The 53,996-nt window shown below is 43.3% G+C and overlaps 1 protein-coding gene across 1 annotated transcript; it reads left to right on the forward strand.

Annotated features, from left to right (window-relative positions):
* The first annotated feature begins 14,818 nt into the window (after positions 1-14,818).
* On the forward strand, positions 14,819-53,438 carry ALAD (aminolevulinate dehydratase). Its single transcript, XM_077474991.1, has 12 exons — positions 14,819-14,956; positions 32,874-33,002; positions 33,089-33,139; positions 39,964-40,060; positions 40,348-40,483; positions 40,603-40,686; positions 41,889-41,977; positions 43,857-43,912; positions 46,648-46,735; positions 50,821-50,907; positions 52,688-52,817; positions 53,237-53,438. Exons 2-12 carry the CDS (start codon positions 32,881-32,883, stop codon positions 53,296-53,298), a joined length of 1,002 nt encoding a protein of 333 aa, XP_077331117.1. The 5' UTR covers positions 14,819-14,956; positions 32,874-32,880; the 3' UTR covers positions 53,299-53,438.
* The last annotated feature ends 558 nt before the right edge of the window (positions 53,439-53,996 follow it).

The raw sequence follows: 53,996 nt of genomic DNA on the forward strand, positions 1-53,996 counted from the left end.
AATTAGCCGGTCATTTCGGGGTGCACAAGACATTTGAACTTCTCCAGCGCACGTTTTGGTGGCCACGATTAGCGAAGGACTGCAAGAATTACATGGAGTCTTGCATTGTTTGCACTAAGAACAAGGGCAGCAGATCTAAGGCCTGGGGTCTGCTGAAACCTCTGCCCGTTCCTGAAAGACCATGGAGGATGATCTCCATGGATTTTATCGTCGAGCTGCCTCCTTCTGAAGACCATTCTATCATCTTTGTGGTTGTGAACAGACTCTCGAAGATGGCGCATTTTCTTCCTATGAAAGGTACCCCTTCTGCTGCCGAGACTGCCAAGGTCTTCATCAGAGAAATTGTGAGACTTCATGGGATCCCTGTGGATATTGTTTCCGATCGAGGGGTGTAGTTTACCTCAAAATTCTGGAGGGCATTATGTGGTTCTCTGGAGATTAACCTTTCCTTTTCTTTGGCCTTCCACCCGCAGACTAATGGCCAGACGGAAAGGACGAACCAAACTCTGGAACAATACTTACGTTGTTTTTCCTCCTTCTCCCAAGATGATTGGGTTCCTCTCTTGCCTCTCGCTGCGTTTGCATACAATAATTCTGTCCACTCTGCCACCAAGCAAACTCCATTCTTTTCAAACTATGGATTTCATCCCCTGTCCCTGACGAATAACCCTCTGGAATGCTCGGTACCTGCTGCTCAAGAGACTTTAGCCTTCTTCAGTGCCAACAATAAACTTCTTCAGGAAACAATGTCCAGGACCCAGGAGTATTATAAGGAAATATTTGACAGGAAGAGGAGAGGGGAACTTAATTTGGAGCCTGGGGAGCAAGTGTGGTTATCAACTCTGAACCTAAAGCTGGCATGTCCTTCCAAGAAGTTGAGCCCTAAGTTTGTTGGTCCTTTTCCTGTGAAGAGGAAGATCAACAGCGTGACTTATGAGTTACAGTTGCCAGAGTCTTTCTGAATTCACCCGATCTTCCATGTGGGGCTACTCAAGCCCGCTGTCCCAGATCCCTTCGTTGGCAGAAATACTGGTCCGCCTGAGCCTCTTCTGATCGATGGAGAAGTTGAGTTTGAGGTTGAATTCTGGACTGCAGGAAGAGACGTGGACAGGTTCAGTACCTGGTGAAATGGAAGGGGTATGGCCCAGAAGATAATTCATGGGAACCGGAATCCAACATGCATGCTGAAAGACTGATCCTGGCTTTCAAGAAAGTGCACCCAACTAAGATGGCTCAATTGGGCATCCGGAGGCTGCCCCTTGGGGGAGGCAATGTCAAGAAGGATGTTCCGATCGTCTGGCTGTCCCCGGAAGTCTTACCTATGAAGTTTCTTGCAAAAGAGCCAATCGGCGCACGCGGGTGCGTGCTAACGCAGATGGGCGCACGCGGGTGCGCGTTAACCCTGTCGGGCGCACGCGAGTGCGCGCTAGCGCGGATGGGCGCACGCAGGTCCGCGTTAGCTCTGTCGGGTGTGCGCTAACGCTGGCGGGCGCACACGGTTGCGCGCTGACGCTGCCGGACGCACGCGTGTGCGCGCTAATGATGGTGGGCGCAGAGGTTGGTGTGTGTGTGTGCGCGCGTGCGCGGATGTATATGAACGTGCGCGGGCATGCAGCATGACAGTTCCTGGCGCCAAAGGGGTTATTTAAAGGGACCTGTCACTTTTCCTCCTTGCTGTCCGTTCTACAGCGTTCCTGAGAGACCCCCCGTTTCTGTCTTGATTACTACCTGATTCCTGTTACCCGGCTTGCCTCTGACGACCCCTTGCTTGCTGCCTGCCTCCGACCCCCGGCTTGTCTGACTATTCTCCTGCCTGCTGTTTCAGTGCCATACCTGCCTGCTCGTGTTTGACCCGGCTTGTCTACGACTACGCCTTGCCTGCCGCCTTGCTGTAGTTCCTGCCGTCCAGCATCCTACCCGATCTGCTTGAAGGTCCGCTGAGTGTCCTGAACTACAAGACACCTTCCTCCTTAATCCGGTGTGAGTGTTCCTGCTGCTCCTGTTCCTCGCTGACCTCAGTTCCAGCCTGCATCCGGTACCTCTTTGCTCCTTAGAGTCCGGACCAGCCCTTGCATCAGTGACCTGCTAGGCGCTTGTGCCCCTTCTGTGCTCCTGAACATCTGTTTGCCCTACAAGGAGTTCTTGAGCCAGAGGTATACAAGTAGCCGCTCCCAGCATCCGTGGGCTCAGCCACCAGGTACGTGACACAAACAGGGCCTCCCAGCGAGCCTGGAGTAAGGAACACTTGACAGAGTTGGAAAAACCAATCACATTAAATAAAATTGGCACTGAAAGAAACCCCTACAGGCAAAAGCCCAGGACCAGATGGGTTTACGATCAAATATTACAAAAGATTTCAAAACCAACTGATCCCTAAGCTGTGCGACTATCTGAATAAGTTAGGGGAAGATGAAGAAACAAGGCGAGAGTCACTATTAGCTCACATTACAATAATACCCAAAGAGGGAAAAGATAATACCATCTGCTCTAACTACAGGTCCATAGCCTTACTGAATGCCGACACGAAGATCTATGCAAAATCCTGGCATCAAGATTAAAAAAATTGATAGCAATATGGGTGGACCCAGACCAATCAGTTTGTACCGGTAGAGAGGGCAGAGACAATAGCATAAAAACGATGTTAATGTTGAAAAAGGGGAAAAACAGGGAATCCCCAGCACTACTCCTGTCAAGTGACGCGTAAAAAGCATTTGACAGGGTAGACTGGGCATTCATGATGGATACGCTGCAAGGATTGGGACTTAAAATTATGAGATGTATTAAAAATAAATATATTATTGCCAACAGTAATGGTTAAAGTCAATGGGAAACTGTCGTCGTCTTTCAAAATGTATCACTGAACGAAACAGGGGTACCCACTCTCGCCATTCCTATATGTATTGTTAATTGAACCATTTCTTGCGACTTTATGAAATAATTCAATACATAAGAGTGGCGAGAGTGGGTGAAGAGGCACAAAAAATCGCGGCATACACGGACGACATCCTGATGTATGTAACCAGGGCTGGACTTACCATTGGGCTTGACTGGGCTCAAGCCCATGAGCCCCCGCCCAATAGGGGACCCCGCGAGCCCTGCTGAGATACATAACTGAGTGTCCTCGCCTCGGATCCGCTCACAGTCACACCCAGTCACTCACTATGATGGACATAACACAGGGACTGGGTGTGACTGTAAGCCGAATACACTCGGCTACTCTCGGCTCCACTCGGGACTGCGAGAAGACCCGAGAGCCGCTGTAACGACATATTCGGCGACCCATCGCAGTTTGATACAGGTACGGAAGTGACGTTCCATCGCTGCCATCTTGCTACACCCCACACTCGTCCACAGTAAGGATACACTAAAAAGGGGTAAAGCGGACATGTTGTTACACCCACCGGAGTTTTGCATTTTAGATATATTTATAACATTAAAGTTAGTATATAGTGAAATACAGTACTTACAACTCCGTCTGACTACTTAGATGTTGAATTTTAAAAGCAGCGAACTTCTGTCAGACTAGCAAACCTGTGAGATGAGCAGCGTTGCCGCTGCTTTTAAAATTCAAGATCTAAGTAGTCAAACCGGAGTTCTAAGTCCTGTATAGATACAGAGCGGACTCTGTATCTCGGCGGCGTCATTTTTAAACGTCAAGACTGCAATGACAAGGCTGCAAATGACACTGGGCAAGGCTGCAGATGGATGGGCTAGGCCGCAGAAGGTGACTGATAAGGCTGCATTAATGGGCATTTAAATGTAATTTTTTTCTTTAAACTTCCCTCCTAAAGGTTTTTTGTCTTAAAATTCCCTCCTAAACTTGGGGTACGTGTTATACACCGGTGCATGTTATACGCCGATAAATACGGTAATGTATAGAAGGTAGGGCCCAAAAGTGACTCAAGCCCAGGGGCCCCCACCTGCCCTGTATGTAACCAACCCAAGAGTGACATTGCAAAACATAATCAGAGAGATAAAAAAATACTGTGAACTCTCGAATTTTAAAATAAACCCCATCAAAACAGAAATATTAAATATAGGAGTAGAAAAAAACAAAGTACTCTCATAACAAAGGGAATTTCCATTCACGTGGGTGAGAAGAGAACTGTCATATCTAATAATTAAACTGATATCTGCCATTGAGAAATTATATCTGGCAAATTATATCCTATTACTGAATGAGAACAAAGCGGAATTAAAGAAGGGTTCACTGCAATCTATATCATGGATTGGAAGGATAAATAATTTTAAAATGATGATCCTCCCAAAAAAAATATATAAATTCCAAATGCTACCAATAGATATACCACAGAGTTTTTTTCAGAATAATAAAAACGATGATAAAATATATTTGGCAAAATAAAAAAACAAGTGTAAAATTTGCACTAATTACTAGGAAAAAAAAAACATGGTGGCTTGACAGCACCGGACATAAGTAGATATTATAAGTCAGCAATTATTTCACCAATGGTAGAATGGGTAAACGAAAAAAGCGAAAAGAAAGTGGACTACGATTGAAAATACTTTAAGTAGAACTACATTGCACAAAAATATCTGGGTACCACATAAGCACAGAACAATAGACTTGGAGGCACACGACTTGACTATAAATATATTTAAAATCTGAAACATAGTATATAGACTAAAAAAAACGGGTATATAATTAACCACTACTTGCACTTACCAGAACAAATTTTTTTGACCCAGGGAAGGAGACACTCTTTGGTGTTAGAATGGGGAATGCACAAATAAGGGACATCACCACGCAAGGGAAGATGAAAACACTACTGGAACTAAAGGAAATAAATGGGTGGAAGATCAGCGATTGGGAATACTTTCAATTAAAACATTTGGTAAACGCATTACCTCAACCAATTAGAGATAGAAAGAACTGAAATCCATTGGAAAAGCTCTGTGGTGTACAAACTCCATTGAAACATGGTATAGCTAAAGTGTACGGAATACTGACAGATTTGGAAGGACAAGAGATACCCATCTATATAGGGAAATGGGGAAAAAGAAATAGATATGAAACTAGAGGACCAACAAGTTGAGAAAATGATAGGAGCAGTTATAATTATGCAACAGTTATAAACACAATAGAAATAAACTATAAGCTATTGGTTAGATGGTATCTGATGCGGATAAAATTCACAAATGCCAACCTGGACAAATTCCCACAGTGTTGGAGGGAATGTAAACAGAGGGCCACAATGACACACATCTGGTGGGAATGCCCAAAAATGAAGGAATATTGTCAGTAAATCCTGAAATATATAGAAGAGATAACCAGGGAAAAGATAATCAACAGCTTGCAGACATGTCTATTTCATGAATCAAGAGTTTCAAGCAAACAATACGGAAAAACATTAAAGCGGTTGTATAGTAAATTTTTTGACTTTTACCTACAGGAAAGCCTATAATAAGGCTTACCTGTAGGTAAAAAAAATATCTCCTAAACCTGTACGGTTTAGGAGATATTCACCTCACAATGCGCCGCTGACTGCAGCAGCGCATGCGCACAGGGTATTCTCGGCTGAAAGTTCAGCAGACGCCAGACCCTGCCGGAAAGAAATCTCCCGCGCGCATGTGCGGGAGTGACGATATCGTGGCTCCAGCCACTCACAGCGCCGGAGCCGTGATACCCGGAAGAAACACAGAGGGAACATGTCAGCTCCCTCGGTGTGGATCGGGCCAGATGCCGGGGCCTCGTTCTAAGGTAAGTATTTCATAATGAGCTAGTATGTGGTGCATACTAGCTCATTATGCCTTTTCCTTTAATGGTCAGGAAAAAAAAAAAAAACTTCCGCGGCTATACAACCGCTTTAACTCCAATATTGTTGAATGCTGCAAAAGGACTAATTCCAAAGAAGTGGTTAAGCATAGAAAAACCGAATGTAAGGGAATGGTTTGAGTAAATAGAATACTACAGCAAAATGTTATACCTATGCATCAGAGAAAAGGGCAATCAGGAAGATTACAACAGTATCTGGGGAAGATGGAAATTTTTTTAAACTTCGGAGAAATACTTAGGAAAGATGACAGAGGGTGGCAGGGCCTGAGCAGGCCCGGAAATAAGAAAGAGGACTGAGGGCAGACCAAACGGGATGGGGGAGGGGAGACAGGGATTGGAGGGAGGGAGAGAAGTAGGTGGGAGGATGGACGAATATGGATAGGGAAAGAACAGAATTTCCGTAAGACAGATATAAAAAGTAATATCAGCGATTAGGATTTTAACATTAAACTTTCAAAACTTTTGATAATAGAAGAAACAGAACAACAAATAAAGTCCTGGGAAAATACCACAATGATGCGAAATTGAGACAGTAAATGAACGTAAAGTTGAATAAGTCTCTTGACAGTGTTTGCTGAAGTGATATAGGGAAAAAAAAAAAGCAGATAAATATGGATCTTTAAAAAAAGTAAGGTTGCTCTTGTAAAATATTTTAAGACTGAATGGTTAGAGTTCAGTTATTAGTTACAAAAGTTTTCTTCTACAGCATGAGGCACAAAGCAAAGAAGTGTATATTTGCCTTTGGCTAATTGGGAGTGGCAGCTCAGCTTGGCGGCCTGGCACAGCAGAATTATATTTTGTCTACGTCAACTTGCATAATCTTGGCATTCACACCAAACTGACCAGACAAAATTCAGTGTGATTTGTTATTCATTCCAGGACCTTGTCAGCAAATTCCTAATATGTTTACATATTCAGAAAATCCTTTCCTCTGGATGATTTCAGACTAGAGTGCTTGCCCTGTGGCATGCTTGCCCACAGAGACATGGGTACAGGACAGAGCCAGGCTGTATGTCTCCTTAAAGTGGAACTTCACTCCTGCAATCAGCATTTTAAATCCTTATGATGGTAGCATTAGTAAATAGAAGGAAAAATATATCATATTTACATGTAGCGGCCATAACCCGTTGCAGGGTGGCCTTGACTGAATGGGCTTACCGATTACCTTCTCCTAAACCTGCTCCTCCGCGTCTAGGGGTTCCCAGAGTTGATACCCAACGACTTGTACACTGATACAGATTAAGTCTTTTTAAAAGGTTTATTTTGCAGTAGAACTTTCACAAACACAGTCTCTTAGGGAACAGAGGTCACAGATGAAGAACTCAGGTACCTTGAACTGCAGGTTTTACACAGTCTCTATTTCCATCCAGAGAGTAGCCACTCACAGCTGGGCACTTCAAAGCTGAACAGATCTCTAGCCAGAGATCATGGCAGTCAGCACGTTGACTCAAAACTTGAACAATCAACTGGGAGTATACAGGAACCTTTTTCCAACCGTACCTGGAACGTTTCCCGCTTCCTTTGTGGTACTGGAAAAGTGTGAACTCGTCAATGTCCTTCCCAACTCAGTAACCAGACACTTCTCAGGATGCCACTTGCCGGCCCTCCTCCGAAGAGTCCTCCCCCGGTAACTTCTACAAGCTTAGGTGTCCCTCCAAGCCGAGAGCACACCCGAACACTTTGAATCCTCCCTCAGTTACAGCGCCTCGAACCAGCAGGTTCCGAGACTCAGGAATGGACGGATCCCTACCCCAGACCAGACGGGTCTATCAGGGGCCACAGACAGGAACATGTTGCGGAATGTTGAACACCCCGTGACTGGGACCTCTCGCGGGGCTACCCCGGTCCTGGAACCAGAACAGACCACACAGGTCTCGCGAACAACTCCGGAACCCCGAACATGTGACCCCCACCCGCTTAAGTACCCCCTCCCAAACTCCTGATGGGCCCCGGCACTCCCGCTGATTGGCTCCGAGAGGGCCGATACCAAAACATCCAACCAGACTTGGTTCTAGCCTGTCATGTGCACCTCACCGTCCACATGATCAGGCAGAACTTCTAAACACAGCCTGGCCAGACTGGTGTTAGGCCTACCTATAATAATTAACCCTCAGAACCTTTATTGTCCTGTAGTCAAAAACTAAATTTACAATACGTTTGACATTTGATCCCAAATGTCATCCGCTACATACGTTTTAAACTTTTGTTTTGTTTACACTTCTACAGTTACTTCCTGATTTCCAGGCCTAGACAAATGATGTCATACATCCCAGGAGTCTTCAGGATGGGAGGAGGGGCTTTCTTCACTAAGCACACCCTCCTGCCTGCGTGCCTGAGCTAATGGTTGATGGATCCCAGGAGGTAAATGCTTCATGAATCGTCTTCCCTTACTCAAGATGGCCAAGGCCAGAAATGCTAGGCAAGTATTTTGTGATTTCTCAGTAAAATAGGATGACCAGATGTCCCCGTTTTGGAGACACTCTCCCCAGACCGAATTTGTCCCCAGTTTTGTCCCCGGATTGGCACGACAGCAGCCATGGCACTATTTTTCGGCTGCTTAGTCTCAGGCTCTTTCACATTTTAGCTCCGGGAGTCGGGCTCTAGTGCCTGTTACCCATCCCATCAGCTCATCCTGGCTCCTCCCTCACTCCGCCGCCTGTCCAAGCAAAAAATCTGCCTCAAATTGGTGTCTGCTCAACTCCGCCCACATTCCAGCCTCCTGCATGCAATGCATGCACTGTGCTCAGCCTACTTGTGAAAACGAGCCTGAGAGGGGGGGGATAATTGGTGAGTGAGCCATCCTCTCCATGAACAGCTCTCCTCTCTCACCAGACCTCTTTGCTTCTTTCCCTTCCCATTTTGTTTTCCTCCCTGTGCAGACTGGGGGAGGGGGGGTTGTGCAGACTTGGGGGTTGGATTGTACAGACTGGGGACGACGACTGTGCAGAATTAGGGGTAGGGCTGTGCAGACTGGTGGGGACTGTGCAGACTTGGGGATGTTGTGCAGACTGGGGGGGGGGGAATTTTGCAGACTGGGGGGGATTGTGCAGACTGGGGGAGGATTGTACAGACTGGGGGGGGGGGGGGGTTGTGCAGACGGGGGGGATTTCTGCAGACTGGGGGGGGTAGTTTGCAGACTGGACAGGGGGGATTGTGTAGACTGGGGGCTACACAGTGCTCTGAGAGGAGGCCTGTAATGTACACAGTGCTCTGGAAGGTGGTATGAATGGAGCCCTGTAATGTACGCAGTGCCATAGACGGTATTTCTTTTTTTATCTCATGGACGAAATGTGAGAAATAATGTATATATCATACAATCATTCCATAAACACATACCACATACACTGCCTATATCATTTGAGGAAAATATGCTTATAAAATAGTTTACCATTTGCCAATAAAAAATATGTCCCCGGATTTCCTTTTGAAGGGTGGGTGAATTTGCTTTAAAGAGTCTGTAAAGTTACAGTAGACTTTTCAGTTTAGACAGGCAGGTTGAAAAAGTTGTGCCATTAGTTATACTTTAATTTTAGCAGAAGGGCCTTGTTCACTTTTAGGGGCTCTTATTTAATTTACAGAGAATGCAGTATTAGCAGTGTCTATAGAAAGGCATGAGACAACACACAATATGTACATATATACAACATTCCAGCGTGGCTATACAGCGACTCCACTTAGCACAGATCAGACTGGGGTTCTCGGTCACCCTTGCCCCTAATGGACACAGGGTGATTTACACATAGGAAGGGCCGGGGAAGATGGACACGGAGTTTCCATACCTCTCCAAGGTAAACTGGGTTCCACAAGCCCCCCCACCCAAAGTGACTCCCATCACAGGCATAGAGTGGATACCATGGAAGGACCATGCCACTGGAATCTTTAAAGTAGAACTATAGGCAAAACTTTTTTTTTGGGGGGGGGGTAAAGTAAAGGGAGGGTTGTAGCCCCTGTCAGTTTTTTTTGCCATCTGTGTCCAATTGGGGATATTTACCTTCACTTCCTGTACCATAGCCACAACAGGAAGTGAGAGGAAATCCCTGAAATTTTAACAAATCTTTTGTACCCCCCAGGTCACCAGAACTAGTGTCCTCATTAGATTTGCCCTGTATTACATTTCTGGGAACAACCCAAAATAAAATTTGGGATTTTCTTTTCCTTTTACTTTCAAAAATAACAGTAAATAGGAACTAGAGAGCATGAATCTCTCTAAGGGGAACACGAACATTAACAAAAACCTGACAGGGGTTCTAATCCGTCTTTACTCTTTCCAAAACTAAAAAATGCCTTTAGTTATACTTTAAAATGGTTTATTCCAAACTATGGCAAAATGTGTTTTTATTTTAGCTACAGTGGAGAAGAATGGAAAAAAAATTTGTCAGGTTTTTTGCATCCATCATTTGACCCAGTTGGGGAAATTTCCCCTGACTTCCTGTCCCGGTGAGGCCCATACAAAAAATTTGGTATGGTGTTATCACCAGGATAGGAAGGCACAGACAGCAATAAAAACATTGTCAGATGTTCTAATCCTTCATTACTCTATTGAAAATGTGTTTTTGTCTGGGTCCCCACTGAGGTGGTTTCCCATCACTTGCTGTACTAACACAAACTGCAGTGACATCACAAGAAAGTTGCTTGACGCTTTACACTCCTGCTGAATCTGGAGCTCTTCCGACAAGTCAGTAGAAGTGGAGCCATAATAATTTTTGTTCTGTTTTATTTTAATCTATTTTTGCCAAGGTTAAAGTTGAAGTTTAGTAAAAAAAAAAAAAATCCCTACAGCTTTAGTCACATCTCTTACCTGTAATGAAGTATCTCCTACATTGTACAGGCAGCTGGATCCTGGAGAAAACTACTCTGCAGGGATTCCTTGTCTTCTTCCTATCTCTGAACTTCCAGCTCTGCAATGGTTAACAGCTTTGAGTGTTTAGGCAGAATGGCAGTACAGATGATCCAGCAGGGGATACACTGACTCCCTCCGCCACATTCTGTGAATGGGGGAGAGTCTGATCAGTCGTACCATTTTCTCCATCATTTACAGATTGTGTTACAAGCAGTGTAATCAATGAATAGACGTTTCTCAGTGGAGGAGAAGGCAGAAAGGGGGGCATGTCCCTGTTGACCATCTGTACTGCTGTTCTGTATTGTAAAGGAAGATTTAAAATTTGTATACTATTGTATGCTTTGCCTATGTATTGGAGACGGCACTAATAATGTTTTCATTACGTGTTTGCATTCTTTCGAGTCCTGATTAGGATTAGCCTGCCTATGTTACGCCCCTTGCTACCACAAAAGTACAATTGTATTAATTATGTGATACCTACGTAATCATGTGTTTAAAAATCTTAAAGGGGTGTTCCAGCAGGATTTTTTTTTTTTTTAAAGTCAGCAGCTAAAAAAAAAATAGCTGCTGACTTTTAATAAGGACACTTACCTATCCAGGGCGCCCGCGATGTCGATGGCGTCCCTTGGCTTTCGGGTCCCGGCGCCGCCATCCTCACTAAGGGAAACAGCCATTTCCTACTGCACATGCGCAAGTCACGCAGCGCTTTGTGAATGGGACGCGCTGTGTTAGGAGACACACACAGTTCCCAGAACACAGCACGCCCCATTCGCGAGGAGGAGAGAAGACCGAATATCACGTGGAGTAGGAAGAGGCAGATTAGGAAGACGGCCTAGCAACAGGGGGTTCTGGTAAGGTAAAAAAAAAATTCAAATGCTTTTAAATTTTTTAAAGAATATTAATGCTATTTTTTTTTTTTAGGGTGGCCCTCCACTTTAAATTGTATCGAACAAACAGAACAGTTATTTGGAAAGATACTGAGTGTATCTTTGGTGTCTGTTCCCTATTGCAGTAGTTATTAATTTGGAACAACTAATCAGTATGAGGATAGGAGTTGCCTATCTATAAAATTTCCAGAACACTTGGCAAGCTTTGCCTAAGAGGGAGACAGGAAGAGGACAGGGCATCACTGCAGTGAAGATTTCTCTAGAACACAGCTGCCTGTACAATGTGGGACACCCTTCATTAAAAGTAAGTGATGTGACGAAAGCTATTAGAGAATTCCTTTTTATAGCTAAACTTCAACTTTATTTAATATTTTAAATGATGTGTGGGAAAAGAAAAAAAAATATTATATATATATATATATATATATATATATATATATATATATATATATACACACACACTATATTACCAAAAATATCGGGACACCTGGTAGCTTCAACTCTTCTGGGAATGCTGTCCACAAGGTTTAGGAGTGTGTCTAGGGAATGTTTGACCATTCTTCCAGAAACACATTTGTGAGGTTAGGCACTGATGTGGCCGAGAAGGCCTGGCTCGCAGTCTCCACTCTAATTCATCCCAAAGGTGTTCTATCGGGTTGAGATCAGGACTCTGTCCAGGCCAGTCAAGTTCCTCCACCCCAAACTCGCTTGTTCATGTCTTTATAGATGTTGCTTTGTGCACTGGTTCAAATCATTTGGTGGAGGAGGGATTATAGTGTGGGGTTGGTTTTCAGAGGTTGGGCTTGGTCCCTTAGTTCCAGTGAAGGGAACTCTTCTGGCATCATCAGCATACGAAGACATTTTGGACAATTTCATGCTTCAACTTTGTGGAAACAGTTTGGGGACGGCCCCTTCCTGTTCCAACATGACTGCTCACCAGTGCACAAAGCAAGGTCCATAAAGACATGGATGAGCGAGATTTGGGTGGACAGCCTTCCCAGAAGTGTTGAAGCTGTCATAGGTGCAAAAGATGGGCCAACTCAATATTGAACCCTAGGGACTAAGATTGGGATGCCATTAAAGTTCATGAGTGTGTAAAGGCAGGGGCCCCAATACTTTTGGCAATTTAGTGTGTGTGTGTGTGTGTGTGTATGTGTGTGTGTGCTTGTGCGTGTATATTATATATATATATATATATATATATCTACGCACAATGTCTGTTTTACAAATCTGTGTTTTCTAAGGAGAGAGAGCATAGTTGTCTCATTTCAGGCATTCTCTCTTTGCCTAAAACCTCTGCTGAAATCCTGCAGAGGAAGGGAGGGGAAGGAATCCATTACTTGGATGTCTAAATTCCAGCTTGGAATGAGGAATGTCACCAGCACACCATGAGTCTCCAAAAAATAGGACCAAAGCTTTATTCACTGTTACAGCAAAGAGCAACATTTTGGACCCTCACAGGACCCATTCATCAGGCATGTGACCTAAATTCCAGCTCAAGCGATTCAATTCTGTAAACATGCTTTTTTAACCACTTCAGCCCCAGAAGAATTTACCCCCTTCCCGACCAGAGCACTTTTTGCGATTCGGCACTGTGACGCTTTAACTGACAATTGCACGGTTGTGCAATGCTGCTCCCAAACAAAATTGACGTCCTTTTTTTCCCACAAATAGAACTTTCTTTTGGTGGTATTTGATGACCCATGTGGTTTTTATTTTTTGTGCTATAAATAAAAAAAGAGCGACATTTTTTTCCCCCTCAGTTTAGGCCAATACGTATTCTTCTACATATTTTTGGTTTAAAAAAAAAAATTGCATAAGCGTTTATTGATTGGTTTACGCAAAAGTTATAGCGTTCACAAAATAGGGGATAGTTTTATGGCATTTTTATTAATAATTTTTTGTTTTAAATGGCGGCGATCAGTGATTTTTATCATGACTGCGACATTATGGCGGACACCGGACATTTTTGATTCCTGTGTAAATGACACTGACAGTGAAGGGGTTAACCACTAGGTGGCAGTGTAGGGGTTAAGTGTGTCCTAGGGGGCGTGTTGCTAACTGTGGGGGGACGTGGCTGTGTTTTACACATCACTGATCTCTGCTCCAATCACAGGGAGCAGAGATCAGTGACACTGTTGCTAGGCAGAACGGGGAGATGCTTGTTTACTTTAGCATCTCCCCATTCTTCTGCTCCATGAGGCGTTTGCAGGTATCCCCCGCGGCGATTGAGTCCGCGGGACTCACAAACCGACTCACGGAGCTTCCTGCCGACGCGCACGCCCCTGCTGCCTCTTAAAGGGCAACATACAGGTACATGATTCTGCCTGTACGTGCCCTTCTGCCGACGTATATTGGCGTGAAGCGGTCCAGAAGCAGTTAATAAGAGGAGAAAATGGAAAAGAAATGTTTTATAGCTGTGTAAAGCCCTATCTGCATTTATTCCTTTAACCACCAGCATGCTAGGGCAGAAGTCTATTAAAGGGGAGGTCCACACAAATTTTTAAGTTAACCTCCATCGCATTCTTGAATTGCATACATTGTCAAATGAAATTTTTTATTTTTTCAGAGGAGTTACCTGTATATGTGTTTTCTTGTTTTTTTTACTGCTTCTGACCCCCGTGGGTATGGGCGGGTATGGTCGCCATATCTCGCGGCTCACTGTCTCCTGGGAGCACTTCATTATTCCCAGGAGCCATTGCGGATCCGAGTTTTGGAAACCAGAAGTGACGCGATGACGACAGTCACTTTGGGCTTTCCTTCGTCTGTGTGTGTTTGTTGCCATCACAATGGGGAGTGCCGTACAAACAGCATGTGCTGGAGCAAGCTGTGAATGCTGGTAGTTCAGCATTCACTGCATCCAGGAAGTTTGTTTGTGGGCTTCACATGCCCACAAGCAAGATGAAACCTGCCATCACCACATTTTAAAACTAAATTTTTCATATGAAACCGGACATCGGGGGATATATTTTACCAAACAAGTTAGTGTAACATAGACAATATGTAAAGTTATGAATAGTTTAAAAAAAAAAAAATATGGTATTGTCGGTGGACCTCTGCTTTAAGACTTGTATTTGCATGACTGCACACTAGACCTCTACAGCCACAACATGTGAGCCCATCATTACAAGATAAGGTAAACAAACAACACAGGGAGCATAACTACATTATTAATTAGTTATTCTAATGAGAAAGTGTTCAATGCCTTTAAAATAAAATTAAACTCTATAAAACCTATTAAATCTGATCAGAACCTGCTGTACTTTATTTTCGCCACAAGATGTCGCCAGATAAGCTGCACACAGTGAAGAGATGGGAGTTGTTATGACAATGAAGGGGGCGGTGCTATGGCGAGTTCCGGATGACATGTGTCTTTATGATATGAGGACAGAGGACATTGATCTGCAGAGTGTATAGAGAGGAGATCGGGGATAGGTGAGTGATCAGACTGTACGATTCATTGTCATCTGTACTGCATATATTCATACTGAGCCTCCTGAGTACTGGGATCTTCTCTGCTGGACGGGGTACAGTGGATGGAGTGCATGAGGTCAGAGATCTGTGGATGGTGTATATGAGGTCAGAGATCTGTGCGGTATACAGTGGATGGGGTGCATGAGGTCAGAGATCTGTGCGGTATACAGTGGATGGGGTGCATGAGGTCAGAGATCTGTGCGGTATACAGTGGACGGGGTGCATGAGGTCAGAGATCTGTGCGGTATACAGTGGACGGGGTGCATGAGGTCAGAGATCTGTGCGGTATACAGTGGATGGGGTGCATGAGGTCAGAGATCTGTGCGGTATACAGTGGACGGGGTGCATGAGGTCAGAGATCTGTGCGGTATACAGTGGATGGGGTGCATGAGGTCAGAGATCTGTGCGGTATACAGTGGACGGGGTGCATGAGGTCAGAGATCTGTGCGGTATACAGTGGACGGGGTGCATGAGGTCAGAGATCTGTGCGGTATACAGTGGACGGGGTGCATGAGGTCAGAGATCTGTGCGGTATACAGTGGACGGGGTGCATGAGGTCAGAGATCTGTGCGGTATACAGTGGACGGGGTGCATGAGGTCAGAGATCTGTGCGGTATACAGTGGACGGGGTGCATGAGGTCAGAGATCTGTGCGGTATACAGTGGACGGGGTGCATGAGGTCAGAGATCTGTGCGGTATACAGTGGACGGGGTGCATGAGGTCAGAGATCTGTTCGGTATACAGTGGATGGGGTGCATGAGGTCAGAGATCTGTGCGGTATACAGTGGATGAGGTCACAGATCCATGAAGTGTGTGCGTGTGTATAATATAAAAGCAGTGGAAGGTGTACCCGAGTGGTTTGTTGAATTAAGTTTCAGCATGCCTTGCTAAATTGAAAATCACTGTGAAAAATTGCATGCCCACTCTCATGCAGCATATGTTGTGACACTATGCAGCTAGTTCCAGTTATTTGGGAAAATTGCCACTCAAGCAACTGCCCAATCGGGTGAATGGCTGCTTCTTGCTCGTGTGGTTTGGCCACAGACAGGGGGACAATGCAGATCCTCATCTGCCGTGACTGGGCTGTCTGACCTCTCAGGGGTGGTGATAATCCCTGGGGTTGCCACATACTCCTATGGAGTGGAAAAAAGTAATGCAAGGATGACGTCAGAGATATCTTCTGGTCTGTGGCCAGCCTGGGTCTGGTGGGCTGAGCTGCATGCACCATACAATGTGATAATCAAAACAAAAAAAGGAAGACGCTGTCCTAATAACCCAATTGTAAATGCATAAATTACAATTCTGCCATAAAGGGAAAAAAAACGAAAAGTCTGTGAACATGGGTAGCTTGTAGATGAATCGGTTCACAAGTCCATCTGAAATAACAGATGACCAATCCCCGTGCTCTTCAAAATAATATTGATAGCTTGTGCCTAATCTTCAACATATAGTGCTCCAGGTGTGTGAAATAAATATGCGCTCACCATAACCAAGTACATGGATGCCCGCCCCTAACGGCAAACTAAGCCTGCGCTGTAGCCATCTTTTGGCTATAGCACAGGCAGGAAGTGGTTAAACACTGTACATGCATTTTTAATGCAGAATAAAAATGCACTGAACGGCGTCTGGTATGAATGTGGCTTTAGTGATCGTGTAATTGTAGCACAATCTTCCCCTCAGAGCGTTGTGTTTGGTTTGAAGGATGAGAGCCCCATTCAAACCAAATACAGTAGGACAGGGCTTGACAAATTTGCTTGGAATCTAGGAGCCAGCTAAAAAAGTTAGGAGCCAGGTCGGTAACGGCAATCCAGACCTGTCCCTGGCCTGACATGGAGACGAGTGAGGGGAGGATAGCGCGGCCCCCCCACCTGTCTCCATGTCATTGCCCATAGCTCTTAGAGGGACATTTATTTTTTTGATTATTTTTTTTTCAAATGACAATTTTTTTTATTTTTTTTTTTTTATTGCATTTTAGTGTAAATTTGAGATCTGAGGTCTCTCTGACCCCAGATCTCATATATTTAAGAGGACCTGTCCTGTTTTTTTCAATTACAAGGGATTTTTACATTCCTTGTAATAGGAATAAAAGTGACAATTTTTTTTTTTTAAAAGCACCGTGAAAAAATAAAAAGTTAAAATAAGAAAAAAAAAAATGTTTTAAATGCGCCCTGTCCTGCCAAGCTTGCGTGCAGAAGCGAACGCATACGTGAGTAGCGCCCGCATAGGAAAGCGGTGTTCAAACCACACATGAGGTATCGCTGCGTTCGGTAGAGCGAGAGCAATAATTCTAGCCCTAGACCTCCTCTGTAACCCAAAACGTGCAACCTGTAGAATTTTTTAAACGTCGCCTATGGAGATTTTAAAGGCTAAAAGTTTGTCGCCATTCCATGAGCGGACGCAATTTTGAAGCGTGACATGTTGGGTATCAATTTATTCGGTGTAACATTATTTTTCACAATATAAAAAAATTGGGCCAACTTTACTGTTATATTTAATTAAAAAAATAAGACTTTTTCCCCGAAAATGCGCTTGTAAGTCCGCTGCACAAATACGGTGTGACAGACAGTATTGCAACGACCACCATTTTATTCTCTAGGTTGTTAGAACTCCTAAACATACATATATATATATATATATATATATACACACACACACACACACACACACATTTTTTTTTTTTTTTTTATTCTAAGTAAAGGTGAGATGGGTGGGCAGTGAAAGCTTCATTAGCATCGCTGGCTGTCATACCAACAGCCACCACTAGATGGCGCCAGATTACAGAACTAAACATAGGACCACAGAAGGCCTCAAAGCCGCGGCCTCAATTACCGGCCGGCGGCGGCGCGGCCCGACACGATCACGCCAGGGGGGGGGTGGAAGGAGACAGGATACCCCCGCTGTGCTGCCCCAGGCGCCAGATCACAAATTCTAGTCGCCAATGCGATCTGGCGCCCGGGGTTTGTCGAGCCCTGCAGTAGGAACTGTTCTTGAAAGCATTCCCGCCACATAGACTGTGCAAAGTCAATGTTGACTAATGAGCACAGTTCACACCATTACATTGGAGTGTGGAAAAGTATAGCAAGCTGCATTCTATTTGTATCTGAAATTTGCAAAAATGTGTGTGTAGCGGCCATAACCCTTTGTAGGGCGGCCATAATTAACTGGGCTTACCGATTACCTCCGCTTGGCTTGTCCTTTCATGTCTAGGGGTTCCCAGGGTTAATACCCAACAACTTGAACGCTGACACAAATAAAGTGCTTTTTGAAAGGTTTTATTTTGCAGTGATAACATCCAATAACACAGTCTCTTAGGGGAACAGAGGGCACGAGTGAAGAACTCAGGCACCTTGAACTGCAGATCTAACAAAGTCTCTAATTCCACCCAGAGAGTAGCCACTCACAGCTGGGTACGTCAAGGCTGAACAGATCTCTAGCCAGAGAGCATGGCAGTCAGCATGTTGACTCAAAACTTGAAACAATCCTATGAAGGTGTACAAGTTGTAACTAAGGGTGAACAGGAACCTTTTTCTTTAGTACCTGGAACGTTCTCTGTCTCCTTAATAGTACTGGAAAAAGTGTGGATTCCTCAATGTCCTTCCCAACTCAGTAACCGGGCACTTCTCAGGATGCCACTTGTCGGCCCTCCTCCGAAGAGTCCTCTCCCGGTCACTTCCACGATCTGTGGTGCCCCTCCAAGCCGAGAGCACACCCGAACACCTTGAATCCTCCCTCAGTTACTGCACCTCGGATCAGCCGGTTCCGAGACTCGGGAACAGACGGATCCCTACCCCAGACCAGACGGGTCTATTAGGGGCATCTAACAGGAACATGTTGCGGGATGTCGAACACCCCGTGACTGGGACCCCTCATGGGGCTACCCTGGTCCTAGAATAAAACAGACCACACGGGCCTCACAAACTCCTCTCCTGAACATGTGACCCACACATCTTAAGTACCCCTTCCCAGACTCCTTAGCGGAGCTCTCCCACTGATTGGTTCCGAGAAGGTTGATACTCAAAATATCCAACCAAGCCTGGTTCTGGCCTGTCGTGTGCACCTCCCTGTTCACATGACCAGGCAGAACTTCTAACATAGCCCAGCCAGACTGATGTCAAGGCCAACCTACATAATTAACCATCAGAACCCCTACCGTTCTGAGGAAAAAACAAAATTTTCATCTGTATGACACTTTGTCCAAAATGTCATCCGATACACGTGTAAACTCAACTCTGGCACCAAAAATAAGTTTGGCTCTTCCTGTCCTTCCCCATGCCTAAAATGCACTGCAAATGTATTTTGAACGCATGTAAACATGCGTGTAGACATGCCTTCAAAATGTGCAGTTACTGGTGTGACTGGGCCCTAAGCTGTGTTAATTTAGTTGACTAAAACATTTTCATTGACTAAATTAATACTATTTTAGTCTACTAAAATACTTCTAAAACAATTTCGATGACTAAAATTCAACTAAAACTAAATTTTGGCATTTTAGTCAAAAGACTATGTCTAAAACTAAATTGAAATTCAATGTCAAAATTAACACTGGTCTGTAGTGGTTGTTCAAACCTAAATACCATAAGACCTCTTTCACGCTGAGGTAGTTTTCAGGCGTTTTAGCTCTAGAAATAGCACCTGAAAACTGCCTCCCATTCTGTGCAATGAGTGCTTTCACACTGGGGCGGTGCGCTTGTGGGAAAAGTAATTCGGAAGCGCCGCCACATGGGAGTTTTTAATCCCTTTGTTGTAGTTAAAATCGGTCTGCTAGGGGCTGAACAGTGCTAAAGTGCCGCTAAAAGGAGTGGCGCTTTAGTGCTAACGCGGCTGCGGCCCCAGTGTAAAAGGGGTCTAAATAATAACCCATTTGACTTTCACTCCAGCAGTATATAATGAGTTTGAAAATTGTAGAGAAATTATGAAATTATGCATTACAATTGTCGACTAAAATGTACTGGAGATTTAGTCGACTGAATACTACTAAAACAATTGAAGAAGACTAAATTGGGACCAAAACTAAAATGGCATTTTAGTCAGACTAAAGCCTCGTACACGATGCAACTGTTGGCAGGGGATTGTCTGTTGACAGACTGTTGTCCTAAAATCTTGCCGTTAGTACGCTCCTTTTGACACTTGTTGTCCAACTTTCAGCCAACAAATGTTGGATGACAGGCTAGTAAATTTTCGTTGTCTGATTTTCGTATGGTCAGTACACAAGTCAGTCACACAAAAGTACAAACACGCATGCTCAGATTCATTGCTCACCAAACACGAAATTAGCAGAAAAGGCCTAAAGGGTGGCGCTCAAGAGCTGAAATTCCTCATAGTACGTCACTACGTTTGTGTTTGTTGCATGACAATTGTGTGCCTTTTAGTATGCAAGACAAGATCCTGGCACATGCCCTTTTGAGAAATATCAGATGCTCGTTTGGCCAACAATCGTACCATGTTTACAAGGCTTTAGACTAAAACGAAATCAAAATTTGCTGCCAAAATGAACACTGGCCCTAAGTCTAGTGAAATTGGAATTTGCGTTCTGGGTGGATGCTGATTGTAATATGCAGGTTTGTTGTATCTCTTCAGGACCTTAGTGGCCAGTTCTCCCAGGCTGAGGGTTCAGCTCTGTCATACAAGGCCTGTGAGGGGTCCCCCATCTGCACAAAATAGAAGGAAAAGATGGATCGTGGGTGGATGTTCCAGTGTTCACCAAAGTATAACTAAAGGCATTTTTTTTTTTTTGGATAGTGAAGAGGGATTAGAATTCCTGTCAGGTTTTTATTGCTGTCTTTGTCCCTGTTATGAATATTCACCCTCTCTGTCACCAGAAAAGGAAGAGAGAGGAAATCTTCCAGTGGGGACACTAGTAACGACCAGGGATCCCCTCACGTCGGAGTGTTTTCCTATGGGATTGTAGGCAGGAATGCCTGGACATTAATGAAAAAACAAACTAATAGACCAACTATTGCAATTTTTATTTATTTATTTTTACCAAAAATATGTAGAAGAATGCATATCGGCCTAAACTGAGGAAAAAAAACGTAAAAAAAAAAAAAATGGGTATATTTATTATAACAAAAAGTATAAAATATATATATATATATATATATATATATATATATATATATATATATATATATATAATTTTTGTTTTTTTCAAAATTGTGGCTCTTTTTTTTTTTTTTTTTTTTTGTTTATAGCGATCAAATACCACCAAAAGAAAGCTCTATTTGTGGGGAAAAAAGGATATCAATTTTCTTTGGGTGCAACTTTGCACAACTGCGCAATTGTCAGTTAAAGCGATGCAGTGATGAATCACAAAAAGTGCTCTGGTCAGGAGGGGGGGGGGGGGGGTAAATTCTTCCGGGGCTGAAGTGGTTAAACAGAGGCCAAGATGGCAGCTTCCTCAGCTGAAAATGATAGGAGGGTTTACCACATTAAAATGGAATTCATTTATAAAGAGCAATACATGGCAATTAAAACTCCTTATACACTAATAGCAGCAGTAAAAACCTGACAGCAGTGCAGAGACCTCCACACTCCCAATCCAAATTGGAGAAAAAATGGCAGTTGGGCTTTAAAGAGTTCCAGACTTTTTCAAACTTGGGTTATGTAAGGCCCCTTTCACACTTGTTGCAACTTGGGACTGCAAAGTCGCATGACAAGTCATACCCCATGAATTTTCATTGAGTACAATTCATATCTGTGCGACTTCAAGTCAACTTTGATGCGAGTTGAGGTCCATAGACCTCAAGTTTACACAGGCATTCCCTGGAATCACGGAAAAATTGAGTGACGTTCAAGTCGGCGCAGTGTGAAAGGGGCCTTACCAGTTGAAGTTCATGGACTGTACAGGACTTGTGGGGGTCTTGGCAGATATGGGATATGGGACACCCCCCGTGTGTCACTTTTCACGTTAATATTTATTGCTGTTTCACTTCTCTTCTCTGTTGCTGCCTAATCAAAAGCTGCTTTCAGTATGATTCGGGTGTATCCCCCGGTGTGAAAAAAGGATACGATTAGTGGCTTTATTCTGAATATCTAAGATCTGAATCTTTATATACTACTGTTATCTGAGAAATGTGCATTCACTGGCTTCTAGATGAGACTGACTGCTTCCTGAATTCTTTATCAGTTTGTTCATTTCTGTTCACATAGACTTAGACTTAGAGGAGCTTCACTTCTTTTTTATTTTTTTAAATCGGGTACTGTCCAGTGCTGTCTTCCTGCAACCGTTTCTTGTGGCTTGTGGGTTCCTGGTCCGCCATCTTGGATACAGGAGCTAGGTGTGGCTTCCTGAGGAAGCCGCAAGAGAAACAAGATGCTGCCATTGCTGACCTTTTGAAAATGCAGCATAGAATCGCTACACCTGATCTGCATACTTATTGCAAGTCAGTGACTTAGAAAGTCCCGGAGCCATTAGCTCAGTATGACAGCCAGGGAAGTAATATTATCGGGAGTAGAGGTTAGCAGTGAAACTCTATACTTCCTCACTGGAGGTTTTCTAAAAGATGCTGGTTAGCCACAAACATTGTGACCACTGCCTGGTCTGAGAAAATTATAGTAGAACTAAGGCTGGGTTCACACTGCAGCGATGCGGGAACGCCACAAATCCGCTGCTGGTTCCCGCATCGCATACCTCCCGGCGGCAGTTCACACTGCCCTATGCGGACTGCTGGGAGTGTCAGTGAAACGTTAATGACACCCCCAGATCAGTTCGCATATCGCAGTGCGATCTGCAAACTCGGACAGGAATCGGATCGCATGGTGTGAACCCCCAATGCGATCCGATTCTGCTGCGGACCAAAAAAAGGGTCCCGTGCGAGTTTGGGCCAGGTGCGATGTGAATTCAGCCATACTATCTGTATGGCTGAACTCGCATCGCACAGAGATCGGATGTGATTTGCACTGCAGTGCGGTGCGAATCACATCCGGTTCTCGTAACCGCTGCAGTGTGAACCCAGCCTAAAGGCAAAACTTTTTTTTTTTTTAAAGTTATTAGAACCCCTATCAGGTTTTTATTGCTGTCTGTGTTCCCCGTTAGGGCGATTCACCTTCTCGATTTGAACTGATGACCATTACCACTGAATTTTGGGTTGTCGCTCTTATGCCCTGTACACACGGTCAGAAATTCAGATGGAAAAAGGCTGATCGGATTATGTTGTTGGGAAATCCGATCATGTGTGGGCTCTATCGAGCTTTTTCTGATGGATTTTCCGACGCACAAAGTTTGAGAGCAGGATCTAAAATTTTCCGAAAAATTCAGATCGCATAAATTCCAATCGTGTGTAGACAATTCCGACGGACAAAGTGCCACACGTGCTACTGGTCCGTTTATAGTCCCGACATACGTGTTTGACGTCACCTCGTTTAGAATGATCAGATTTTACAACAACTTTGTATGCAACACAAGTTTCAGAGAAAATCCGTCGGGGGAAAAAAATCTGACAGATTTTGTGCTTGGAATGTCTGACCGTCTGTATGTGGCATAACAGTAATAAAGGGGAATTCTTCCCATGGGGAAACTAGTTCTGGTGACAGCCAGGGATTCCTTCATTCCAAAGGGGTTCCTCTCACTTCCTGTTTTGGACTATGGGATAGGAAGCGAAGATAAACGGGACATTGATAGTAAAAGAAAAACTGCCAGGAATCATAAACTTTCTTGCTGTACCCAACATGATGATAAAGTTCTAGTTCTACCTTAATCCAGAGTAGGTAACAGGAATCTTGTCTATGCCTCTAAAGCAGATCTCCACCCTCCCCATATTATTTTTATTCACCCCCCTTACCTTACCATACCTTGTTGCAGGTTCAGAATATTTGAGATACTCCCCCCCCCCCCCCCCCCCCCCCCCCACCCAGTGTATACAGCGTTGTCCTGAAGAATCCTCTCAGAATTCTGATCCCTCTTGGTCCCATGCCACCATCCTTTCCTGTGATATCATCAGGAGGCCCACCAGCTCACTTGGGTTTAACCACCGGGCCTTATGATGACACGCTGCTAGACTTGGCCTTCATGATGCTGTTTATTCACTGAAGTCCTCTAACAAACTCTGAGATTAAATTACACATAGGTGGATTCTATTTACTAATTGGGTGACGTTCAAAGGCAATTGGTTACACTAGATTTTAGTTGAGGGTATCAGTAAAGGGGGCTGAATACAAATGCATGCCACACTTTTCACATATTTATTTGTAAAAAAAATGTGGAAAACCATTTATCATTTCCCTTCCACTTCACAATTTATGTGCCATACAATCCCAATAAAATACATTTCAATTTTTGGTTGTAACATGACAAAATGTGGAAAATTTTGAAGAGGTAGGAATACTTTTTCAAGGCACTGTATAATTTTGATGTTAATCATTTATAAAGATTTGGGGCCGGTTCACACTGCAGGCGAGGCGACTCCGACTTGCCTCGCCGCGACCTGCCGCGGCCTCAGCGGCGACTTGCAGATGACTTCTGTATAGAAGTCAATGCAAGTCGCCCCCAGGTCGCCCAAAAGTAGTACAGGAACCTTTTTTCTGAGTCGGAGCGACTCGAGTCGCTCCTCTCAGAACGGTTCCATTGTACAGAACGGGGGCGACTTGCGAGAGCGAGGCGAGGTGAGCCGTGTCGCCTCGCATCGCCCGCTGTGTGAACCGGCTCTTAGGAAATACTGTTTTAGTACCAATAATAAAGGGCAGCGGCCATTTGTTATGCCTAATAAGTCTGTGTGTTTATTTAACTGCTTACCAACCAGCCGCTGCAGTATACTGCGGCAGGTTGGCTCGGTTGCATGAATCACTGTACCGGTACGGCGGTCCCTTTTTATGGCAGAAGACCTTTAGGAGGCGATGCGATGTCCGCCGGCCACCCGCGATCGCTCCACAGAGAGCCAGAACTGGGATTTGTCAATGTAAACTAACTGATCCATGTTCTGTCAGGAGTGTAGAGAGAGATTGTCTGTTTCTAGTGATTAAGAACAGCGATCTCTCTCCTCCTCCAGTCAGTCCAGTCCTGCCACAGTTAGAAACACCTCCCAGGGAACACATTTAACCCCTTGATCACCCCTTAGTGGTAACCCCTTCCCTGCCAGTGTCATTTATACAGTAATCAGTGCATTTTTAAAGCACTGATCGCTGTATAAATGTCACTGGTCCCAAAAAAGTGTCTGATCTGAGATCACTCAAAAAAAACTAAAAACTAAAAATGCCATAAATATATCCCCTATTTTGTAGCTTTTGTGCAAACCAATCAATATATGCTTATTGTGATTTTTTTTTTTTTTTTTTTTTTTTTAACCAAAAATATGTAGAAGATGAAGACATATTTTTTATTTTTTTTTTGGGATACTTATCGCAAAAAGTCAAATATATTGTGTTTTTTTTTTTTCCTTTTTTTTTTTTTTTTTTTTTTGTTTTATAGCTCAAAAAATAAAAAAACACAGAGGTGATCAAGTACCACCAAAGAAAGCTCTATTTGTGGGGGAAAAAAGGAGCTGAATTTTGTTTGGGTACAACGTCGCACCACCGCGCAATTCTCAGGTAAAGCGACACAGTGCCATATCGTAAAAAAAAAAATGGCCTAGTGACATTAAACAGACGAATGGGGTGAATCTCCTGAATGGGCACAGACAGCGATAATAACCTAATGGGTTTCATTAAAATTTTGCCTTTGGTTAAGTATTTTTGTGCTAATATTATGTTTACTTCCTGTCCTCTGGCTATGAATCCATAAATAAATGTTGTGTGTGCTTTCATGTGCTCCTCACACATGACAAAGACAAATTTCGAGACGTCTAACCGTATTAATTTCTTGGTTTGTGCTGTCATACCATATGAGGTCTGTAAACTTACAAGTGCTGCATGAAAACGTTTAAAAAAATGTATCCAGAGCAAGAGCACTACAACTAATCCCCAGTCACTCATGGAATGACAAATCCTTTAAGCAGATTTTGGGAAAGGTCCCCTTTCTCCTATTCCTAGTCTGGAGAATGAAAGAAATGTCACATGGATATCCATTCCGTGCGTCCCCCCCCCCCCCTTTTTTTTTTTTATGTACTATGGAAGAGAAGCCAGTGTCACGTCACATTCAGCTACCCATCACATTTTGCTACCCATTGCAGTGCGCATGCGCAACACCACCATATGCGTTCCAACACTGTTGTAAGACCACTTTGCCACAGCGCCCCTTGCGGGCTCGCTTCGCTCGCCACTCTTGGCATGGCATAATTATAATCTAACTCTATGTCCACTTGGATGGTGGGGCTTGAACCTGGACTCAGGGATGTTGCCACAAAATTCTGCACAAGCACAGATCACCACAGTGTTGGAACACATATGGCATGCGCAGTCCAGCGTGTAGACAAATGTGATGGGTCACCATATGTGACGAAACACCAGCCCTAGTTAGATTTTTACTGCTGTCTGTGCCCCACTGGAGAGGCTCACTCTTCTGTTCTGTCTCAGTGATCACTCAGTGATCATTGTCACTGGGACAGAACGTAATGGAAAATCCAAAGTTTTACAGTTTTCACAGAAACAAGAAGTGAGGGTAAATCTCTGATAGTGTCTTCTAGTAAATGTTCTCCCACTTCCTGCTGTATCTGTTGCACAGGAAGTAAAGCGAAAGCTGCTCAATGGGACACAGAATGAGCATTACTCTGTCTCATTGATTCCATTTCCCTTCACTTCGTGTCCCATAGCCAACATGAAAAGTGAGAGGAAATCCCTGGTAGTCACTAGGGTCCCAATTAAAAAATGTCCCCTCTATTCTTGTTATCACTCAAACTTTTGGGATTTTCTTCCAGTCTCAGTGATGGCGGTAAACAGGCAAATCTTCCCTAACAGGTGGACACACAGCCATAAAAACCCGACTGGTATTCTAATCCTTCTCCACTCTATCCAAAACTGAAAAAGTTTTGCCTTTTTAGATCTTCTTTTATATGCTCAATACTTTTGTATTGAGTCTGTTATAAGGCTGACAGCCTGAATGCCATAGTACACTTTCTTGGGCTACTTTCAAACGGGCATCTGGGGTTGCACAGTTTGCTGCATTCACAGGTGGTCAAATGTGGACACAGCCTATAGCTAATAACCTTACTAATTCACACCAGCCAACGAACCAGGTGTGAACCATTTGTACATAATGTACCGTATTTTCCGGCGTATAAGACGACCTTTTACACTTAAAAAAACTGGGCAAAAAGGAGGGGTCGCCTTATACGCCGGGTCAGCTGCTGGGATGCCTTCTGGATGTGCGGTAATACTGTATGTAGCTTCGGCTACATACAGTATATACCGCTGAGCCAATCCCAGTGAGCGATGTATTCAAATGAATACAGAGCCTGCTCGGATTGGAGTAACAATCTCTGTGTAGCCTGCTCGGATTTGCTTTGAGAGTCAGAAAGGCGCAGGCTGATGAGGTTACAGCCTCTGCCAATCCAAGCAGGCTTTGTATTCATTAATAGAATACATTGCTCGCCGTGATTGGCTCCAGCACCAGCAAGACGGAAGAAGGAAATGGCTCCAGCAAGAACGAAGAAGAGGGATATGAAGTGTCGGAAGCCTCAGAATGGGGGGTCGTCTTAAACGGTGAGTACAGGCAAAGCATTTTAAAAACCTGTACAATTAGGGGGTCGTCTTATATGCCGGCAAATACGGTACATTTTTTAGTATAGATTTATGAGTGGTAACCAAATAAATAATAGTTCATGGTATCTCGAGATGTAATATGTTTTAAACAAACCTTGAGTCATGTATGCACTACTTAGGCTCCATGCACACTGGATGTTAAAATAAGGTTATAAAAGTGCCAATCAATGCAGCCTTGTATTCCATATGAGCATTTAATGCCAGGTGAAAAATTCCTAAACGCTGCATGCAGCTTTGTCATCACTGTATGGCTTCAAAGGTGACTAGGAACAGATTCAAATTTACTGATGTTGTGTAGTCAGCGGTTCTGTTATCTGGACTCTCCAGACTGTAAACTGCTGGTAAAAGTTATAGTAATCTCTCCGGTCACCCATTGTCCATGTGCATGGGGTTATACTGCAGTACGGTTGTGGGAATAAAAGGTGTGGCTGTGTAGGCATTGCAATAGATTGGAATGAATTCTTAGTGGAGGGGCCCGTCTATACTCTAATCACATGGTCCATCCCAGTGTTATAATAATATGTACTGCATTCCTCCCATTTCATTTTGTGCAGTAGACCTCAGTATGATGTGTACTCTGTAGTGGACCGTTAAACAATTGTAGGAGAAGGGAGGAGGTGGTTTTGGGAAATTGCATTTACAGACTGCTTCCTATCACAAAAAGGAGAAATTTTAATTTTCTATTGTGCTTCTACAGACATCTCTGGCTTCAGGTTGAAATAGAGAAGTCATCTGTTACTTCATAGAAAGACAAATGGCTATTACAAAAAACCAAACCGAAAAAAAAGTGTCACCAAATAATCAAATCTTGTCTATAATCGTATGGCACACGTTCCTGTAAAACAAGGCTCATCGGTGGTGGGTGCTGCACAGATTACCAGCTGGATCTTGGAGACATCAAGAAAGTGTTAATTTTCGCCAGCACACCATGGATCTACAATCACAAATTGTAGATCCATGGTGTGCTGGCGAATATATGTACACTTGCCAAATAATAAAAAAACAATAATTTCTCAGTCACAGCTGCACTCACAAAATGTCCACATAAACATTATACATATTAATAAGAATAAAAAACATGTGAAGCAAGAAATTCATATATATCAAACTGTAAATAAGAATGTGGTAAAAAACTTAATAAGTCCCGAAAAGTGCTCTTGTGCAAAAAGTAAATTTATACTTGTGTATGAACAAAAATCCATATTTCAGTGTGGATAGCAAAATCTTCACACCCAAAAGTGCACACCCAACTCTCGAGCCGTTTACCAGCTACTCTGACCCCAAGATGGGGATCTGGCTGAACTTCATGCCAGTTTCCCCATGGGATGGATAGATAGGTCATGGGGGAAAGCAAAAGAATTGTCAAAGGATCTGCGGGAAAAGGGAAAAACTGTATAAAACAGGAAAGGGATATAAAAAGATATCCAAGGAATTGAGAATGCCAATCAGCAGTGTTCAAACTCTAATCAAGTAGTGTAAAATGAGGAGTTCTGTTGACACCAAACCACGGTCAGGTAGACCAACTAAAATTTTCAACGACAGCTGCCAGGAAAATTGCTAGGGATGCAAAGAAAAACCCACAAATAACGTCAGGTGAAATGCATAACTCTCTGAAAACATGTGGTGTGGCTTTTTCAAAATGCACAATAAGGAGGCACTTGAAGAAAGATGGGCTGCATGATCGAGTCGCCAGAAGAAAGCCATTACTACGCAAATGACACGAAGTATCCCGATTACAATACGCTAAACATCACAGAGACAAGCCTCAAACCTTCTGGCACAAAGTCATTTGGAGTGTTGAGATCAAAATTGAGCCACAACCATAAACGCAACATTTGGAGAGGAGTCAAGGCCTATGATGAAAGGTACACCATACTCCATCCTACTGTGAAACATGGAAGTGTATCGCTGATGTTTTGGGGATGTGTGAGCTACAAAGACACAGGAAATTTTGTCAAAATGTATGGCAAGACGAATGCAGTATGTTATCAAAAAATACCGGAGGAACATTTGCATTCATCAGGCAGGAAGCTGTGCATGGGACATACTTGGACATTCCAATATGACAATGATCCAAAACAAGGCCAAGTCAACCTGTTATTAGCTATAGCAGAATAAAGTGAAGGTTCTGGAGTGGCCTCCTGACCTCAATATCATTGAGCCACTCTGGGGATATCTCAAATGTGCAGTTCATGCAAGACAGCCCAACTATTTACGGGAAATGGGCAGTTTTACTATCTGAGAAGATAAAGAGCCTCATCCACAATTACCACAAAATATTTCAAGCTGTCATTGATGCTAAAGGGGCCAATACATGGTATTAAGAACTAGAGTATGTAAACTTTTGATCAGGGTAATTAGGGTAGTTTCTGTTGCCATTATGAGTTAAAAAGAGTAAACACAGTTGATTAATAATGGCTTCAGCCAAACAATAACCATGAGTAAAAGAGAAGGTTTTTGTGTTATCATTCATATTCTCTGAAAATTGGCCAAGAAATTATAAATTCTGCCAGGGTATTTAAACTTATGAGCACAACTGTATATAACCTCGTCAGAGGTCCCCCCTCCTCTACATGTCCCATAATCCCTACTGCATGTGTGCCTCAGACATTCATATGTTTTGAGCTGCTGCTGCTATCAGCTAACACAGATAGCACCCTCATAGTAGCATGTCATCAAAAAATACCGGAGGAACATTTGCATTCATCAGCCAGGAAGCTGTGCATGGGACATACTTGGACATTCCAATATGACAATGATCCAAAACAAGGCCAAGTCAACCTGTTATTAGCTATAGCAGAATAAAGTAAAAATCTTTAGATCAGCTGCTGAAATTGTAAAAAAAAATAAAAAAATAAAAACCCTGACAGACGATCAAACAATGTAACCCAACAAATACAAGTTTGGCTAAAGTTGGGCTTCCAGATTGCGTTTGTTTTGATTGATTTGTTTTGGGAACTCAATTCTTTTGGCTTTGATTGCTGACCTTGAATGTCAGATAGACAAGTGCCAGGAATGAGCAGTGATGAGAACATGTTCTCAATGTCTGTTATACTGTAATGAAGAGTCAGTCCATCTAAAACTGATGTATCAGTTTTTGGTGACCGATAGCTAAACCACCCTACAGTTTCCTAATACTTCTTTTTCTAATAAGTAGGATATTTGTGAGTATTTGTGGTGGTCATTAGGAAGGACTCTCATCATTCCTACTGTATTTTTTTTAAAATTTTGTATTATAAAATACAACTGGAGGAGCTGGAACATGCTGTTGAAATATATAACCAGTTATATGCTCTCCATGCCTGGTTGAGCCAATGCCAACAGACAAATAGGTTGGACTTGATGGTCTTTTTTTTTCAACCTCCCCTACTATGTAACTATGTAACAGACCTCTAACCGCCTTTTCTATACAGCACTTACCTTTTGTAAAGTTGGAGGAAACATTTATGCTGAGGAGGAAAACAGGAAGAACAGGCGGCAGTTGTTTGTGAGGTATAGGAAACCTTTTAAATCAGGGATGTCCAGCCGTGTGACCTTCCTGGGCCACATTGGAAGAAAAGGAATTGTCTTGAGCTGCGCATAAATTACACTAACAATAAGGATAGCTGATGAGCAGAAGACGTCGGGCAGATCTGAAGTTAACGATCACTGATACAGAAAATATACATGAGTAATAAAACGTCATGAAAAAAGTAAAAGTAAAATAGCGTAACATAAAACTAGTGGGATATTTGACACTGTTTTGATAAACTAACGAACGCATCAGTATCTGGTTGGATGGATGGAGTAGCAATTCTCAATTTAATTCTTAAGGTGCTTATTATCAGGTCTTTTGGTTCTAATTTTCCCCTCATGTGGTCCATCCTCAAATAGTTGTTCACAAATATAGGTGCTGTCGAAAACTGATGACATGAATAAGGCGTGATTGTGAAGAGTGGAATGCTTTTCTTGGGAGACTAAAACTTTTATAAGTCCAGTAAAGTGTCACTGTCAAATTTTTCTTCAGTCGCATGTGTTTGCTAAGTGTAAATGCATTAAAAAAAAAAAAAGAATTCCCCCAAAAATCATACTTTTTAAGTAAGTTTACGATTTTGTGTTGGGCCGCATTCATAGCCATCTTGGGCCGCTGGTTGGAAGCCCCTGCTCTAAAGTGTGTACTTGTCTCATTGCACAGCACTAAGGCCTGGTTCACACCTATGCAGGTTGCATATTCCAGGAGCATTTTGTATTTTTCGATACATATTTTTGATCCATTGAAGTCGATGGAACCAAAAAACAGAAAAAAGTCCCTGGCCCTTTCCATAGAATGCACAGATCCATCCATAAAATGTACACATCCATAGGAAACCATGTTAAATGGTCTGTAGTGTGTTTCTGCAAAACTGAAAAAGCACAAAAAAATGCATAGGTGTGAACCAGGCCTAAGTGTCTTTCTGCTGACTTGTTCCTCTGTTACCTGCATGAGTCACTTCTGATAAGTTTTCCTGACACCAAGAGAAAGAGGGTTACAGGGGAGGGAGCTCCAGCACACAGCCTTTGACAGACTCAGCTCTGTTCCTGTGTGAAGGAGGGATGTCCATTCCCTCCAATCTGCTCTCCTCACTAAGCCCCGCAGAGTGTAACTTCAGCTCCCCACCCCTGCTTTCTGAAAGTTTACACAAGCTGTATAAATTCTGGACTTTGAAAGGATGTAGAGAAGAGAAGACTGCAGATAAACAGGTACAGCTTATGTAGGGTGATTTCTTGTGTACAACCTGAGGTCAATCACTTCACTGGTTATATCTAAATCCACATACACTATTATTATTTTTTTGTTCAATCCAGCGGCTGAACAAAAAAAAAAAAAAGAACTGAGGTGCTTGTTGTAGTAACTATGTGATTTTGTGTTGGGCAGCATTCATAGCCGTCTTGGGCCGCAGGTTGGACACCCCTGGTTTACACATACCTGCTCCTTGTTTATTCCTGCGGGCTTTGGTGAGATAGGTTAATGAGCATACACTCCCCAAAGGGATGTCAGGATTGTTCTTTGATATAACACCTTCTGTAGAATGCTTGGAGTCTGCAGAATATAATGTTTAGAAATAAAAAAATATATATATATCTGACCTGTCAAGGCCTTTTGATGAACATAGTAGAGCTCTTGTAGGACTGCAACAAAGGTAAAATCTTTAAAGTTGTTTTTGCTAAGCTATTATTTACTTATTGATTTTATTTGCTCTTTTAGTTATAATATTTTCTTCCTATGCAGTGACCATATGAGCAAGATGGACACAACTTCTGTACTACATAGTGGATACTTCCATCCAACTCTCCGAGCCTGGCAGACGTCGGCCACCAGCTTACATTCCCACAATTTCATTTACCCCATCTTCATCACGTGAGTAAAACCCTTTTAGTTCCATGTCTGGCTTGATTCTTCAGTGAATCATTCTTCATGAATGAATTTTTTGCTTTGATTTTCAGGGATGATCCAGATGGTATCGAAGTGATTGCCAGTCTGCCAGGACAAGCACGGTGAGGGACATTATCAAGTTCATACTTATGCAGTATCACTTTAATTTACAATTATTTAGCATAATTGTATTTAGATGCATTGATCTTGTCATATCTTTCTACATCTTTTCTACACTGTGAAATGCTTTTTGTAGTGATTGCATTTCATTTGGACAAGTGGAGGCCTCAAAGTTGACCTGTTATTTAAAATATCATTGGAAATTGGACAAAAGAGTATTTTTCTGCATTACCAAACATTTTGTTTAGTAATTAAAAAGCCCTTGTTCTTGTCGTGAAATCTGCCTGCCCAGCAGGGAATCTCTCCGCTGATCCCCGCTGAGCAGGAGGGTGACAGGTCCAGCGCTGCAGAGTAAACACGGACACAGCTGCTCTCCTCTATGGGGCGGTCGGATGGAAACGGACTGCATGGCCCGTTTCAATCTGATTGTCATCCGATCCGACCCGCTGGACGGATGGTGAACGTATCGCCATACGTCTGTTTTCAGCTGATTTTGTGGGATCGGATGCCAGGCGGGTGTTAAAGGACACATGTCTGCTGATCTCTGCCTCCCCATAGAGGACAATGGGTGGTCCAATTGGGTCCGCCTGAAGAACGGACAGGCAGACCTAATCGGTCCAATCGTGTTAAGGAGCAGTGTGGAAATTTGACATGATTTGAGCCCACAGAACCTCTTTCATTTTCACTAAGACATTATCCACCAGATACAGAGGTCAGTAGGAAGCAGAGCCAGCTATAGATACACTTAAACTTGGTTACAAATTTGGGTTGAAAAGAGATATATGTACATTTTGTTCAACCAAAAGGTATATATAAATGCATTAAAGTGGTTGTAAAGGCAGAAGATGCATTATGCATTAAGATAAAAAGCCTTCTGTGTGTAGCAGTCACCCTAATATTAACCCGAGGTCCCTCTCTGTGCAGCAATGCCCACGAGTGTCTAAGCCATCTAAGATTCTCCTTCCTGATTGGCCTGAGACACAGTAGTGGCGTCATTGACTCTTGTTGCTGTCAAAGTCAGCTGGCTAATCAGGTAAGAAGAGAGGTGGGGCTGGGTCTGGGCTCCGTGTCTGAAAGGACACAAGGAGCTGTGACTCAGCTCAGGTGCCCCCATAGCCAGCTGCTTGCTTGCTGTGGGGGCATTCAACAGGAGGGAGGGGCCAGGAGCACCGAATAGGGATCCGAGAAGAGGAGGATCAGGGCTACTCTGTGCAAATCCACTGCAACAGATCAGGTAAGTATAACATTTGTTTTTTTTATAAGGCAAAAACACAAGCCTTTACAATCACTTTAATGTTTTTAAATTAAAATAAAAAACATGTTATACTTACCTGCTAAGTGCAATGGTTTTCCACAGAGCAGCCCCAATCCTCCTCTTCTCGGGTCCCCGACCAGGGCTGCTAGCTAACCAACCCCACGCCGAGTGCCCTCATAGCAAGTGGCTTGTTTGATTAGGGAAATCCTTCCAGTCATCTGTGGCCATCTTAAAAAAAAAATAAAAAAAAATAACAAACATGTTCTACTTGCCTGCTCTGTGCTATGGTATTGCACGGGGCAGCCTGGATCCCCCTCTTCTCGGGTCCCGTACCGGTGCTGCTTGCCCCTCCCTCCTGCCAGTGCCCCCACAGCAAGCAGCTTGCTGTGGGGGCACCCAAGCAGGTGTGCTCTCAAAGCCACGGCTCTGTGTGTCCCCGTCTCCTGATTGGCTCCCTGGCTGTGATTGACATCTGCCAAAGGCCAATCGGGAGCTCTCATGGACATTGTTGGATCGAGATGGGGTCAGGTAAGTATTGGGGGGGGGGGGGGGGGGCGCGCTGGGGGGGGGGGGTTGCTGCACATAGGTTTTTTTTTACCTTTTATGCATAGAATGCATAAAGGTAAAAAACCTTGTGCTTTTACAACCACTTTAAAGGAGAAGTCCAGCCTGAGGTTGTTTGGCTGGGCTTCTCCTATGGGTCACAGGAGTGCAATTCATTTTACACTCCTATGACATGTTTTCAGCAGAGAGCAGACTAAAGTCCACTCTCTGCTGATGTCGCAGGAATCAGTCCAGACACAGCTTCATCATGACAAAGTCTGGATTCGCCAGGTACCTGGACTGATACCCGTCTCAGCCTCTCAGTGAGCCACTGAGAGGCTAAGACGGCAGCTCCCAGCCCCTCCACAGCGCTCCAGTGAGCGTGAGGGGGGCAGAGCGGAGAGCTGCTGATTGACAGTCAGCAGCTCTCTGCTGGGGTAGCTAAGAGAACCGAGGCATCGTCGGTGTTCAATCACCCGGTTCCCATTTCCGAGGCGCCTGGGGACAGATGCAGCATCAGACTGACTGCTGCATCCACCTAGGTTCTGGGGGAAAAAAAAAAACATACTTCTCTTTTAAGATTTAACAGGACACCCAGATCATACTGCATCATTGTTTTGCTTGCATCTATCTAGCAAGGTTACTTTGTGGTATAAACAAGGAAGTGTGTAAATGTGCTTTTTACTATACAAAAGGTGCTGTACATTCAAAACTATTACAATATTAGCAATACAGTACAAGACTGACATATCTAAAATGCCTAGCAAATAAACAGTATATGGTCTATAACAGTAGAAATACACTTAAAAGTTACTGAAAGTGATACTAAAGGATCGTTTTTTGTTTTTTTTAAATAACAAACATGTCATACTTCCACTGTGCAGCTCGTTTTGCACAGAGTGGCCCGATCATCCATTTCTGAGGTCCTTCGGCAGCTCTTGCGGCTTCTCCCTGCATTAGATAACCCCCTTGGAGTAGAGCTCTCCCAAGGGGCTTACCTTGCGGGTGCACTCCCAAGTCCAGCATTCAGCACCCATAGAGGCCGAATGCAGGACTCGGCCCAGCACCCGCGTCATTGGATTTGATTGACAGCAGTGGGAGCCAATGGCTGCGCTGCTATCAATCTATCCAATCAAGAGCCGGGAACCCGTGGGACGATGGGGATGTGCCGATGGAAATTCCGGGCTCAGGTAAGTAAAAACGGGGGGGGGGGGGGGGGGGGGCCAGTGACTGCAAGGTGTTTTTTCACCTTAATGCATATGATGCAATAAGATGAAAAAATATCAGCCTTTACAACCCCTTTAACTCCGCTTACTGTGTAATCATGATCTCCGTGGCTCCTGGAGATCAGGCACCTTCTTGATCGCTGATTACAGATTCGAGTGTCCTTCGGTGTTAATCCATGTTGAGTTGCTCCCACTATCAGTCCTGCTTCTTTTTATTTGAGCTTTTACCAGTTTGTTGACAATGGTTATAAAACAACCAAACTTCCAACTGTCTCCAGTTCCCATTGTTACCAAGGCACTCGAGAAACATCCTCAGACAAACCTAATCTTTGTTAGAATAGCAAGCAGACTAGTTTTTATCAAAGTCTTATAGAAAAATTATATTCTATATCAAACGCAACACAATCATTGATTCACTCAGTTGTACACTCCCTAAATTGTATAACATACCCGTGAGACCTCTTGCGAGGGCTTTTTTAAACATGTTAAAATGTAATGGTCCTCCCAGAGCAAAATTGATTTGCTTTGTGACCTATAGTAATCTGACAGAGAGCTATTCAATTATTTACTCCCTTGCCAGCCATGTAACACATATGTACAGTGGCAAGGAGGGAGGGCTTTGATGCCTGCATGCTGCACATATGCGTTAAAGGTGACCGTGGTTTCTGTACTGGGAGCATGCTCACTGCACACTCCTAGTATACCGTAGTTATCAAGCTGTCACAGACAATTTCTGGTCTCTAGTTATAAATGGGAGCCAGTGGGATGGGTTCGCATGTGACCAGTGTGACAGCCACGAGGCTAAAATAATTATTGGCTCTTAGATGGTCCCTGGACACAATGAAGAAAAAGGAATGATTTGGTCTTATTTAGTTTGGTTTTCTTGTCCATTCCTTTTCTTTGAATTTTTTTTTTTTTTTTTTTTAATCGAGCTGTATATTTAGTGCAGTGAATCCAATACTTTCATCCTAATGGTGTTCATGAGGATTGTACTTTTGTATGCACACTCTTGTTGCATCGTGGCTTATATGGAGCTGTTTGTGACCCATCGTGTGTAGGATCATAGTATGGGGGCTTTAGCAGAGACTGGTTCAGGTCTCTGCCCCTTGCCTGTGCATTGATATCTGCTGATGGTAATGAGAGAGAGAGCCACCTCCCTCATTGTCGCTGTCACAGATAAGACCAGCAGCCCTGCTGTTCTACTCTGATATCCAGCCACTGCCCTGATAATGGTCACTTTCATCTGCTGATCCTGGAATACATCTTTTATTTTACTCCTGATTACAAAACTCCAGAAAAAGTCATTCATTCTATAACGTGGGATGCTACTTTGTATATCCGGACCTGATGCATTAAGATGTGTGTGATAAAATGAAATAAAAACGGACTCAAAACCAAATATACTCCCCCCCCCCCCCCCCCCCCCCTTAAAAATTGGGCATCTGTACAAAAGCCTTATTCAAATTCTTAATTGAACATTTTTAAATATTATATTTTATTAGTAATTAAAAACAAGTTACATTTGTGTATGGCCACACACCTTCCACAGCAGGTCATAAGTCAGCATTAAATCTGCTCAACCAGGCATTAGGTAGCTTCCCCCTATCTTGCTCTACATAAGCAGCTGCACAGGGGGCAGAATATAAAAAAATAAAATAGAAAGGTGTGTGTGTGTGTGTGTGTGTGTGTGTGTGATTCTATATAATATATATATATATATATATATATATATATATATATATATATATATATATATATATATATATATATATATATATATATATATAGAATCACACGCACACATCTTTCTATTTTATTTTTATTTTTTTATATTCTGCCCCCTGTGCAGCTGCTTATGTAGAGCAAGATAGGGGGAAGCTACCTAATGCCTGGTTGAGCAGATTTAATGCTGACTTATGACCTGCTGTGGAAGGTGTGTGGCCATACACAAATGTAACTTGTTTTTAATTACTAATGAAATATAATATTTAAAAATGTTCAATTAAGAATTTGAATAAGGCTTTTGTACAAATGCCCAATTTTTAAGGGGGGGGGGGGGGGGGGGGTGAGTATATTTGGTTTTGAGTCAGTTTTTTATTTCATTATTTCTTATTTATTTTATAGGTTTCCAAGTTTTTGTACTGTGTGTGTTTTTGTGTTTTTTATTTATTTATTTTTTGTTTGTTTTTTTTTTCCTTCTATCCATCCCCGGTATTTTTTTTTTTTTTTTTTTCAGCAGGCCAGCGTCCAATAAGTGGTTTGTCTCATTCAGCTGTATCTATTAAAGACAATACACTTTTCATAACACTGTGCTCATGAGGAACTGTACAGCATGTAAAAATTAGACTAGAGCTCTATCTGCTGGCTGGATGGAGAACTACATAATAGTCATTAACAATATATTTTTATTTTTTTCCAGACTTAAAGAGGAAGTAAACCCTGATGGGTTTTCTTCTTCTTTGTCTCCCTGCAAAGGTAAAGCATAATGCATAGTAGCCCATTATGTGTCACTTACCTGACACAGGAGCCAGCGATGTCACCGCTGTCCCCTGTAGTACTGAGCATCCATCTCCATGCTCCGGCCACTCACAGCGCCGGAGCAGAGATGACGTCACTCCCGCACATGCGCACGAGAGCCGCCACTAATGGCATATTGCCGTTAGCAGTGGCATGCTGCTAAAGGCGATAGTGCGCCTGCGCGCCACTGTCTACGGCGCAAGCGCCATAGACAGCAGTGCCTGTCTTTTAGTAAATATCTCCTAAACAGTGTAGGTTTAGGAGATATTCCTTGGACCTACAGGTAAGACTTAAGCCTTAATTTAGGGTTACCTGTAGGTCAAAGTGGTTTGTAAGGGTTTACAACCACTTTAAAGGGGTTGTAAGGGTTCGCATTTGTTTTTTTGTTTTTTTTAATAACAAACATGTCCCTTAGTGGCGCTCCTGGCTTCTCCATGCATTGAGTGTCCCCACGGAGAGCCACTTTTCATGGGGGTACTCATGCAGGCATGCTCCCGAGTCCTGCTGCTGTGTCTATTGACACAGACGGCAGAACTCAGCCTCCATGTCACTGGATTTGATTGACAGCAGTGGGAACCAATGTCTCAATCTATCCACTGAGGACCCGAGACAGCGGCTTGAGCTGTATAAACTAGAGGTGCACCGAATGGAAATTTTGTGACTGAAAATGCAGAATGCACAATATATATTTTTTATACAATTGTATTATATTCAATGTTTTAATATCAACAATTTTAATGAATATTAATTTGTCGGCCATTAACGGCACTTTTTTAGCGCAAGAAAAGCTCAAGAAAACTTTATCCCTTTAAATTCTATGTATGTCTTCACACTAGTCCATTTCACCTCCGTTGCGGTGTTAAAAAAATCCAGCTTCATGCATTTTTGGTCAGTTAAAATAAATGCATCTCCATGTTCAAATGTATTGAAAATGCGGCAGGAAGGCATCATGTTACGTTTTGATGCAGTTTTTGAGTCACATACCTATGAAAAACGCACCACAAGCACAGTAATCATGGTGAAATTGGGCCAAAATCGCTGTGAATTCACAGTAAAATTGCCACTAATTTGCGGTAAAATCGCTGCCATTATCTGCACCTTTTCTCTTATTGGCATTCTACCAATAACACCATTTTCATGTTTCGGTGACTGAAATTTCAGTGCATCTCTAGCATAAAACCAATGTACATTCCTAAAAACAGAATATAATGTTTAGTGGAGTTCTATGGCTCATGCTGTGGTTTCAGTAGGGCTGAATGTGACTGTTGTCCTGTGCCAACTGCAGGTATGGAGTGAACAAATTGGAAGCCATGCTGCGCCCCCTGGTGGAAGATGGCCTGAAGTGCATCCTGATCTTTGGTGTCCCCACCAGAGTTGCAAAGGTAGAAAAAATGTGAAGACTTTTTATGTTTAGAATAAGCAAAAAAAAAAAAAAAAAACATCTTTTCTTCTTCTTCCTTCTTCCTCCTCCTGTGCAATCCACTTCCCTCATTTCTTGTCCAGGTAGAGCAGGGATCGGAAGTGTGAGTAAACCTCATCATTGGGGTCACAAGCAGAAATAAAATCCTGACGGCAATTTGAAGAAAAAAAATTGGCTGGATTTAGGCTTTATGTGCACCTTCTGTTGGTGGAAGAAATTGTACTGACCAGTGTCTTTGTATGTATATAGGATGAACGGGGCTCAGCAGCAGACTCCGATGACACTCCTGCCATATTGGCCATCCGGAAGATTCGCTCTCTCTTTCCAGACTTGCTGATTGCCTGTGATGTGTGTTTGTGTCCGTACACCTCCCATGGGCACTGCGGTAAGTATTCAGGAACTGCACAGTGGGCCAATCATTAATATTTATATTTTGAGTCGCATGTCACCATTGCCACAAGTCTGCACTCCACTGAAATACACACTTTTGCAATTGTATGGCAGGAATCCTGCGGGAAGATGGCAGCATCCAGAATGAGGCAAGCTGTACTCGGCTGGCGGAAGTGGCTCTGGCTTACGCTCGTGCAGGTACATTATTCCTCAGATTCTGCTCAATAAGTCAAATGTATATTATCACATATGGAGAATTTTGGAAATTCAAATTGGGGATGGCTGGTATTCTCTATGAATTATTAGATTTGATCTATGTAGATAATCTTTAACATATATTAGACAAAATGTTTGTGTTTTTTGTTTTGAAATGGATAAGGTTTTTATTTTTTTGGTCTGTGTCTTGTTGGGGAGATTTTACTTCTTGTCCCAAAGACACAACAGGAAATAAGAGGAAATCTGTTAAGCGAGGGAAAGGTAGTTTTGAAATTCCCATCACTTATATACTGGAGACAATTATTGCAAGCCATGCTCACCCCAGACTGAAATGTTAGTATTGGAGGAACTTCGAATAAACCAAAAAGTTTTGTTGCTCATATCAATTAGGAAATGAAAGCATCTCATTGATCTGCTGGTCCATAATCACCATCTTTCTGTAAGGCCAGCTATACACAGTGCAAATTTCTTTCCTGCAACCATGGGTTGCAGGAAAGAAATCTGCATGATTTTCCCATCAACACAGACAGTGTTGACAGTGGAATCAGCAATTGTCTTCCCCTGGCGGGGAAGCTGCCCACGCTGGGAGACGACTGTGATTATGGCTAGCGATAATCGCAAGAGAATCTGGCAGGCTGGTTGTACCCAAGTTGATCATTCAACTTGGTACACTCAGCCTGCCCATTGGGGTCCTCTCACATGGGCGTTCCGACTGGCGGACTCCATTTTATTCAGGGGGATCAATTTGTTGATCTCCACTGAGCGGGTGGATGACAGGTCTGTCTCCGCTCACTGTGCTGAGACTGATCTGTTAGAGCCCCGCTCTCCTCTATTGGGAGATCAGATGAAAACAGACCGCATGTCTATTTTCATCCGATCCACCAGACGGATGGAAAATAGGGTCTCCATCCGTCTGGATTTCACAGACAGGATTGGATCGGACAGCAGCAGGTGTCAGCGGACATGTCACCGCTGACATCTGCTGCCCCATAGAGGTGAAAAGAGTGTCCGATAAGGTCCGCCTGAAAAACTGATGGGTAGACCTGATTGGACCACCCGTGTGAAAGGGGCCTTAATGTTTCAAATCTCTGCTGCTTCCTTCTAAATGTGTATGGCCAGCTTAATTCTTAAAACCCTGGTGAGATCTTCTTTGGTAATGCCCGCTGTGTTGTGTTTTTTGGCAGGATGTCACATTGTGGCCCCCTCTGATATGATGGATGGCCGGATTGGTGCAATTAAGAAGGCTTTGATATCCAATGGTCTAGGAAACAAGGTGAGATGTTTATTTCATATGCTATAAGCTTATGAAAATTGTGTTTTATACTGTATCTGTGTGGTAAATATTCAAGACTGAAAATGAAAATTAGAGTTGACTGCACCAAAATGGTACTAATTTTAATCCTGTTCAGCTGCTATCTAATGGAGGGACCTCAATCAAAATCTAAAAGTGAAAAAGACAGCACTATGTTCAGGTGTATGTTAAATAATCAATCAATGTGATCATCTCAATTGTATAGCAAAAATATCTCTATATACTGGAACCCAATGTGAATGATCCTGCAGTGATAACCGCATGTGGAATTCAATAACAAAATGTATGAAACCTAGTGTACTACAAAATATAACCCAAAAACCAAACTAATAAATAAAACCCACGTGTGGAAAAATCTTCAAAAAAATGAAAAACCAAAAATATCTGTGGAATGTTCTGACAACAATTATTGTACTTCTATGTGTCCAACAAATGTGTATATTTAAAAATCCAAATAAATAAAAGCAAAGCACACCTGCCTGCTGACCACGTCATCGATATTGAGACCTAAGAGTGGAGCAGTGCGGAGACTATTGCACCCTGCAGAGGGAATTGCCTGTCCGCTGGTCTATTAACACCAGCCCACTACACATCGCTGAGTGATATCGATCATAAGCGGTGAACGATAAGTCACTTGATGCAGTGTTAGTAATAAGAAGGATTACATCATTATTTGATGTCACACTTGGATATACCCGAATTTGGAGATTTTTTTTATTATTATTTGGACTTTAAGATGTACACATTTTTTGGACATCTAGAAGTACAATAATTAATAAATATTAAAGACTGAATTCCAACCAGGTACGAAAAAGCCAATATAATCGACTTTATGGATTACTGTAATTTAAAAAGCTGCGTACATAGAACTAGCATAAATACTTAAATATGTCTCACTATCCAGTGTCTGTAATCTTCTGCATAGAACCACATGTGATGGTGAGGAACAGGAAGGAAAAAGCACAATGAGCAGAAGGATGATATCATTGGTCTGCTGCTTCTCTTTCTTTGTCCAATCACCGGCTGGGGATCAAACTATATTTATTATTAGACCCTGTTATTGGGATAAATAAATGCTGCAGATCTGAAGTGCATGCACCTATATCCTAACCCTTCCCTAATCTTTTCAAAGTCAAAAAAAAAAAAAAAAATAAGCTTTGGCTGAAATTTTTACCAAAAAGAGTCTTGGGGAAACAAAAACCCAAACTGCTGCAAACCCTCTCATCATGTCTGAGTCCCAGACAAGGTTTTGTCAATTCCTAATTGTGTCAAAGCTTACAGGCCTCTCCCTGCACATTCATATTGGCCAGGGAAGGTCCAATAGTAATACACGGGGGCCAGGGCTTGCCAGTAAAGTTCTGACACTACCAGCAACTTTTGTAACTTTGCCTGTCTAAACAGCCCAGGATTCAGCTGTGATAGGAAGGTTTTGGGGGCTGCTGCAGTAATGTGCACCTCTAGGTGCCTGTACCTTCATACCTGCAGCAGTTTGAGTTTTTTTGCTCCCCATATATTTATGCCTCTTTAAAGTGCTATACATTTTTTTTGTAAAAAACATGTATCCCCTTCATCAAAGCTTATCACCATGTTATAATGTTCCATAGAATTGAGATGATGACATCCCCATGTTTATTGCTGCTGTTGTGTTCCAGTGTTATGATATGTCAAGCATGTGTCAGGATTGGCCACAGGTAATCACTTCCATCCTGGGCAAGTGTGTTGAACTTAGCACGCTTCCATACTAGTCTGGAAGTGAGAACCTGATAGAATATACCTTTTGTATGCTATAGTTATTGATGAGGTTAATGTTCTTTTGGGATTTTTTTTTTTTTTTTTTCAGGTTTCAGTCCTGAGTTACAGTGCTAAATTTGCCTCCTGCTTTTATGGCCCATTCAGGTAAGACTGGCTCCATATCTAACATTTCACAACTTTCTGCCAGCCATTTTTTTTTTCTGGTTTAAGGTGAACCAATCAAAAATCGGCATTTCTTTAAAAAATAAATAACTGAATCTCCACTCCTCCTAAGTTGTTACGTCAGCCTCTTTAAGGGATAACTGTATGTACTGTTATTCACTTGTATTCTGTCCCTGTCAGAGCAGAAATTTCATTTTATTTGTCAGGCTGCAAAGACCCTTGTCTTCTTCTGCTTGAACTCAACGCTTATAACTGACATTTTAAGTGCTGCTGTAGAGGATAAAAATGTCAGTTAACAAAAAACCTTCTTACATGGAATGCTAACATCACATAAGCATTCTTTATTGATTCTGAAGCAGGAGATGGGACAGCCTTTACATGGACTGCAGCTTTTGCTCTGACAGAGGATAAATACATATAAATAATCAAAAATTAAGGAAATAATTGAAAGTGACTGGCCTCAGGTGATACATAGAGATGACACAAATCCTCCTACATAAGTTGTACCTGTCTATCTGCTACACTCTTTTCTTTACATCTGTTCAAAGTGCTGAATTATAAAGCTTGTCTGAGAGTTCATAAAAAATGGGATGGTGTGTTACTAAATCCAGAAATATGAAAATAGTTTATAATTTTTGTTGTGATTTGATCTGATTTTAAGTTTTGGTATTTTAGGTTGTCATAATTGTACACAGATCTGCACATTCTTTAAGGACTAACTGTAAGACATCTGTAGCTGTCACAATTGCTGAATGACTGATATGATAAACGCAGTGACACCTAAACATTGCTCTGTTTTTGGTCATTCTGAGCACACTTCAAAGATACGCCCTGAGAGGAGCAGTACAATTCTGTTGTTGTGCAGTATTAATAAGCAAGAAGCAAAGCATATCTAGCGACTAAATATTAACCGCTACTATATACATACAGTATATAATTGCAAACTATGCATGGAAAACCTGATTTCTCCATCGAGAATGGGTTAATGATTTGTGTAAAATAAATGGACTTTAGACTTAGCCTGATCGTTGTGTAACTGGCTGTTTATAGAATCCCATTTGGGAAAAAAATGTTCTGTTCCTTTTAGATCTGTTATTTATATTTATTTAAAATATTTCCTGCATGCTTGTTTATATGCTTGTGTACACCGTATTGCATCAAATCCACATAATGCTGAACAACACTATCCTAATTTCAGAAAAAAAGGTATTTCTTATTGTTTCCTGGATTTCCAAGCAAAACTTCTAGGCAAATGGCTAAATGCATAGTTTACATACATTTCTTATAAGTTCACTAAAGATCTGTAGTTCAGTTCAGATGGTCTTGTGATTTACACAACTTCTGTGTCACTGCATAGCGAGGCAGGGGTACAATACACTCTCATTTCAGGAGTTCGGCTCCTTGTGTTACTTCTGCCTCTAGACTGCTCCTTGGACAATGAGTTGGCATCATCATTGATATCCAGTGACCAGGGAGGTGATTAAAGAAGTAGCAGAGTGATCTTCTAGGCTTCGCCAGTGTGGCAGAGGTATGTAAATCACAAAAGTGGCTGCCCAGAGCTTTAACCACTTCAGCCCCGGAAGGTTTACCCCTTCCCCCTTCTTGACCAGACCATCTTTTGCGATACGGAACTGCATTGCTTTAACTGACAATTGCGTGGTCGTGCGAGGATGTACCCAAATACATTTTTTTCACCCACAAATAGAGCTTTCTTTTGGTGGTATTTGATCACCTCTGTGGTTTTTATTTTTTTCCGATATAAACAAAAAAAACTGACAGTTTTGAAAAAAAAAAAACAACCATATTTTGTTTTAATTTTATTTTTATTATCATCTTTACTAGTAATGGCACTGATCATCCTTCTTTTTTTTTTTTTTTTTACGGGACTGCAACATTTGCAGCGGACAAATTGGACACCTAACTGACACTTTTTGGGGACCAGTGACACCAATAAAGTGATCAGTGCTAAAAAAAAAAACACTGTCACTGTACTAATGACACTGGCAGGGAAAGGGTTAATGGGGGCGATCAAGGGGGGTTAAATGTGTTCCCTGGGAGTGCTTTCTAACTGTGTGGGGGATGCTTTGACTGGGTGAAGACAGATCTGTGTTCCTGCTTGTCATCTCCATCATTCCCTCTAACAGAACAGGAATCTGCCTTGTTTACATAGTCAGACCACCGCTCTGTCTGCCTGGGGAACGATCAGTGGGTTCTGGCTAACATCTGTACCACCGGACCCACTGATTGACTCCCGCTGTGTCCAAACACAGCAGAGGTGGGTCTCCAGCGGCGTGTGCGCGCCCAGAACCCGGAGAAAGAGAAATCGCGTATGGGTATGGGATTTTGCGCTGAAGGGTCGCAGTATATGTATGTGGGTCGGTCCTTAAGCGGTTAAACCCTTCAGTGGGTAAAAAGAACCAACCTATGAATTTCCCTGTTTTCTTGTAGGTTAACTGTAAAGGGTCAGTCCACTTAAAATTCAGCGTTAGGTGGTTTCACTCTCTAGCATCTACCAAACGGCTTCTTACTGTATATGTCTCGGGGGGCTCTATTTGTGAGTCCTTGGTGCTGCGGCTGTTACGAAAGGGTTCTCACCAACCCTGTTGGAGTTTTACGTTATATAATGGAGAATGTAACAAAAGCTGGAGCTGGATCACACAAACATGGAGGAGCTGTCCTCTAAGTAAAAAATTTTTAAATTGATTTCCCTATTGCAGAGATGCAGCCCAGTCCAAACCTGCCTTTGGTGATCGCAAATGTTACCAGCTGCCTCCTGGAGCAAGAGGACTGGCCAGCAGAGCAGTGGTAAGGACAAAGCAGTGAACTTTTCATATTCTATTCTACATTCCTGTTTTGGGAGACACTGCCATTTCCTGTAAACTATTTTCCTACATACATGCTGTTTACACAGTCTCAGCAAACCTTTTAAAATTGAACTAAAAAATGCAGACACCACACATCCCTGTTACAATATAGAAAGCTAGATTGTACCAAGGAACTCTTCTAGTCTGTCTGACTATAACTACTGATGTCTGTCCAGCTGTCGCAGTCTCTATCTACCCTAAAATGGAACTTTAACCCATAACAATTTGATAAAAAGAATGTTATTTAGCAAGGAACATACATTCCACATGAACAATTCTGTTACCAAAATAAGTGTGTGCTGTAAATTGCCTCCAGCATTGCTTCTGTTTCTTCTTGTTGGAGGCTGCCATTTTTCTTAAGCCCAGAGCCCCTCAACAGCAGTAAATCTTTAGGCTGTCAGCAGATCAGTCTCTAAAATTCGGCACAGTGCCTAATAATAGAGAGCAACTGAGCATGTGCAGAACAGAGAGAGACAGTGTATTACTGCATTTTGAAACAGTATAGACACTTATTTTTACATGGCTATACCTGCAAAAGGGACCAGCCTGGAGTGATCCAGCAAGACTTTATTTTCTGACTAAAGTGCCACTTTAATCCCACCATACAAATTACAATATGACTATAAAAAGCTCTATAAATTGACTAAAGCTATGTAATAATAAGGCCCTGCCTAAGCTATCCAGTTCATTTGTATCTCATTAGATAGGCCATTGTAATATATAGTTCAATGTGGATGTAACATGTGTGGTGAACCTTAAAAAAATGTACACTTAAAGTGGAGTTCCACCCAAAAATGGAACTTCCGCTTTAAGTACTTGTGACCCCCCTGACGTGCCACTTTTGGCATGTCCTTTTTTTTTTTTAAGTTCTCACAGGTACCCAGCTCCCGCTTCCTCTCGTGGCACTGAGCTGAGTTCACCCCCCCATGCAATCTTCTGGGACACGTCACAGGTCCCAGAAGATTGCCTGGCCATTCACAAGGTGCATTGCGCACCCGACTGTGAAGACGCAGCCGGTCGCCCACGATTGCAATGCCAGCGCTGCAGAAAGGAGGGGGAGAGAAGTGAGGCTTCGAGCGACCGCATCGCTGGACTGCGGGATAGGCCAGTATCTGTTTATTAAAAGTCAGCAGCTATACTTTTTGTAGCTGCTGACTTTTAAATGGGTGGGACTCTGCTTTAAAGCGGTTGTATAGTCCTTTTTATAAGTTTAATCTACAGGTAAGCATATAATGAGGCTTACCTGTAGGTAAAAAAAATATCTCCTAAACCTATATTGCCCTCGCAATGCGCCGCTGACTGCAGCGGCGCATGCGCTCAGGGGATTCTCGTCTGAAAGTCCGGCAGACGTCGGACCCTGCCGGAAAAAAATTGCGCATGCGCGGGAGTGACGATATTGCGGCTCCAGCCACTCACAGCGCCGGAGCCACAATACCCGGAAGACACGCCGAGGGAACATGTCAGCTCCCTCTGTGTGGATAGGGCCAGATGTCGGGGCCTCGTTCTAAAGTATTTCATAATGAGATAGTATGCAGTGCCTTTTCCCTTGCAGGTCAAAAAAAAAAACGTCAGCGGGTTTACTCCCGCTTTAAGGGGAACTTTAGACCAAAGTGTGAAGGCTGCTATTGCTGACCTCTGTGTAGGAAGATGCTAGTTGCCTGGCTGTCATGTTGATAGAGTAGCTTTGGACAGTTCAATAATCTCGGCTTGTTAAAGATCACAAGATCAGCTTGACAGCCAGATAACTGGGGTTTTCAGAGAGGGTTAGCCATAGCAACTTTTATTTCTTTCAAGTTTCACTTTAATGCTTTCCTCCTTCTAGTTTATAGAATGTCTTTCTAAGGAATTATATTAGGGATGCACCGAATGGGTTTTTTGGTGCCGAAACCGATACCGAAAATGAAAAATACACTAGGCCGAAAACCGATACCGAAACAGCACCGATACCGAAAATGACTGTTTTTAAAAAATATTTTTATACAGGAGGTGGTCAGAGACTGGGGACATGGTACAGGAGGTGGTCAGAGACTGGGGACATGGTACAGGAGGTGGTCAGAGACTGGGGACATGGTACAGGAGGTGGTCAGAGACTGGGGACATGGTACAGGAGGTGGTCAGAGACTGGGGACATGGTACAGGAGGTGGTCTGAGACTGCATGCATGGTTCAGGAGGTGGTCTGAGACTGCATGCATGGTTCAGGAGGTGGTCAGAGACTGCATGCATGGTTCAGGAGGTGGTCAGAGACTGCATGCATGGTACAGGAGGTGGTCAGAGACTGCATGCATGGTTCAGGAGGTGGTCAGAGACTGGGGACACGGTACAGGAGATGGTCAGAGACTGGGGACACGGTACAGGAGATGGTCAGAGACTGGGGACACGGTACAGGAGATGGTCAGAGACTGGGGACATGGTACAGGAGATGGTCAGAGACTGGGGACGTGGTACAGGAGATGGTCAGAGACTGGGGACGTGGTACAGGAGATGGTCAGACTGGGGACATGGCACAGAAGATGGTCAGAGAACGTGGTACAGGAGGCATCCCCCATTGCAGGCCAGTGTCCCCCATTGCAGCCAGTGTGCCTGTGCCCCATTGCAGCCAGTGTCCCATTGCAGCCAGTGTGCCAGTGTCCCATTGCAGCCAGTGTGCCAGTGTCCCATTTTGCAGCCAAGTGTGTGCCCCATTTTGCAGCCAAGTGTGTGCCCCATTTTGCAGCCAAGTGTGTGCCCCATTTTGCAGCCAAGTGTGTGCCCCATTTTGCAGCCAAGTGTGTGCCCCATTTTGCAGCCAAGTGTGTGCCCCATTTTGCAGCCAAGTGTGTGCCCCATTTTGCAGCCAAGTGTGTGCCCCCCTTTGCAGCCAAGTGTGTGCCCCCCTTTGCAGCCAAGTGTGTGCCCCCCTTTGCAGCCAAGTGTGTGCCCCCCTTTGCAGCCAAGTGTGTGCCCCCCTTTGCAGCCAAGTGTGTGCCCCCCTTTGCAGCCAAGTGTGTGCCCCCCTTTGCAGCCAAGTGTGTGCCCCCCTTTGCAGCCAAGTGTGTGCCCCCCTTTGCAGCCAAGTGTGTGCCCCCCATTGCAGCCAAGTGTGTGCCCCCCATTGCAGCCAAGTGTGTGCCCCCCATTGCAGCCAAGTGTGTGCCCCCCATTGCAGCCAAGTGTGTGCCCCCCATTGCAGCCAAGTGTGTGCCCCCCATTGCAGCCAAGTGTGTGCCCCCCATTGCAGCCAAGTGTGTGCCCCCCATTGCAGCCAAGTGTGTGCCCCCCATTGCAGCCAAGTGTGTGCCCCCCATTGCAGCCAAGTGTGTCCCATTGCAGCCAGCCTGTAGCCTGTGCAGGGAAGAGAGCCGCCTCCATCGCCTGTTTGATCACAGCGCCGGGAACATCACAGCTTTCATTTCAATAGCTGTGTGTTCCCGGCCGCGCGCCGTCACACACAGCCCCTCCCCCTTGTCCGGGCACTTTGATAGACAGATCATCCGTCCAATCCTGCGGATGATCTGTCTATCTAAGTATCCGGACAAGGGGGAGGGGCTGTGTGTGATGGCGCGCGGCTGGGAACACACAGCTATTGAAATGAAAGCTGTGATGTTCCCGGCGCTGTGATCAAACAGGCGGCGGAGGCGGCTCTCCTGTGCTATGCACCCCCCATGATGAGCGTCACCAGGGGCGGGGGCGGAGCCCCGCCCCCACCCAGGCCACGCCCCATCTTCGGGTCCATTATCGGATGTTTTTCTCTTTCGGCAAAATGCCGAAAAGGGCATTTTCGGCCGATATGTTTCGGCGGCCGAAATTTCGGTGCATCACTAAATTATATTATTGTTGTTTTTTTATTACTATTCTTCCTTTTTTATCTATCCATTTAGAAATGCAGTCAGCCTGCAATCTGGTGCATTTATGTTACTATGACCTCTTTTCTCATCTCTTACGATTCTCAAAATTTACAGTAGATAGTACTTTATTGCTTTCTGTAAACATTAGTGTAAGCATTTCTGCTATATTGATGCATGAGGCTATGTGATGTGTCTGCACAGGACCGCGATGTACGAGAAGGAGCAGACATGTTAATGGTGAAGCCAGGAATGCCATATCTGGATCTGGTGAGAGAAGTGAAAGACAAGGTAAGGAGGAGCATGTAATCCTTTCCTGTTCAGTTTGAAATTTAAAAAAGGTTTTAGGTGGAGTTGGACTTTAGGGCAAAGCAACACCCCTGCCCCCCTCCCCTTCCCAACAACAATATACTCGCCTTTCCTTTACTCCTGCTCTGCTTTGTTTAGGGCTTGGAGCCGAAGACAGTGTGTTACTTCCAGGCATGTCATTTGCTCCACGTGACAGCATGGGGCCAATCGGTGCTCTCACACAGAGAGTCTATAGCAGGGATCCTCAAACTACGGCCCTCCAGCTGTTGTGAAACTACACATCCCATGAGGCATTGTAAAACTCTGACATTCACAGACATGACCAGGCATGATGGGAATTGTAGTTCCTAAACGACTGGAGGGCCGTAGTTTGAGGACCCATGGTCTATAGCTTTAGTATGTATAAACTACAGCTCCAGCGACTAGTAGCTTATAAAAGGATTTCCTGGCTGAACCAAAGTGTGGGGGAGGAAAAACTGCTGGGGAGGGCCAACTTAAAGTGGATTTAAAGGCAGAATGTTTTTTTACCTTAATGGATTCTATCCATTAAGTTAAATCTTCTGGGTGCAGCTCCCCCCTCCCCCAGCTCTTTCTTTATACTTACCTGAGCCCCATACCAATGCATCTATGTGCATGAGAGCAGCTGCTCTCCCCGATCTTTCTTTTCTCACTGGCTCACACAGCAGTAAGAGCCATTGGCTCCTGCTGCTGTCACTCACAGCCAATAAGGTGAGAGCGGGGGGTTGGGGTCGGACCACGGTTTGTGTGTGTGTGTGTGTGTGTGTGTGTGTGTGTGTGTGTGTATATGGACAATGTCCATTTAGAGGAGCTTGGGAGCAAGCCTGCTTGAGTCTTGCTATTGGTGGTACTCAGCGGGGGGCAGGAGCCAGGACTGCAGGCAGGGGACAAAAACTATTGCACAGTGCAGGCAAGTATAACATGTTTTAAAAAAACAAACAAAAAAAAACCATGTTTATACTTGCCTGCTCTGTGCAATAGTTTTGCACAGAGCAGGCAAGTATAACGTGTGTTTTTTTTTTTTTTTTTTTTAAAGTTAAGTTCACCTTTTGTAATATATTCAGGATGTAACATGTTACGAACAGACTAGCCCCCGATTTTCCCACTGGGACAGCAGGGATATCCTCCCCCACTAGCCATCACAATTTTTTTTTTTTTTAAACGCTCCGCCTGGCCATGCCGCTCAGTCAGTCTTCTGTGAATGAAAAACTACAAGTCACAGCAGCCTTTGCAGCTGTCGGCTTGTAGTTTGCAATGAACTACCATGGTACTGTATGGCACTGTGGTAGTTCATTGAATCTTCCTGTCAGATTGTATCTGCATGCCCATACGATGTACGGGGCACGCAGATACACTGACAGGTTTGCAGGAGGCTTGCATGGCACCAGCGATCTGCTGATCGTATGTGCAATGGTTTAGAATCTCCAGAACCAAAAATTAATAAATACTCCTTTTTTTTTTTTTAACCTGCAAAAAAATGTGCATTTATTTTTTGTTAAAAGGTGAACTTATCCTTTAAACTACAACCTTAAGAATCACTTTAATGTGAGCCTGTTGCTTTGTCCTGCATGGGCAGCATGAACATTTTTTGGCTTGTTGCTGAATATGGGACGAGATTGAATAATATAAGGTATCCCATTGTCTCACAGGGCCCTTCTGCAGTAGCACAAACATGTCAACTTATAAATGTTACCTCACCTGTAATGTCATGCTCTGTGTCACTTTTTTCATCAATAATTTTCAGCACCCTGACCTCCCGCTTGCTGTGTATCATGTATCTGGGGAATACGCCATGCTTTGGCACGGCGCAAAGGCTGGGGCTTTTGACCTGAAGGTGGCAGTATTGGAGGCCATGACTGGATTTCGCAGAGCGGGTAAGGGCAAATTCATACCACCTTATCCTGGCTGAAAGGTTTTCAATAATGTCCCCACTTGCTACTTAACCCAGTGTGTTACATTCTTTTTTTTCCCCAACGGGTCTTAGTATCCAAGATGTTAGCAAACTGTTACCAGAAATGTAATTCCAGAAAAAAATACTCTTCTTTGTGCAAAGAAAAATAACAAACCTATGGTTTGCTGGACTTTATCTCTAACTACTAGGTTCATGTGCATAAATTTGAATCTTGGCTCCAGTGTAGGTGGTCTCTCCTGCTTTGCATGTTGTAGGTAGGTTCTTTGTTCTAATGCTGTATGTGCTGAGCTGCTCTGATTTAGTGGAAGAACTGGTACATGGTTTGTGTGGGTTGCAGGCTCTGGCTGTTGATTGGTTATATATTCCATTTCTCTTCTACAGGTGCAGAAATCATCATCACCTATTACGTTCCTCAGCTTCTGAAATGGATAAAGGAGTTGTGATGTCATAATGGAGCCCGAATCTTAAATGACCCCTGAGGCTGTACACTAATTATCTAAGCTCCTGGCACCTAAACATGGCATTTATGCTGCTGCAGTCCTTATGTTCCGTATGAAACAGAGGACTGTGTTTTAACTACAAATATGTATTAATGATTTTTGTTTTATTGTTCTGCAAACACTGAAGCGTAAACCATATAGTTCTTTGGGTGCTCCTTAATGGTGGCCATACATGCTTCAATTTTACTATTAATCAAAATAACTAAACAGTCAAACGATTGAATGGCCATAACTTCCTTTCTGATTAATTTAAAATCAGACTTGAGCAAACTGAGTCAATTGGCCAGGGCAGAGAATTATTGATCATGCAGCATTGATCGACAAACTTGGTACTATGGTCATAATTCTGATTGCATTTTGATCGATTAATAGATTAATAATTTGCAATTGAATCTTCTCACTATTGATCGAAATACACTTCCCCATGTGTAATATCAATTGAATGGGTTGTTGACTATAGAGTGATTATTCCTATCTGCAGAGATCAATCAGACAAGAAATTGATCATTTGTTGAAGCGTTTGTGGCCATCAGAAGTGTACCTGTCTCGGCTATACAATGGGCACATCCAGTTTAAACAGTATTCTGGGGAGAATGGAGCCTACAAGAATGCAAACTGCAGTCAGCCCCTTTTGAATTTAT

This window comes from Lithobates pipiens, unplaced genomic scaffold, assembly GCF_037356315.1.
Source record: "Lithobates pipiens isolate NorthernLeopardFrog02 unplaced genomic scaffold, aLitPip1_a1.2 Scaffold_1, whole genome shotgun sequence".
Lineage (NCBI taxonomy): Eukaryota > Metazoa > Chordata > Amphibia > Anura > Ranidae > Lithobates > Lithobates pipiens.

Bases quoted from the DNA above. Each gene is read 5' to 3' on its own strand.
- ALAD (XM_077474991.1), top strand. From the start codon at position 32,881: ATGAGCAAGATGGACACAACTTCTGTACTACATAGTGGATACTTCCAT. The intron at 40,484-40,602 runs GTAAGTATTCAG...ATTGTATGGCAG, and splicing joins CACCTCCCATGGGCACTGCG to GAATCCTGCGGGAAGATGGC. The intron at 52,818-53,236 runs GTAAGGGCAAAT...TCTCTTCTACAG, and splicing joins GACTGGATTTCGCAGAGCGG to GTGCAGAAATCATCATCACC.